The following is a 72,089-nucleotide window of genomic DNA, read 5'->3' on the forward strand; positions in this document are numbered from 1 at the left end:
GTGAGTATATAACTAAATATTAGGTTAGTGATTCACAGGAATGCTAAACCCAGAAAAAATAGTACATATTGTGACTTTGTAAGGACAAATGCAGCCACGGCTATTTTTTTGAACAGCCCAATGTTAATTTTTTGTTATTTTCTGTAAAGTAGATAAAAATTATATACATTTCTCTTCATGTTTTGAATTAGAAAAGAGTATGCAATATTCCCAATGCTGGAAATAAAAACTAGTATAAAAATTGTGATTAACTCATGTATTTGAACACACTGCTATTATCTTGAACACTACTGTACATTCTTGTCAAAACTGGAGATATGTTGATAATGCAGCTATCAGAGATTTCTCATGACACCCCAGAAGAATAGAGCGACAGACTGAATGCAGCACACGACAGATGTATATACGCCTCATTGATTCCTCTGTTAATCACATACGTGTTCAGTCTGTGTTTTTCATGTATTGGACATGTACCCGAAAAGGCTTCATACAACCGTAAGTTTCACGTATAGAACACATACAAATTATAATCCATGGTGCCATCCATGTCTGTGTATTTGTTGACCGTGTGTCCGCAAAAAAAAAATCATGGCGACATGATCGAAATTACCCTTACAAGTCTATAAGTCTTTGAAAATCACGGACAGCGTGCTGTGATTAACCTTGCAATGAATAGGAGAGGCTTTGCAGTTTATTTTTTGTTTGCATTTGTAAATAAAAAAAAAAATCACTGATGAAAACACTGATGGCAAAAACTGACCAAACACTGAGAAAAATCGTATCCAAAACACTGCTGAAAAAAGGAAGTACGAGGGAAACTGCTAACGTGATTGAGGGCTTAGAGGGTTTGTGCCTCTTTTACTGTGATCATTTCTATAGCAAAATGTTATGGATGTAGATTGTCGTGTAACACATACTTAACATCCTGTATTCATAACTGTGAAGAGACCAGCATAAATGCTGTGCGCCTGATCATGTCCGTGTTCCCAGGCGTTATCCATCCTGATTACTATGTCCATTACTGCTGTCCTGAACATTCATCCTATAAGGCAATGACTTCTAACTGTATATTCTGCAGGACTACTAAGTTGTCCAGGTGCTTGGACGTTCGAGACCCTCCAGCACTTTACAGATTGTGCCTGGGATTTTTTGGGTACAGTTTTCTTCGTACAAAACAGAAACCACATTTAAAAGGCGATTGTAAAGCTTGGCATGACATCACATTTGGAGAGAAGCTGTCATTATCACAAGGTTTTTTTTTTTATACCATATTTTCACTATTTTTAAATGCTTACATGTCAAGTCATATTCTCAGTATTTTTCACTTGAAATTGGAAGGAAATGTCTAAAAAAAATCAGCTTTTTGTGCTAATAAGAAATCGTATATGGTGTAATTTCAATATTTTTCTATCTCCAGTACATGCTGGGACTTGTAGTGCCATAACCACTGTGCTTTCTAGTTGTAACTGTTTTACTAAAAAATAACCATGCACAATATTAGGATCAGCCATTGTATTATTTTTATGGAGGAGCCAACCAGCTACACACCGGAATAAACTGGAAGATCAGGAACAGAGGGCGTGCGCAAAACGAGTATTAATCAGATGGTTATACCGTACACGTCTAACTCCAGCAGACCAAACAATCCAACAGACTGTAGGCTACTATTGGCCATCACCTATACTCTTAGGCCACGTGCACACTGTCTGAATTTTACCTCAGTATTTGTTAGCCAAAACCAGGAGTGGAACAATCAGAGGAAAAGTATAATAGAGACACGTCACCACTTCTGTATTTATCACCCACTCCTGGTTTTGGCCTACAGATACTGATGGAAAAAACTGACCAAATACTGAAGGTGACCTTGAAATGATGATCACTGAAATGGTTAAATGGCTAAAAGAGAAGATTAAAATCCAACTGGTGAAAGAAAAATAAAAAACTTGTGGCAGGAAATGTTTCTTTTGCTTTTTTTCCCCCCCCACACACAGATGTCTGCTAGATCAGCTTCCTTTCTTCTTTGTAGTCTTCAAGGAGTTTTCCTACAAACTTAGTTCATGTTAATCAATAAATCTTGGAATAGTAATAATTTCCACAATTGGATGTATTTAAATAAAATGTTCCTGTGCTGAGATAATCTTATAAATGTGCCCCTGCTGTGTACTGTGTAATGACTGTGTCTGACCGTACAGGAATATTGTCTGATATTACCACATCTCCTGAGCAGGGGAGGAAGCAAGAGTATACAAACAGGACAGCATGGGATCACAGCTGCTGGTTTCCCTAAAGAACTACCGTACATCTCACTGCCTGTTTAAAAACTTGTTTTACCTCACAGAAAGAATCTGCTTTGATCCCCTGCTGTCCTGTCTGTATCCTCTCTTTTCCTTCCTTCCCTGCCCAGGAGCTGTGGTATGATCAGACCGTGTTCCTGCACGGTCAGACATCCATTACACAGCACACAGCAGGGACACATTTATCTACAGCATAGATTCTCGGTACAGGAACATTTATTTAAAAAAACAAAACAAAACATCCAATTATGGAAATTATTTTTATCGTAAGTTCTATTAATTAAAATTATTTGTTCATGGGACAACCTCTTTAAGTCTTAAAGGGGTGGTCTAAAACACAAAAATTCCCTTTCCTTCCCTCACTACACTAATTGCTTTATTGTACTACTACCATTTTGATGTCACTTCAATTGAGAATCCCAGTTAAGTGTCATCAGGTCGGAGAGGCTGTGGTCACTGCTGCAGCCTCTGCCCCCTCCGGGACATGATGCATCATTAGTGTCCTTCATTTCAGGGGCTGAGATAGTCCTTGCTCTATGTAGCATGCTTCAGGTGTCAATTCTGACAGATGCTCAGTAGATTCTTGTCACTGTGTGATGTGCACAATGACAGTGCACTCCCTCACTGGCTCAAGTCAGCAGTAATGAGTCGGCAACGGAGCTCATTGGAAGACAAATACCCTGCATCCAGAGCCCAGCGCCACCCTTCCAAGTGACATCATGCACTGGGATTCTTAAACAAAGCATCATCACAAAGGAAGTAGTAAAACATAAATGAAGCATTTAGTGTACTTAGGAAGGAGAGAGCATTTTGAATTACAGAATATTAGAGGATAGATTAGATTATGGCATTAAATAGGCATTCAGAATGAAAATTTGTTTTGGACCACCCCATTAAGATCCCCAAATATTAGTTACATTGGCTATCTAATATGTACGGGCAGCTCCTGATATCGTCTGTTGGAATTCAGTTGTCCAATCCTCTTCTTCGGCAGGCAGAGTGGCTGCACGATGACTTGAGCCAAACGTTCCTGTGTATGGGAGTTGGCAGAGATCGCCATCTGTCAGATGGCTGTTTGGCTGACCCTTATCTAAAGGTGTGGGGGCTGCTTCAACCCTTGTTAATGTAGTACCTTAGATGACCCCAAGATGGAACAGATTGATCTTGGCTTACATATGGCATTTTATTGGCACTTTTTCCAGCAGAATAAATTGTGGTATATATATGTCAGTGATAAGAAAATATAATTTCTCCTACGCCTCTGGGGGGGCAGACAGTGGGTGTTATGTTGCTTGCCACTAGGATGACACTAAGTAAACCAGAAAAAAAGTTAACTCCTCCCCGTAGTATACACCCTCTCGCTGGATGAGATTTCTCCAGTTCTTGCTTAGTGTCTGCAGGAGGCACTTGGGCCCCACCATTTTTATTTTATTTTTGAATTTTCTGTAAATTTTTATTTTTTAATTAACGGAGTGAAGGGGGCGACGGTTCCTTTCTATGGCCCGCTCTCCCCAGAACCAACAGGCAAGCACGCAGAGTATACCTCCCCGTACACTTTCCTGCGACGAACTGGGCTGATTCCTCTGATGATTCCTTACGGTGGATGGATATGAGGGCAAGCGCAGCATGGAGTGCATGGAGACTGGTGGAGGACATTACCTACAGTGCTCCCGAATGCCCTGAATCAGCCCCATAGCTCTCCATCCCCCTACCTATAGGGTGGATCGATTGAGCATACCCCTTTAAGAACTCCAGCTCTGCTACATCAGCCCAAGAGGATGAGAAGACCTGCATGGATGGCACGGACAGCGACGGCAGGCCTGAGCACTGGAGTAGAGGTATGGGGTCGGGTCCTGGTCCCCGGGAGAGGTGCTGCACAGACTGCGACCCGGCCTGCGCTCCAACGCCCCTCGCCGCCGCTGCTGCGGGGCTTCCTGCGTTTAGTTCCCCTGAGTGGACTGCGTCCCTGTCACAGTCGGTGGAGTCAGTGACCCAGGCCATAGACTCCCTCCGGGAAGCCTCTTTAAGTCAGAAAGCGTCTTTACTGCCCGAGTAGGGCTGTCGATGCCGGGGAACCATCCACCAGCAGGGGCTGTACTCGCTCAAGGGATGGTCAGGCTAGAAAGCGGACCCATGACACATCCCCTAGTCACGCTTGCGCTTCAGCACCAGCTAGTTCTGTCTTGCTCTCCCTCCTATTGTTCGCAGCGAACACAACTCTGAATTCGAATCTGACACGTCAGCCCCTCAGAATCCTCAACTGACCAAGAGTCGCTTGTTTTTCTTATTGAATCAGTCAACAGGATTCTGGTGTTGGATGAGGAAAATATTCCCGCACCAGCACACGCTATCTCATTTAAGAGGACCAAACGTGTACGCAGGTTATTTGCCAGCCATCTGGAGTTTAAGGACATTGTCCAGAAACAGGGATCGGCCACATAAGCGGTTCACAGGGCAAAAGTCTACTGGGACTAAATACCCTTTTGCTCCAGACCTAATGAAGGATTGGTTACAGTCCCCTTCAGTGGACCCTTCTGTATCGCGTCTTGCTTCTAAAACGCTCCTATCCGTCTGAGGGCTCCTCAGTCAGAAACCCCTCCTATCGTCAAATTGACTACCTTGCACGCTCATTTTTTGAAGCTTCAGGAGCGGCGCTTTTTCCATCTTTTGCGGCTACTTGGGTCACTAAGGCAATGGCCGCTTGGGCAGAAGTCTTACATACTGCCTTCCAGGGTACCAATCTTCCTCTGGTGGCAACCAGGGTCGCCAGGCAGATAATTCACGCAGCGGACTTTGTAGTGGACGCTTCTTTAGATGCCGCCAATTGCGCTGCTCAAACTGCCGCTAATGTGATCTCCATGACTGGCAGACTGATGCCACATCTAAAAGATCGTTGACTTCCCTGCCCAATCAGACTGGTCGTCTTTTTGGAGAAAAACTGTACCAGATCATTTCTGATTCTACCGGGGGAAAGAATAAATTCCTTCCTCAACAAAAGGCTGTTCGGCCGTTTCGGAGCCAACAGCCGACGTGTTTTCGACCTTTTCTCAACAATTCTGGTTGGTTTTCCACTACCTTCTTTTCTGGATCAAGTCGGTCCCTGCGCGGAGACAGAGGCTCCCAGGTCTCATACAGACCTAACCGCTCTTGGAAGCCCAGGCCAAGGGCAACTGGATATAGGGGAGCCAGACCCCATAGATCTTCTACACAATGACTTGTTGCGGTATCTGGCGGACACTGACAAAGTAGGCAGTCGTCTACTTTCCTTCAGTCACACCTAGCTCGCGGTCGTCCACGACAAGTGGGTCAGGGGGCTGGTGTCCTCCGGATACAAGATAGAATTTTCATCCCCCCTCCGACACGTTTTTTCCGGTCCTCACCCCCCAAGAAAAAGACAAGAGCCTTCCTTCGGGCTGTTCAGGCTCTGCAAAGGGACGGAGTCATCATCCCGGTCCCTCATCACGAAAGGTTCAGGGGTTTTTAGGCCTGTTTCACACTTCCGTTTTTGTGTCCGCCAAACGGATCCGTTTCCGTTTTTTTGACGGAAACTGATGCAAACGGATCCGTTTTTAAAAAAACGGATCCGTTTTTTTGACGGATCCGCGGTAACCACTAATGGAAGTCTATGGGACAAAAAAAACGGATCCTGCAAAAAAATGGCGGATCCGTTTTTTTACGGAAACCAACGGATTTTGACGGATTTGAAAAAATGGAAGTGTGAAACAGGCCTTAGTCAAACCTTTTTGTGGTTCCAGAGAAGGACGGGACGATGCGGCCCATACGGGATCTCAAACTGTTAAATCAGTTTGTCAAGGTACGGCGATTCCGAATAGAATCTCTCCAATCAGTTGTCGCTTCCATGGAAAAAGGAGAGTTCCTAGCATCCATCGACATCAAGGACGCTTACCTTCACATTCCGATCTGACCGTCCCACCAGCAGTTCCTGCGTTTTGCAATTCACGAGGAACACTTTCAGTTCGTTGCCTTGCCCTTCGAATTCGCCACCGCCCCCGAGTCTTTACCAAGGTCATGGCGGCTGTCATGGCCATTCTTCACTCTCGGGGAGTGGTGGTTTTACCGTATCTGGATGACCTGCTTATCAAGGCTCCTTCCCTTCAAGCCTGCGAGGAATCTGTGGATATAACCGTAAATACACTTTCTTGCCTGGGCTGGAAAATCAACTTCGAAAAGTCTTTCCCAACACCGGCCCAGCAGATTTCCTTTTTAGGAATGATCTTGGACACTTCCCGCGGGTTGGTCATTCTCCCTCCAGAAAAGACCCAAGCCTTACAACAGGCAGTGCGGACTCTTTCCCGACCGGTTTCTCACTCCATTCGTTTCAGCATGAAAGTTCTCGGAAAGATGGTGGCAGTGATGGATGCAGTTCCATTCGCACAGTTCATTCTCCGTCCCTTACAACACGCGTTGCTGTTAGCTTGGGACAAGAGCCTGTTCTCCCTGGACCGACGGTTCCTTCTGTCCCGGCGGGTCAGACAAGCCCTCAAGTGGTGGACACTGAAGTCCTCCCTGAGTCAAAGGAGGTCTTTTCTCCCAGTAAAAGATGGTTAGTAGTAACCACCGACGCAAGTCTTCTGGGCTGGGGTGCGGTCTTTCATCACCACATGGCACAGAGTCGTTGGTCAACTCGAGAGTCACGTCTCTCCATCAACATCTTGGAGATACGTGCGATCAGACTATCTCTACGGAGTTTCCACCATCTCCTTGCAGGTCACCTCATCAGGATCCAATCTGACAATGCTACGGCTGTAGCGTATATCAATCGCCAGGGAGGTACTCGGAGAAGGATGGCCATGCACGGAGTAAGTCACATCCTCCATTGGGCCGAGACCAACCATTCGCCCATCTCAGCAATCCACATCCCGGGCGTAGAGAATTGGGCGGCAGATTTTCTCAGTCGCCAGGGCCTTGCCTCGGGAGAGTGGTCCCTTCATCCGGAAGTCTTTCAGCAGATTTGTCATCGTTGGGGACTCCGGATGTGGATCTCATGGCCTCAAGACTAAACAACAAGGTTCCTTGATTCATTGCGCGATCCATGCGCCATCAGAGCGGACGCGCTAGTTCTGTCGTGTCATCAGTTCCCGCTCCCGTACATCTTCCCCCTCTTCCCTTGCTTCCGATGGTCATCAAGAAGATCAGAATAGAGGGAGTACCAGTGATCCTAGTCGCGCCAGACTGGCCGCTCCGGGCATGGTATGCAGAACTGATACAACTAGTCGCCGACGTCCCCTGGCAACTTCCAGATCGCATGGATCTACTCTCTCAGGGCCCGATTTACCACCAGAACTCCGGGGCCCTGTCTTTGACGGCATGGCCGTTGAATCCTGGATTTTAGCATAGGTTGGGTTCTCTCACGTGATTTCCACCATGATTAGTGCTAGTAAGCCTGTGTCCATGTGCATCACCGCACCTGGAAAACCTTTTCATGGTGCAAGGATCATGGTCGATCCCCTCTGGTGTTTTCCATTCCGGTCATATTGGAATTCCTTCAATCTGGATTAAAGTCAGGCCTCGGGCTTAGCTCGCTCAAGGGCCAGATTTCGGCCTTGTCAGTGCTATTCCATTATTCTATTATAAAATTGCCACCAAACTTCAGGTCAAGACGTTCATTCAGGGAGTCTCCCATGTGGCGCCTCCTTATAGAAGGCCATTGGAGTCATGTTAACTTAACCTGGTTCTCGGGGCCTTACAGGAGGCTCCTTTCGAACCGCTGCAGGATGTGCCACTGTCCGTCCTTTCTTGGAAGGTGGTCTTTGTAGTGGCAATTACGTCAATCAGACGAGTTTCGGAATTGGCAGCCCTGTCCTGCCGCCCTCTGTTCCTGAACTTTCATCAGGACAAGGCAGTTCTCAGGACGTCCCCGTCTGTTGTGAACTCATTTTCTGGTCTGCCTCTGGTTTCTGGTGAAGGAGCTGGTTGTGTTGACAGGAGTCGTGAGTTCTCTTTCCGGGCTCCCTCTGGTGGTGGCTGGAGGTAATGAAGCTGATCTAATTAACAGAGACCTGCCACCTGATAATGAGGACGAGGATTGGATAGCTGGAGTCTCAGACTGGATTTAAGACAGCTGACTCCCTCTCCCCATGCTGGTGATTTTTTTCCTGCCTCCTGAGGTTCTAGTTTCCAGTTCAGTTCCTGCCTTCTCAAGCTAAGTGTTCTCTGCTATTGTTCACACTTGATTTGGTCTGGTCTATTCAGTTTTTGTGTGGTTAGCCAGCCCCAGCTGGAGCTGTGCTGAATTTCCATTCCTGTCACTGCATGTGCCAGTTTTCTTTTTGTCCCTTATTAGATTGGACTCTTTTTTTTTTTGCTGTTCTCAGAATATGCCAGAGTGCTGATATAGTGGGAGAAGTCTAGTGACTTCAGGATTTTTTGCTATCAGAAGTGTTGGACGTTTTTTGCAGGGTTTTTTGGCGTGATTGCAGACAGTATCTTTCCTTTCCTGTCCTTTCTAGTTAGTGTCGGCCCCATCGTTTGCTCAGCCTATTTTCCAACCTGTGTTTGTGTTTTCATCTTGCCTCACCGTCAATACATGTGTGGGGGCTGTCTATTCCTTTGGGGTCTGCTCTGGGGCAGTTTAGATTTCCCCTTTTCCTGCTTTAGGCTTATTTAGTCCTCCGGCTGTGACGAGGCGTCTAGAATCATCGGAGGTACGCTCCACGGCTACTGTTAGTTGTGTGGTTAGGATCAGGGGTCTGCAATTCGCTTAGTTGCCAACCTCTCTGGTTTTCTGTGACTTAGCTTAGTCTTGTATTCCTCCTCGGTGACCCAATCATAACACCCGTCCTTCCTGCCCAAAGTCGTATCCTCTTTCCAACTCAAATTATTTTGCCTTCCTTTTGTCCCGCACCAGTTCATCACATTGAGAAGGCCCTCCACACCCTGGATGTGGTTAGGACTTGAGACGGTACATCTCGCGGACGGCTCCCTTCCGCAAGTCAGATGCCCTGTTCATACTTCCAGAAGGGCATAGGACGGGTCTAGCCGCTTCAAAAGCAACGCTAGCCAGGTGGATTCACTTGGCGATTCAGGAATCCTACCGTGTCAGGAACGCGCCTGTCCCAGTAGGGATTAAGGCACACTTTACCCGCTCAGTGGGCGCCTCTTGGGCCGTTCGGCACCAGGCCTCGGCAGAACAGGTCTGTAAGGCTGCGACTTGGTCCAGTCTGCATACTTTTACAAAACATTACCAAATTCATTGTCAGACCTCTGCGGATGCAGCTCTCGGAAGACGTATCCTGCAATCAGCAGTACCAGTGTTAAGTCAGTGGTACATGGGGTATTAGCAGATGTATGCTCCCCACCCAGGGACTGCTTTAGGACATCCCACTGTCTGTGTCCCCCATTGAGGCGTAGGAGAAATAGGAATTTTTGTGTACTCACCATAAAATCCTTTTCTCCGAGCCAATCATTGGGGGACACAGCACCCACCCTGTTTAGCCTATTGGCTCACTGTAGCATTCTTAGGTTTTGACATAGTTATGGTTATTGTTGACTGTTTATGCTCCTACTGCTTTTTTCACCGAACTGGAGAAATCTCATCCAGCGAGAGGGTGTATATTGCAGGGGAGGAGTTAACTTTTTTTTTCTGGTTTACTTCGTGTCCTCCTATTGGCAAGCAGCATAACACCCACTGTCTGTGTCCCCCAATGATTGGCTCGGAGAAATGGATTTTACGGTGAGTACACAAAAATCCCTATTCCTTATTCACACATAGCTTGAGAGCAGTCTCTGCGGATCTACATATAGCTTTTCAGACTCGTTTGTAGATCAAATCAAAAGCTGATTTCTCAGTAAGGCCGGGATCACACACAGCGAGATACGGCCGAGTCTCGCAGGTTAAAACCAAGCTCTGGCGCCGGCACTCCGGAGCGGAGTGTGCAGCCGCACAGCAATACATGGCGCTGCACTCTGCGCTACGGAGTACAGGGGGCCAGAGCTTGGTTTTAACATGCTAGACTCGGCCGTATCTCGCTGTAGTGTGACTCCGGCCTAACGGTGAGATGGACTGGCCATGTAATGGTATTGCTAGACTTATCAAAAGAGCTTTGGGCGGGTGGTGGAGGGGAGTGAAATTCTGATGACAGCATTCCTTTAAATCTGTTCTGTCAAAAAGGCAATCAGAAATTTAGTTTTTCATGCTGTATCAGGATTGTATATTGCAGATTTTATTTTCAAGTTCAAACATTTTAAATGATAGAAATGGTTATATGAAGAATATATTTTTGTAAGCCAAGTTTAAAAATCCATGGATGGATCTATAATTATCATTCCCCTTGTGTAACCCATGCTCCAATAAACTACCTAATTAATATACAGGTGACAGTTGTGGGTGACTGTCATTACCAACTTTAGATTTACAGTATTTGGATTCTACATGTAGTAATAACACCGAATATTGAAGTGTTAAGTTGCAATTCATCTTCTGAACTCATCAGATGATGTAGAAAGAAATTTATGTTTTACTCATTTAAAAGAAAATATGTAACTTGCTGAAGGGGATCCCTATACACAGAAATAAATGGGGGTGAATGGTAACAAATCATACACTGTGCTGTGTAGCGTGCATTTTTTTCTTCGTGTTAGCTGTAGTATTTGGTTTTCGTCACTTACCAGATGAGCCATCTAATTCTGACATTAAGCTGTCATGTACGTGGCGTCTTCTTACCATTGCATTTGATTTCTTAGTTCTGTATCTGTACATAACATTTCCTGTCATTGGCTTTCTCTCTAACGAGTCTGTAAGATTTAGGCTGTGTACACGGTGCGGAATCTGCTGCGGATCCGGCCCTTCGGATTCGCAGCAGAACTTCATGTGATGGACAGTACCATTATTGGCTATGTAAAAAAAAAAACCGCTGTGCACATGCTGCGGATTTTTCCGCACGGATTTCGTGCGGAATAAAAGAAGCAGCATGTCACTTCTTTTGTGCGGTTTTGCTGCAGTTTTCCACCTGCTCCATTCTACAAATCCGCAGGTGGAAAACCACACAAAAACGGCAGTAAATCCGCACAAAAAATGCACTAAATCTGCAGGAAAAATGCAGGTCATTTGACCTACGGATTTAGTAAAATCCGCACCGTGTGCACATAGCCTAACCGGTTATCAGCTAGGCATATATTTGCCACATGTATACTGCTCCAAGTCATGTACTCTTATTTCCTTTTTCTGAGCTGTTCTTACCTGTATAGAGGCTGGTATACGTGGAGCCGCCGGAGAAAGCACAGCACGTGGAATTTGCCTTTAGGCACAACCTTAGCTAAGATTTGTTTACATGAGGCCGAAACAAAAATTCTTTTCATATCTTAATGGGGCTTGTTATAATTACATATGCTGTAAAACGGCATTTTTTTTTTTTTTTTTACGTATGATGATGTTCTTATCAACAATTGCCCTGATAGAACAGGTATCATCAGTGGTTACATTCTGTGTCCCCGTTACCAATATCCTGAGCTGCTCCGATAGCTGTAACCTATTTGTACATTCACCTTTTGTGATTGGAATAAAATAGAAGATGCACTGAAATAAGAACACAACAGTCATATGAAGGTCAATTTTAATGATAGCAAAAAATGCATGTAGAGTAAGAGACATGATTTGCTTCTGGATGTTTTAAGTTTAGAGGCCTTCTATAAATAAGACAGGAAACAATTGGAACATACCATGACGGTGTTCTAACCACTGGGGGCTTTAGGGACACTATTTCAACTGGCAGACTTAATTTAATAGTGTTAAACACAACAGTCCCAGTTTTATAAATGAAAATATTCTGCCATAGGTAACTTATGTTCATCCCCAACAGAGGTGGCAGGGTTAAATGAAATAAGCTGTTCCCATGTTAGGAGTAACAGGCTAAAGACATGGCTTGCAAGTGCGTCTAAATGAAAGGTTTAGCTGACAGATTTGTACTTGATCCAGGGGTTTGCACCTCGTACTTCAAAAGTAGGTTCATTGTGATAAATGTGATATCCTAGTTCCTCCAGAGGGGGCTCTGGGTCAGTGGTGGCAAACTGGGCGGCTTCCTCAATTTCTTTTCGCACTTCAACATCGATTTCCTACAACAGACAAAAGAGAGGTTAGGGGAGAGGTTGGCCACATTTAATTGATCCAGAGTCACAGGTTCTCTTGCCAGAACCTGACCACGCGTCGGCTACAACACCCCAACCCAACGGCGTGTCAGCTGTACGCCACCCAACCCTACCCCTGACGGCTTCATTCCTCCACCCAATGGCGCGTCAGCGGCGCGTGCCACCCACACATTTACTGCACCCTCACTACCGGACGACGTGTCGGCTACACCCCTGCTACCCAAGGACAGGTTAGTGTACCTTCAGTTCCTCCACATTGGACAGGTTGTTGTTGAGCATCCTGTCCTTCAGCAGAGTGATCGGGTCACTTTTACTCCTCACCTCCTGAATTTCTTCTCTTGTTCGATAACTGGAAATTACAAAAGTACATAGTCATGAATGTCAGATGATTTCTAGCACATTGCTATATTAGATTATTATGAGTGAAGCAGGAATTAGCAGTGTATTATTGTGCCATCCAGTCTGGATATATAGAAACCGTGATCATCGCCATCGCACCTGGATACCTAATAGTCATGTCCCTAGCATTAATTCCGCATTGATGGCTGCTTTATTTATTGTTCATGGAGAAAATGATTATATAAAGCTTATTTTAACTTTCTAAGACCTATAAATTGATGTCAACTAAAACTTCCTACTTCCTATTTCAAGGAGGTGACACGTCATCTGGGACCCTGTAAAGAATAAGAAATGCATTGTCTCACAATTTACTAAAAGGCAATACTTCCTCCATATACTAAAATACTATAACATGGTGAGAAAGGGAAAGAATAGAATAAAAACCACTAGTTCTCTGTGCAATGTACTTGCCTAACTCCAGGGTCACTCATACTATGTCCATGATAACGGTACGTCTGAAGCTCCATCAGAATAGGCCCCTGAAACACAAGGAGCATAGAGGCAATGTAAGACATCAGTTACACGTTAAGCCTTAACATTCAAAAAAATTAAAATGTCTCAGGAACATCAGAAGTTTTGATCACCCCGTTCGCCAAGACAAAAGGGCAGAAGAGCTCAGCCGTGTGCTGCTTTCTCTAATCCTGAAGATGGCTCCAAGAACTATGGGGCTTGTCTTCAGTCTCAGAGGGAATTAGTGCTCAACTGACCGCTTCATTGTAACGATCAGTGGGGGTTTTGCACCAATCTTGTAGGTCTCTGACATCTTTCAAAATCTTTCTGAAACATGGATTTTGTGATAACTCACTGTAAAATCCTCTTCTCCGAGACGCTCATTGGGGGACACAGGTACTGTGGGTGTATGCTACTGCCGCCTGGAGGCTGACACTAAGTGAAAAAAAGAGGTTAGCTCCTCCTCTGCCGTATACACCCTCGCCCCGATTGCGGGCGGAAACCAGTTTGGGTTGCAAAGCAGTAGGAGAACAAATAAAAAATAGACAACATCAACCTTAATACAGGTAACATGTCTAGAAAATAGCCACCCTAGTTTCATACCGAAAGCATATTAATTAAATAAACCGAAGCCACTTGGCTAATAGGGTAGGTGCTGTGTCCCCCAATGAGCATCTCAGAAAAGGATTTTACGGTGGGTACTCACAAAAATCCATGTTTCTCCGTCTCATTGGGGGACACAGGTACTGTGGGACGTCCTAAAGCAGTCCCTGGGTGGGAAGCATACATCTGCTAATACCCCATGTACCACTAACTTAACACTGGTACTGCCGATTGCAGGATACGTCTGCTGAGAGCTGCATCCGCAGAGGTCTGACAATGAATTTGGTAATGTTTTGTAAAAGTATGCAGACTGGACCACCTCTTGTCTAAAGGTGCGCCACTGCTGCTTGGAAAATCCTTCTACCCAGGCTCGCATCCGCCGAAGCCTGAGTATGGACATTGTAATGTTTAGTAACGTGTGCAGGCTGGACCAGGTTGCTGCCTTGCAAACCTGTTCCGCCGAAGCCTGGTGTCGAGGCGCCCACTGCCCGAGTAGAGTGTGCTCTGATCCCTGCTGGAATCGGCGCACCTCGGATGCGGTAGGACTCCTGAATAACCAAACGAATGCATCTGGCTATGTTTGATTTTGAGGCAGCGTGTCCCTTCCTGCAACCCTCAGGGAGCACGAACAGCACGTCCGACTGACGAAAAGGTGCCGTCCGCGACACGTACCTCCTGAGAGCTCTCACCAGGTCCAACGTATGAAGAGCCTTTTCAACACGGTGCACCGGTGCTGGACAGAAAGAGGGCAAGACAATACCCTCATTAATATGAAACGAGGAAACGACCTTTGGTAAAAAAGGAGGAGCTGGTCTAAGAACCACCTTGTCTTTGTAAAAGATCAGGAACGGGGCTCGGCAAGATAACGCTGCCAGCTCCGAGACACTCCTGATCGATGTTATGGCTACCAGAAACACCGCCTTCCAGGACAGGTATGATAAAGAGACATCCTGCAGCGGCTCAAATGGAGCTTCCTGCAGAACACTTAGGACCAGGTTAAGGTCCCAGGCGTCCATAGGTGCTTTATAGGGAGTTACCAAGTGGGAGACCCCCTGGATGACAGTCTTAACCTGCAGGTTGGTAGCAATCCTGCGCTGAAAGAGGAAGGATAAAGCCGATATCTGTCTTCTGAGAGAACTGGGAGCCAAGCCTGAGTCTAAACCAGACTGGAGAAAAGCCAAGATATTAGGGATGGAGAATCTCAGTGGCGAACAACCGTTGCCCTGGCACCATGCAAAGAAAACCTTCCAAGTGTGGTGGTAAACTCGTGCCGATGTAGGCTTTCGGGCGCTAACCATCGGCCAAGGCGTCAAACACCGGGCCCCTGAGTTCGGGTGGCAGATCGACCCTTGAGACAGAAGATCTGGGCGCGCTGGCAGGCGCCATGGCACGTCGACGAGCAGCTGCACTAGATCTGCGTACCACGCCCGATGAGGCCAGTCTAGAGCCAGCAGAATCACTGGCACCCCCTCCGCCTTGATTTTCTTGATGACCCTCGAAAGCAGGGGCAGCGGGGGAAACAGGTATGGGAGGCCAAACTGATTCCATGGCAGAACCAACGCATCCACGGTGATTGCCTGCGGGTCCCGGGACCGTGCGACGAACATGGACACCTTGGCGTTCGCTCTGGACGCCATCAGATCCACATCCGGAGTTCCCCACCGTTGGCAAATCTGCTGGAAAACCTCTGGGTGAAGTGACCATTCTCCGGACGCAAGCCCCTGCCGGCTGAGAAAGTCGGCCGCCCAGTTCTCTACCCCTGGGATGTGGACCGCCGATATCAGCGAGCGGTTCCTCTCAGCCCAGCGAAGCACGTGCCCTACTTCGCGCATGGTTTCCCTGCTGCGGGTGCCCCCCTGGTGATTTTTGTAAGCCACCGCCGTGGCGTTGTCCGACTGAATCCGGACGGGGCGGCCTGCTAGAAGGTGATGGAATCAATGCAGAGTCAGCCGGATCGCCAGTATCTCCAACAAGTTGATCGGGAGGGCTGCCTCCTGCGGCGACCACCGTCCCTGGGTCGTGTGGTGGCGGAAAACCGCTCCCCAGCCAAAAAGGCTGGCGTCGGTTGTGACCACCAGCCACTGATCTGGGGGGAAGGGTTTCCCCTGAAGCAGGGAGGAACTGATTGTCCACCACTCTAGTGACTGCCTGACCTGACAGGACAACCGGCACCGATGATCGAGAGTGAATGGGTTCTTGTCCCAGGCTGACAAGAGGGCGTGCTGCAGGGGACGAAGATGAAACTGGGCGAACAGGATTGCTTCCATCGCTGACACCATTTTCCCCAGAATCCTCATGCCGAAACGGATGGTGTGAGGGACTGGTTGGCGCAGTACTCGCACCCCCTGCCGGAGGGCTAGGGCCTTGTCTCGAGGGAGGCTTACCAACCCTCGGCAAGTGTCGAAGGTCATCCCTAAAAAGGAAATTCTCTGAGCTGGAACAAGGGATGACTTCCTAACATTGACCAACCACCCTAAGCAGGCAAGAGTATCTAGCGTAATGCTGACACTTTCCTTGCATGCCTGCCTTGAACGGGCTTTGACCAAGAGGTTGTCTAAGTAGGGGAATACTACTATGCCCCGGGAGTGCAGGATGGCCATGGGGACTGCCATGACCTTTGTGAACACTCTGGGGGCCGTGGCTAGCCCGAAGGGCAGCGCTGCAAACTGAAAATGTAGACCGTTGATGAGGAAGCGTAGAAACCTTTGATGCGGAGGGAAAATGGGAATATGTAGATAGGTGTCCTGTATATCGATAGAGGTCAAATACTCTCCCTGCCTCATTGCCGCTATGACTGAACGGAGAGATTCCATCCGGAAATGTCTGATCCTGATAAGTCTGTTCAGGAACTTTAGATCCAAAACGGGCCTGACCGTCCCGTCCTTTTTGGGAACTGCAAACAGGTTGGAATAGAAGCCCTGCGCCTTTTCGTTTTCCGGTACTGGAGTGATAACTCTGCTGTGAGAGAGCGAATCGATGGCTTCTAGTAGAGCCCTTGCCCGGGTATCCACTTTGGGAAGCCGGGAAAGAAAAAATCGTCTTGGGGGGTACCTGACAAATTCTATCTTGTACCCTGTGGACACCAGCTCTCTCACCCATGCGTCGTGCGTGAAATTGAGCCAGGCGTAGTGAAACTGGAGTAGGCGGCCGCCTACCCCGCTGGTGCCGCCTGACAAATGCCCCGAGTCGTTTGGCTTAAGATCTTTGGGACCTGGATCCACTCGACCTAGACTGGTTAGCACGCATCCTCCCCAATGGGTTAGCTCTATATGAGACCTGTCGGTCCCTATTGTGATTGGGACGCCCTGATGCAGCGGAGTTGGCCGCTGTCGTCCACCCGGGGTGGCGAAAGGCCCAAAATCGCGCCTGTAACTGGTGACGAAATGGCGGCTTGGCCTTTTGCTGAGGAAGAAAGCCGCTCTTGCCTCCCGTGGAGTCGGAGATGAGCTGATCTAGCCTCTCTCCGAACAGGCGGCCACACTGGTAAGGTAGCGCTGCCAAGGACTTTTCTGAGGCTGAATCAGCCCGCCATGTCCTTAACCATAGCGCTCTCCTAATGGAGATTGCATTTGCGGCTGCAAGTGCCGAGCAGTTGGTCGCATCTAAAGATGCATTAATCAAGTAGTCCGCCGCCATGGCTATCTGATTCGGGATTTCTGATACTTCCGCTGGTAGGCCTAGGTCCTGCAAGGCACTAGTCAAAGTTTCTGACCAAGAAATCATGGCCTTGGCTACCCACGTTGCTGCGAACGAGGGAGAAAGCGCTGATCCTGATGCCTCAAACATTGAGCGAGCCAAGTTCTCTATGAGACGATCAGTGGGATCCTTAATAGAAGAACCACTAGGCACAGATAGTAAAGTTCTTGTAGCCAAGCGCGACACCGGTGGGTCCACCGTTGGGGATTCCGTCCACTTTTTACGGAGATCCGGGGGAAAAGGGTACTTCGTCTCGAGTGCCCTCTGACCCGAGAACCACCTGTCCGGCCCTTCTCTGTGTGTTTGTACTATGTCCTCAAATTTAGGGTGAGTGCAAAATACTCTATGGGGACGCTTGACATGTTTAAATGACACTTTATGGCCCGCAGCCAGAGGGGAATCGTCCTCAATCCCCAGAGTCTGGTTGACGGCCTCTATGAGACTATCAACTGTTTCCTGACCACCTGGCGTATCTAGGTCCAGGAGCATATCCGAGTCGAAGTCCGAGCCTTGTTCGCTATCGACTGCTGGCAACGGGGAGCGAGAAGCCGAGCTCACGGATGCTGAGGCACCGGATGGACCAGGAGACGCCGTGTGGGTTCGTTTCCTCCGGGTCTGCCTGGAGTGAGAGCGGCCCCTGCAGGCCGGAGGCTCGTGTGAGGTAGAGGACCCCTTAAGACAGGAGAACCACTGTCCCTGCCCCTATCTGGGGCTCGAAGGGACTCGATTGCTCTCGTGATGCCATAGATTGCGACAGTGATAACGCCCATTCCGGAGGGCCTGTTACACTGGGCTCGGTTGCAGGGGAGGGCTCCTGAGCACGTTCGGACTCGCAGGCTTTGCATACCCGTTTGGTCTGTGTCCGCAGGAAAGCCGACTGACAGGAGATGCATGCAGCGTAAAGGAACGTATGTGTCTTAGATTTTCCTGACTTGCTGTACCTGTCAGGTCTCCGTGCTGACAAAAACAAACCGCCGGGGGAGGGCGCTCTTTGTTCCTGATAGCGCGGCCTGTCCGTGGGGCTGGGGGGCAGCACTTACCCCAGTCCTGTATCCCCTGTGTCCTCAGCGTGCGAGGCGCCGCTTTAATCTGCGCGCCAGTACTGCAGGCTGGCCCCCGGAAGAAAAAGAAGGATCTTGGGGGCGGTCCTTTCTTTGCGGCCTAGTTCCGGCCTAAAGCCGGGGACTAAATTTCTTCAGGCGCCCGCCCAGGCTACGGGGGGCGGGGCCACCGTGACGCGATGCCGGGGGGGGGGCAGGGACTTCCGGCCGCGGCCTTGATTTATTCCTCCATCCGCCATGGGGGGGGGGCACACACAGACTATAAAAGATGTCCTACCTTCCCAGATCTGCAGTGATTAGCAGCAAACTTGGTGGCTTCTCTTACACAAAGAACATCCATGCCATCAACCTACGAAAAACAATTGAGAAACAAATCACATCAGACATGACCTTAAAGGGAACCTGTCACCAGGTTTACCCAATATGAGATACGGCCACCACCTTTTGAGGCTGATTAACAGTATTCTACAATGCTGTATATCGGCCCCGAACCCGACCCGTGAGAGATGAAAAAGAGCTTTTATTATACTCCCCTGCGGGGCGGTGTGGTCCGAGGGGAATCGCTATTCTTGGTCCGGTGCTTCCCTGACAATAGTTTTGCTTTACAGAGAACCTAATGAGGTATTTTTCTGGCACCCAAACCGCTAAAACTGGGGACTTTTAATGATAGATGGGTCACATTGCTTTTTAAAAATATGTCCCCTACTTGGAAATCAGCTGGCTGTCAGTCTTTAGTGTTGTTTGTTCTGGTTTACTGTGCCATGAGACAAGTGAGCAGGATGATATATGTCAGCATGTGACTACTGTCAGCAGGACTGGGTGCAGTAGCACCAGGCATGTGCTACATTCAGGTGCTGCACCCAAAAAGAGGTGACCTATATAACAGCACTTCCAAGTATGAAGCAAAACCGAAAAGCAAAAGGAAGTATGAAGCTATTAAAAATATAAATTTTTATTAGACAATCAGTTTAAAATTACTTTTAATTTTTTTTTTTTTTTTTTTTTTAAACATGGGACTAGAAAAGTGAGAAAAATAGCAGAGCACTCTCATGCAATAGGTTGGACAAAATGATATTAATTAATAAAACTTACAAGTAGAAAAATTAGAAAGAACCAGGGGGAGATGGTGAGTATAAGTATAGACAGCAGGTAAGTACAAGGTCTGTCAGGCTAGCAGAGCATTATACTGACCATACATAGTGATCCTGTAAGTAGGTCAAACAGGATTGCACTGAAAATAAGAGCATCCAGTGCACACAATGCTAAGGTCCATGATAAGTACAATGCAAGAGAGCTGATTAGACAAGAGATCTAGCAGCCGAGTATATGCATCTTAACAACCTGGGTGCTGAGGGCTGGAAATTTAAAAAGTAATTTTAAATTGATTGACTAATAAAAAAAATATATTTTTTATTCTATAGCTTTATACTTCCTTTTGTTTTTCAGTTTTACATCCAGAAGCAGTCTGAGTCAGTTAACTAGATGGGAGACAAATTTGCTTCACAAGCTCAAAAAATACAACAGACTCTTCTACATCTGAAACACCCAGTGGGCACCTAGCTGCCAATTTCTATGTGTAAAAAACCCCTTTGCTAAAGGCACTCATACACAACAGGTTCGGGTGACAGTAATGTGTATGGAGGCCTCTGGAATGTCCTCCAATAGATGATGTTGAGGTAGATAATGACTGGTATCTCAAAAGTCACACTGCCAATCCTTTGGTTCTCTAAGAAATAAGTCACCACCACAGATGTCCGACAGCTGCTTTCTCATAGAGAACACTATATCGCTGCCATGTATGGAGGAGTTGGGAGACACAGCTGCCGGCTGGACAACTAGTTGAACCATTGTTTTTGTTCAGCCCACAGCTAACTAAAATGTATGGGGGGCTTAAGAGCTATCCTTTACTATACAATACACAGTGGCCTTGATTCATCATTTGCATCACTTCTTTTTTGTATTGTGGTATTAGTTGTGTTTTTGGTGACAAATTCTTCCAAATGATGCTCTAAATTCATAGATTTGGCACAAAGCGAAAAATAGTCTGTGTCTTGAACTGTTTCTGCAACTGTTTTGCGCCAAAGGTAACACGTTAAGCAAAAATTGCATCAAAATACTGGCATACTCTGGAAAATACACCAAAGGGAAGGTGACTGGAGTTGTACCAAATTTTGTGGCTTTTTAAAAAGTCATGATTGATCAATCAGGTAAAAACATTTGAGGGAAGAAAAAAAATCAGGCGAGATCGAGCACATGTAAAATATACTTTTAAAAAGAAAATAGAATAATGAATTGGGTGTAAACAAGGGAAAAAAAAAGACAAAACTAGACAAGAAATAGGAGCAGAGGCAATGATGATTTGGCTTCTTCGGCTGATAGGATGGTTCCCTCAATATAATAACTAGAGTTGAGTGAACTTATTCGGATTCGGTTGCCAAATTTGTCATATGCGTGCCAATATTGGTATCCTATCTGTGACAAATGTATGTTTGATGATCGGTTCCGAACATATTCAGTAATTTCTACTCCCATTGACTCTAATCATGTTTGGCTGTGTTCGACGAATATTGCAAAAACAATATTTGCTGCCGATCGTGTTCGGAACCGAATCCGAATAAATTTGCTCAACGCTAATAACTACAGCAGTGACTGCCGCTGCTCTCAGGTTATGATTAGCAATATCCCAAGAGATTGTCAATTTGTAAAAAGGGGTTTTCATCATTACAGTGATATGGACTCCTCAGATTACTCACCCTGAGGCCAGGGATGTAGTCCCCACGTTTGTAGTAGTCGGTACTTGCTGCCGCCCGCTCCACAGAGGTGCCCATACCATATCTGTTGTTTTCACAAATGAAGATACAAGGCAGTTTCCATAAGGCAGCCATGTTGTAGGTCTCAAAAATCTGACCCTGTAACAGCACATGCATGCAACATTACTGAAATAATTTTACAATAAATTAAAGTGTTTATTTCATTAAAAAAAAAAAATCAATCATTGAACAAAGCATTGGCTGGTTGTCACATGGGAAAAGATGGGCTTTATACTATGCCATTGAACTTGATGGAACAAGATTATAATTCTGCCAGTTTTCATGTTGTTATAGACATTGAGCAGGATATATTAAAAAAAAAAAAATGGAATCCTTGAGAAAATGTTTAAACCCCTCTCTCACATCCTTACCTGATTAGCGGCACCGTCGCCATAAAGGGACACACAGATCTCATCCTTTCCAAAATACTTACAGGCCAGAGCAATGCCAGCTCCGAGAGGCACCTGGAAAGCAATCATACAAATTAACTTCCCAAAGAATCATCAACAGAATAATCTAAAGGTTCTGACAATACGAATTTAGCAAATGCACCAACTAATGATGCAATCACTTAATAAAATGGTGTATTTCTAATTCCTGGCCAATACATTGCTATATAAATCTGCATATAAGTTATAACACAAATCTTACAGACTGTGCCCCTTCATAGACATGGTAGGAACCTCGGTGATTCTTTCAATATTTTTACCAGGCCTTTGTGTTACCCAAAACTTCCTGTGACTATGCCGTCAATGCAACAACAAAAAAAAAAAAAAAATGAAATAAAATCTCCGAGCAAGAAATGACAGGTGTAACGGGCTATTCCCATGTTCAAGATCCTATCCCAATATGTAGTAGGTGTAATAAAAATGTTAGCAAATACCTCCAATTACAAATATAGTATAGTTCTTCTGATTCACTATGTCTTTCCTCATGTGCATGCATTGCAGGACCTTTGGTATACATGATTACTTCCACTGATGAAGTGACAGCTAGTTTCTAGTGGACGTAACCATGGAATATCTAAGGTCCTGCAATGCCTGCACATGAGGAAAAAGACATAGCGAATCAGAAAAACTATACTATATTTCTAATTGGAGGCATTTGCTATTATTATTGGGATAGGATCCTGTATATGGGAATACCCCTTTAAGTCTCTGACTGAACTATTCATATTCAACGACAGCAAGTGACGATATTTAAAGATAATCTGTCAGCAGGTTTTTGCTATGTAATCTGAGGCCAGCAAGAAATAGAGGCTGAAAACAAAGAATTCAAAGTTTTGTCACTTATCAAGCTGAAAGCTGTTTACTTATAATGAAGATGTTATCACTAGGACATTATCATTGCTTAGACTAGCAGGCACATGCTTTCTTGTCAGTCTCCGCCCCCTCCAGTGATAAGCAGCTCACTGTCAATAGACTATGTACATACAGAGCCTGGTGTGGGTGAGGGCAGCTTTCTCAGCTGTGCTGCATCTAAAAACTTCTGTCAGAACCACTGCACCCAGTAAACTAAGCGATACATCATTGGATTCAGGGTCTGTTTGCCAACAATTATGCTGCTCTCAGACGAGGTAGCAAAAACCTGATGACAGATATTCCTCATAGTTTTAAAGGGATTTTGTGTACATACACTGAATGGCTACTTTATTAGATAGATACATCCATAGAGTAGCCCTTTGAACCCCTTTTAGCCTTCAGAGCAGCCCCAATATATTATGGCATAGTTTCTACCAGGCGTTAAAATTACCCTGCAGGAATATTGGCCCATGTGCACAGGATAGCTTCTCATTGTTGTCTACAATGTGGCAGAGATGCTCTACAGGGTTTTGATGACTGTGAAAAGTAGGGAAACGCGCTGTCACTTTCCAGGAACCAACTCATGACTATGTCATTGTACATTGTCCCAAAAATCAACATATCATGTACCCACAGCATAGATGTATGTTTCCAGAGATCAACCTAGTGGGCACACAACAATCACAAAATCCAGTGTATGGATGTTGTGTTACGAAGTATGTGCCAACTATCATCTGGGCATTAAAGAAGCACTCCTCTCAAAGTATTTATCCTCTTAATATATTGCAGTCATCATATTATGTAGCATTGTGCACTTACAATTGCTCATTTTCCCTTTCTAACCATGTAAATTCTTACGTTTTCTCTGCTGTATGTAGGAACAGGAAGTCTCTTGTCCCTGCATTTATCATTCCCCTTCTTGAACTCCTGACCCAGCCTCTGCCTCATCCCCGTCAGGGACTTTTGCAGTGATTCATTACACATACAGGGAAAATTGACCTCCTGTTTCTACATAGAGCTTAGAAAGATTCAGCTAATCCGTTATTAATCACGTGATGTCATAGACCTAATGGGAAAGTGAAGAATTAGCTGGGTAAAAGGGAAAAATGAGCAAATGTAAGTGCACATTGGTGTATAATCTGATCATTGCTATATATTAAGAGGATACAAATTTTGATGGAAGGAGGAGTGCTTCTCTAAGGGGTTCACCGGTGCCACTCCCTCATTGTGCATCCGTCATATTCATGTGATACCAGACCATTGTGCATACATACTGGCAGGCATCAGCCAGCACAATGTCTTCAACGTGAGAAGCCGGAGAACCCTTTTAGTTGTCTATAGAAGTCAGGCAGCTAATGGAATAAAGTGTCTGTACATCTTCAAGCAATGCTTCACTCACATGGGGAATTTTGGGCACACCATGCTCTGGATCAATGGGGGTCTCCACTGTCAGAGCCACAGCTTTTATAGTTATGAACCTTGTAAATTGGTGATGAATGTAGTGTATTGGACAACTCCATTCTGGATTCAGTTGACCAGACAAATGTTTTACACTACTCAGCGACCCAAGTTTGTGATCAACTGGCCCTGTATATTCTAGCACTGATGTCTATGCTTAAAGGGGTTTTCAGGCACCTAAAATCCCTCTTCCCCTAACTACAGTTCAATAAAAAAAAATAAGCTCTGCTTTACTCACTCTCCCTGGGTCCAGCAGCAAGTCTCAACTGTTGCTTCCTGTGTCTGGTATTGTCTGCACCATTTACACCACATTGACAGCTCTGCAGCCAATCACTGAGCTCTGCGGCTCCGAGCAGTTCATGCCACCAATGTGGACAGAGCTACTGAGCTCAGCTACTAGCTGCAGTGGTGACGATATAACATAAGTGCTGCACACACCAAAGGCTGAGACTTACCGCAAAATCTGGGGAGGGTGTGTGAATCATAACTTTTTTTTTTTTTAAAGGGAATCTGTCACCCATATTTCATAATATCATGTAAAGATATCACCCAATTGCGCGTCCCATAAGGATTCTATTGGTACTTGTGAATCCCCCGACCCCGCACCTTTGAGGCCTTAGTACCTTTTTTATCTTGTTGGGGTATGCAAATCGCCGCGGTCCGATGGGCGTGGCTTAGACGCCTTCTTTCCCCCCCACTCCTCAGCTTGCTGCACGTAATCTTCATCTGCGAATATCACAGATAACATTGGTTTCCACGCTTGCGCATTGTAAAGGCCTCCGGCGCCTGTGCAGTATGCTTTGCCCAGCTGTGGGCGAAGCATATAATCGCTATTGTGCATGCGCCGGTATTTTCCAGCGCGGTCTATGCCCCGGAAGTCTTCACATGCATACATCCCCAACAAGATAAAAAAGGTATTTATGCCTCAAAGGTGTGGGGTCGGGGGAGTCAAAAGCCCTAATAGAATCCTTATGGGACGCGCAATTGGGTGATATCTTTACATGATATCACGAAATATGGGTGACAGATCAGATTCTCTTTAAATCAAACTAACCAGGAAAGAGGTGTTTTCAAGAAACCCCTTTAAGCTCCCAGCTGTTACAACAGAAGCTTAGCTGTCATTAGACAGGACACATCCAGAGTTTCTTTCACAGCTCTGCAAATCCATGGTGCTGTAGAAATGAACCCTTTAACACCTTGGAAAGATATATTGGCAGTACACTCGCTTCTGATCTATACTGGTATGGTTGCAAGACCTCAGCTCTGCTGATAATAAGCAGCAAGGACAATCTCTCTCATCACTACAAGCAACAAGTGGTCCATCCCAACACAGGACGAGGCAATTCTGTGCGACACAGGCCGGTAAAAGAAAAGCCAAATAATGTAAATATTCCAGAATTTTTTTGTTGGATTTGCACTCACGGTCTCTGCTAAGTATCTGACTGGATAGGAATGACTGGCCTCTAAACGTCAGATCGACTCCTTACATCCTACATAGCCACCTTTTATGGAAATATTTGCATTATAACAGAATAAATCACATTGATGCCATTAAAAATGAAAGCCGCTCACATACCTGAGCTCCTACGATGCCATTTCCACCGTAAAAGTTTTTGGCATACATGTGCATAGATCCTCCTTTACCTTTAGCACAGCCGCCTCTTCTTCCTGTTGTTATAAGAACATAATATTTCCCTATGAGTCAACATAGTAAACTAATCCATCCATTACCCAAGAGACGACCATGGGTGTTTTGTAACGTCATCACAGTTTTAAAAATTCAACTAAACTGCACAAAATGTTTTCAGTAAACACCACAGAAGTCTGTTCACCCGGTGCGTCCCTCGCCACTCCAGGATCAGTGCTCTAGTGCTCACGTGGCTGTACAGCATGTCATCGCTGCAGGGAATAAAGACCACCAGGGACCTCTAGTGTGGCGGAGGATTCACCAGGTGAATAATAGCCCAGTTTAGATGAAATGTGTGCCAGGGTAAGAAGCAGCAAGTTCAGCGCGTTTTAATAAATTTGGAACTTCTTTTAGCAGCTATGCGTCAGCGCAAACCGCAAAAAACGTGCATCAGTCAGTCAGGGACTTATGGGCATTTTGTTTTGTGATTTACACCACTTTTCTTGAACCAAAAACATTTATCACCACCTGTGTGGACAAGCATGTGCATCATGTCTCCATTCACCCCAGTGACTTTCAGATCCCTGTTCTCCAGCCTGGCTGGGGTATGATCAGTCTAATGCCGAGCGGTCATACATTTTATCAAACACCTATCCTTAGGGCAGGAGATATTTAGGAAGACAACCACTTTACTAATGAAAGGATGCAAACATGGGGTCTTTTTCCAAAGATTTCACAGCAGAACTGAAGTTTTGAAGAGAAATTGGAGACCTCAGTTTCTAATCCAAAACTTCCCAAAATAAAAAAAAAAATCTGTGTGCACATACCCTTAGGCTACATTCCCATGATGAGTAGGAGGGGAGCATTAGATTGCTTGCATTTTTTTTTTCATTGTGTTTTTGACGCTGTGGTTATTGTCTTTTTTTGGGATGTCATGCTTCAAATAAATCGGCTTTGTTTTTGATACCTCTTCGTACTTGGCTTTCACCAATCTTTATTGATAAAGTCAGTTCAGATTATAGAAGTTTTTAATGCGTTACTGCAGCAAAAATGCCCTAAAATCGCATATTGCGTCCTGCGGATTTTCCAAGTCTATTGCAATTCTATGGGAAAAATCCACAGAGAAAACTCGGTGTACCTACAAGAGAAATTGACATGTTACTGATTTGCAAACTGTAAGAGGCCAAGTGCCCATGATCCGGAACTAGCAGCGCTTTGGACGCAGCACATGTTCGCTGCGTCCAAAGTGCTGCCGTCAATTGAACGCAGGTAAATCCGCATGTGTTCACTGAACCGTGCGGATTCACCGCGTCCAATACAGTCTATGGGTGAAATTTTTCTTCTCCGCAAGAGAAAATGACATGCCGCAATCTGGAAAGATGCGCCACATGTCAGTGTCCACGAGTGGTTTCTAGAAATCCCATCCACTACGCTGTAATGTCTGGTCGCTGCGGATTTCACGCTGCATAAATACGCAACGTCAAACCCACAACAACTCCAGATCGTGGGCACAAACCCTTACCAAAAACTAATCGTGGGAACTTAATCTTAGTGTGCTTTCTTTCATGTTTTGTAATTTGTAATTTTTTGAAGCTAATGTCAGATTTAGATCATGTATGTAAGGGAATTATATGTGAAGGTTTCAAAATTTTGCTTTTTTTGCAAGCCAATCCCAATTTGAGTTAAGAAACTGCATGAAAATGTCTCACTTGACGAGACCCTTATAAGATGACTTGTCACAAACTACAAGGCCGGTAAGGCTAGTTTCACACTAGCTTATTTTCCACGCAGCACTCGGCGCCGCTAAGCCCCGCCCCCTGCCAGCTCCCTGCCCGCCCCATCCGGTCATCGCTGGCCATGCGTTAGTAGGATTCTAGCGTGCGCTGCGTACTTTTGAAGGTGCGCCGGTGTGCGCCGAACGCACCATGTTGCATTGTGGCGCGCTCGGCGCACCTTCAAAGTGCGCAGCGCACGCTAAAATCCTACTAGCGCACGGCCAGCGCACCCTATGTTAAAGATAGGGTGCGCAGATCGCATGCAGCCGTGTGCGATAGTAGGCAGCGATGACCGGATGGGGCGGGCAGGGAGCCGGCAGGGGGCGGGGCTTAGCGGCACCGAGTGCTGCGTGGAAAATAAGCTAGTGTGAAACTAGCCTTAGACACACAAACCTGTCAGCTCTGCCAGGATTTCCTTTACGGAGACTCCGCGGGTATAGGTGTACCCATGTGCTCGGTAGGCTGTAATGAGGTGATCTGTGGGGTTTATGCCAGATTCTAGACCGACACAACAGGCTTCCTGTAAAATGGAGAGGAACATACAAAATTATTTTAATTTCAACCAAGTGTTTATCACAAAAGCGTTTTATTAACCCCTTCCCGATGTGTCACATACAAGTACGTCATACATTGGGTTCTGATGTATAGCGCTGGCTCAGGAGCCAAGACTGCAATGTACTCCGCTGTGTTACAGCTCTGATCACTGCTGTTTAACCATATAAAGGTCATTTAACTATGTACTGTAATACACTACTACTGCAATATATCAAACAAGCCAGCAAAGCATCACAAGCTCTAGTCCCCCAAGGGGACAGAAAAAAAAGTAGTTAAAAATAAGGTTTTAAAAATATGAAATATATGCATAACTTCAACTCACTTCCCTTTACTTCCCCTACCATTTAGTGTTGCCATGTCTGTAAACGTCTGAGCAAGATATAAAATTAACCCGTAGAGGAAACGTTGTAATGAGAGAAAAAAATCTAAGACACCATTTTTTTTTGGTCGACATACCTCCCTAAAAAATGCCATAAAAAGCAATCTAAAATGTACGGCATCTACTCCTAAACAGTACCAATACAAATGTCAGCTCACCATGCAAAACAAAAATAATCTATCCCTTACACAGCGGCATCAACCGAAAACTAAAAAAAAAATGTTATAATCTCAGAATATGCTATTACAGACACTTTAGCTGTAAATAGAGGATTATACATTAGTGGACAAAACAATTAAAAATATAATACTTTCTCATTTCCAGAATCAAATTCATCTGAAAAATCAAGTTTCCAAGTAATTTTCACTGAAAAATGAATCCTGGCGGAATGTTTTTTTCACCATTTCCCTGCACTTTAGGTTTTCTCCCGTTGTTCAGTACAGTATATAATAAAATAAATTATGCCATTCAAAGCTACAACCGCTCCTGCAAAAAAACTCATGTAGCGATGGCAAAATAATGTTCTGGCTCTTGGAAGAAAGGGGGAAAAAAAATGACGAAGATGACGAAGGGGCCAACACTGACTCAGGGGATCATCACGGATAGGCAGACTTTGTGACACTTCTCACCTGACCATCATAAAGATGACAGAACCCGCGAATAATCTTCTGCTTGTAGAGCTGATCTGACTTCAGCTCCATGCGCCGAATGATCTGCATGGTCCTGTAGTACTGCAGACCCTCCTCGCGAGTCAGCACAGCGGTGGTCGGTGGGCCCTCCTCCAGTTTGTGTACATCACATTTCTAGGAACATGTAAAGGCTGTAAGCTTCTTAATGGGGGACTTGCAATTACATATATGTAGAACAGCTGCATGAGCTGCATCCTATGGGGGGGATATATGCAACTCAAGAATATTTAGGAGACAAAAAAAACAGAACACTACATTAGATTTTCGCTAAATCTCTTAATTGGGAAGTCTCACCTTGATGTCAAATGTTGCTTCAGATGTAAAGTCTGCGTAGCTGCGTGATGCCACAATAACACGGGCGGCCTTAAAGACAGAAAATAAATAAAATAAATCAAGAAGGTATGTGTCAGATTTTATTAATCTGTATGTATGGTCATTTATACAAGTCCGACATCCACACAATGAGGCAAAAGTGACTCGGGACGCCTTGAGGATGTGGTGACAGAAGCCGCCGCTATTGTACAGGTGCCGCGTCAATAGAACAAAGCATTATACACCATTTTAAGCTCTAGTGCGCACAGTGCATTACAGGATATCCTGTAAGATGGCTGGTTACACAATACCCGGTCTGACCACCAGGTCTCCTGACTGCAGCCAACTGCCTCACAGGCCTAGCATATGTAAAAGATTTAAAGAGAATCTGTCACCTCATTTTTCCCCCATGCGATGCGGCCCCCGCCATTAGGGGTTTATCTACAGCATGTAACCGATGTAACCTGAAAGATAAGAAAAAATAGTTATATTATACTCAACCGGGGGGCGGTACGGTCCGATGGGTGTCGCAGGTCCGGATCCTCCCATCTTCTAGCAATAATGTCCTCTTCCTTGCTCCTGCGCAGGCGTACTGATCTGCCCTGTTGAGGGCAGAGTAAAGTACTGCAGTGCGCAGGCTCTGGACCTCTCTGACCTTTCCGGCGCCTGCGCACCGCAGTACTCTGCTCTGCCCTCAACAGGGCAGATATAGTACGCCTGCGCAGGAGCGCGACATGAAGCAAGGAAGAGGACGGCATCGCTAGAAGATGGGAGGCACCGGACCCGGACAGTGTGACACCCGTTGGACTGGACCGCCCCTCGGGTGAGTATAATATAACTCGTTTTTCTTACCTTTCAGGTTACATTGGGGGCTTATCTATAGCATTACATAGGGGAAAAATGAGGTGACAGATTCCCTTTAACGCAGATCAGGACTGCCGCGGGTCCGGCTGGGTATTGCGTTCAGAGCACAGTACTTGTAATGTGAAGGGGTTGTCCACTACTGGGTAATCTCTGCCTAAATGTCCATAGTAAAATAAAGCCGAAAACACCAATACCTCCCGGACTAGGGCTGTTTCTGCGATGTCAGCACTGTGTCTCTAGGCGTTCATGTACGTAGCAGCTAATAGACTGTGATCATTCAGCATTCAGTCAGCGAGAACATCCACAGCTTTTGCATGAATATGAGCTGATCTGCAGTACCCGGCAGCGACCACTGCACAGTGTACAGGGCTCTCCTTTTCCATACACTTTTACATCCGGTGGCTGCTGGTAACAGCTGATTGGTGGAGGTGCAAGGTGTCCGACCCCACTGGTGAATATTGATCACCTATCCCTGGGATAGGTGATCGGTATCATAAGTAGGAACAGCCCCTTTAGTTTTTTGAGTAGTAGGATATACTATCTGCCAATGGATAATGGAAACGCGTCAGCGTGGTGCAATGAAGACATCCGGCAACACACAACTCAGACGCATCACTGAAGCCTGAAGTAGTTCCTTACCTCGCCAGCTGTTCCCTTTAAACAGCCACATGGCCAAGACATAAAAGAGAAGAGACATAGTCTTACCAAAGCGCATGGCTACAACACTGTGGGAAAACTGGGGGGATTGTCGGCATATTCAGGAGTATGTGGTAGAAAACAACAAGTGATCGCCAGCCCAATTTTAACTAAAGGGCAGAAGTTGTCAAACCAAGCTGATTAATTTTTATGAAGAGGTGACTAGAAACCTGGACAGAGGGTTAGCTCTAGATATGGGGTTTTGAGACTTTACAAAGGAATTTTACACTATCCCACACATATGGCCAGCACAGTGGCTCAGTGGTTAGCAGCATTATTGCTTTGCAGCGCTGGGGACCTGGGTTTAAATCCAACCAAGGACAACATCTGCAAAGAGTGTGTACGTTCTCCCCATGTGTGTATGTTTCCTCCCAGGACCAAAGACAAACTGATAGGGAATTTGGATTGTGAGCCCCAATGGGTAAAGTGATGACAATATCTGTAAAGTGCTGTGAAAGAGTAAAATAGATAAATATATTTCTAGAAGTTAAATTAAAGTCTATAGGCTTAGAAACTAAGGCTCATAGCTGGATAATAAACTGGCTCAAAGAGTGGTGCTTGTTTATAAGTAGTGAATCCCAAAGTTCTGTACAGTGTCCACCATTACTCAACTTGCGGCATTAATATAATCAAAGATGATGGGATAAATAGTATTAATTTTCTTTGTGCAGAGGACACCAAGTTACGTAGTGCAGTGCAGTCCATGGAAGAGGTTTGTAAGTTACAAGCTAACTTGGACAAACTGAGTGCTTGGGCCTCCACATGGGCAGACGGAGTTTAATGTGGATAAATGTAAGGTTATACATCTGGGTACTAATAATATGCAGGCACCATATGTTTAGGGGAGTAAATCTAGGAGAGTCACTTGTAGAGGAGGATCTGGGTGTACTTGTAGATCACAGACTATGTAACAGTATACAATGTCAATAAGCAGCTTCTAAGGTCAGCAGGATATTGTCATGTATTAAAGGGAATCTGTCACCCCCGGGACGTATGTGACCTATTAATATGGGCATACAGGTCATTTTAATGTTACACTAGTCTCACCTGTATACCTCATATTAGCGGTCTTGTTGTTAAGAAATCTTATATTTTTTCCTCATGCTACGGGGCATGCGGTGCCTGGAAGAAATCCCTGCCCCCCTGTCCTCATTGTAATACTACCCCCTCCAATGCACATCAGTTCTGGTGCCGGAATCCCGCGCCTGTGCCCTGCACTCCCTCCACAATACGTACCTTTTTCTCCCGTCTATAGACACTGTAATACTTACCTCCTTCCATCGGCGTCAGTTCTGGTGCTAGAATCCCGCGCCTACGCCCTGCACTCCCCTCCACAATTCATACCTCTTCCTCCCTTCTATGGGCACTTCATTCAGGGATCTTCTGCGCAGGCAACTTGAGCTCCAGTGACCGCCAGTGTTCGTGATAACGTGCTCTTCCCACTTCCTCCCTGCATAGTCATCACTATATACACAGGGTTCCTAGCATTGACTATGCAAGGAGGAAGTGGGGAGAGAGCGTTATCGTTGTGCACGCCAAAGGTTCCTGGCTGTTGCCTCAGACCCCCTAACACTACTCGTCTCTAAGATGGCATTGTGAAGAAAAAGAGAAATGAAATCTGGTGTCCCAATTTCATCTTTTGAACAATCTCTTTACACCCAAGGCTCGGCTCACATTAATACACAGCACTCCATGGAGCACTGCACTGGGATCTCTGTTGGAATCCACACAAAACTGTCACCAAGTTTTTGTGCCTGTCTGAAAAAGAGGAATATTGCCATGAAGCAGAGCCGACCCTGCCCTCAGCGACAGTCGGCTTCATTCACCTGGATGGCTCTGTTGGGGTTGCTGTCTGAATCCTGTGATTTGAGGATTCCAAAAGAAACCAGACATCGTGCTCGGCGCTGAGCTCTGGATAAGTCTGGGCGCAACGTGAAAGATAATTTTCTGGAAGAGGACAAATACGCACCCCTAATAACATAAAGCAGCACTCCTGACAACACTGGCACAGTGTGCATAAGAGTGATAGAGGGCTCAGGGGTCTCCATCTTGTATTTTTTTTTCAACACACAGCATTGTACATGGTGTCAAGAGAGTACAGGAGGGGTATACGCCGTCAGATGCAGGGGGCACAGGATGGGTATACGGTGTCAGGTACATGGGGGCACAGGAGGGGTATACTCTGTCAGGTACATGGGGGCACAGGAGGGGTATACGCTGTCAGGTACAAGGGGGGCACAGGAGGGGTATATGCTGTCAGGTACAAGGGGGGCACAGATGGGGTATGCTCTGTGAGGTACATGAGGGTGTACTGGTGTATACACTGTCAGATGCAGGGGGCACAGGATGGGTATACGGTGTCAGGTACATGGGGGGTACAGATGGGGTATACGCTGTCAGGTACAATGGGGGGCACAGGAGGGGTATAATCTGTGAGGTACATGAGGGGTGTACTGGTGTATACACTGTCAGATGCAGGGGGCACAGGATGGGTATACGGTGTCAGGTACATGGGGGCACAGGAGGGGTATACTCTGTCAGGTACATGGGGGCACAGGAGGGGTATACGCTGTCAGGTACAAGGGGGGCACAGGAGGGGTATGCTCTGTGAGGTACATGAGGGTGTACTGGTGTATACACTGTCAGATGCAGGGGGCACAGGATGGGTATACGGTGTCAGGTACATGGGGGGTACAGATGGGGTATACGCTGTCAGGTACAATGGGGGGCACAGGAGGGGTATAAGCTGTGAGGTACATGAGGGGTGTACTGGTGTATACACTGTCAGATGCAGGGGGCACAGGATGGGTATACGGTGTCAGGTACATGGGGGCACAGATGGGGTATGCTCTGTGAGGTACATGAGGGTGTACTGGTGTATACGCTGTCAGGTACATGGGGGGCACAGGAGGGGTATACGCTGTCAGGTACAATGGGGGGCACAGGATGGGTATACGGTGTCAGGTACATGGGGGGTACAGATGGGGTATACGCTGTCAGGTACAATGGGGGGCACAGGAGGGGTATACGCTGTCAGGTACATGGGGGGGTACTGGTGTATACACTCAGGTGCAGGGGGCACAGGTGCACGTCGCCATGTCAGGCCTCTGGTTGCTATGGTGATGACACCATTTCTCCTTTATTACTAGTGACAGGACATGACAATGGAGCTCCCGCTGCTCCCGGTACTGGGCGGCCGCCGCGTCCTCGTCCCTCCCGCTACTTACAGTGACAGGCTTCTGGGCCGAGCCCTGGAGCACACGGGACAGTAGGGACAGCATGTTTTGCATGGGCGGCCGCTCACAGGAGGATCCGGGTCACTGTCCGAGATACCCGCCTGGTGACACCGACGACCTCAAAGTCTGATCGGCCGCCTGTGTAACCTTCCAGCGGCCTACCCCAGCTACGCTGCAGCGCGACACTGACGTCAGCACACACCTCCTCACGTCCCTGACGCGCGCCCGCGGCGGCCATCTTTACTGAGGTCACTGGAGGAATCCCATCCTTTTCTGGCCCGGCTCATAGTTTTGATCCCTGATAGTGGAGCCGCTCTGCAGGAGTGTGTGACGCCGTCATATTGGCGATGTCAATATTTTTATCTAAAACCACCCTCAAATGTTGATGCTCTCCTAAGGTATAGTGGCCCCTATAGGCAGACAAGACCTGTAGGTCCAGAGCCAGAGATCATGGAGAGTGCCCATAACCAAATGCAAAGTGGTGCCCACATTACCAGTGCCAGGGAGAGCTAAAGGGATAGTCCCCTACTTAGATATTGTGGAGTTATGCTTAGGATGTCATCGATGTTAGATCTGTGAGGTCCGATGATCACCCCCACCAATCAGCTGTCTGACACCCCATCAATCAGCTGTCTGACACCCCATCAATCAGTCGTCCGACACCCTACCAATCAGCCGTCCGACACCCCACCAATCAGCCATCTGTCCCCCACCAATCAGCTGTCTGACACCCCACCAATCAGCTGTCTGACACCCCACCAATCAGCCGTCCGACACCCCACCAATCAGCCGTCCGACACCCCACCAATCAGCCGTCCGACACCCCACCAATCAGCCATCTGTCCCCCACCAATCAGCTGTCTGACACCCCATCAATCAGCCGTCCGACACCCCACCAATCAGTCGTCCGACACCCCACCAATCAGCCGTCCGACACCCCACCAATCAGCCGTCCGACACCCCACCAATCAGCTGTCTGACACCCCCACCAATCAGCTGTCTGACACCCCACCAATCAGCCGTCCGACACCCCACCATTCAGCCGTCCGACACCCCACCAATCAGCCGTCTGACACCACCAATCAGCCGTCTGACATCCCACCAATCAGCCGTCCGACACCCCACCATTCAGCTGTCTGACACCCCACCATTCAGCCGTCCGTCCCCCACCAATCAGCTGTCTGACACCCCACCATTCAGCCGTCCGTCCCCCACCAATCAGCTGTCTGACACCCCACCATTCAGCCGTCCGTCCCCCACCAATCAGCTGTCTGACACCACCATTCAGCCGTCCGTCCCCCACCAATCAGCTGTCTGACACCCCACCATTCAGCTGTCCGTCCCCCACCAATCAGCTGTCTGACACCCCACCAATCAGCTGTCCGTCCCCCACCAATCAGCTGTCTGACACCCCACCAATCAGCCGTCCGTCCCCCACCAATCAGCTGTCTGACCCCCCACCAATCAGCCGTCCGACACCCCACCAATCAGCCGTCCGTCCCCCACCAATCAGCTGTCTGACACCCCACCAATCAGCCATCCGTCCCCCACCAATCAGCTGTCTGACACCCCACCAATCAGCCGTCCGTCCCCCACCAATCAGCTGTCTGACCCCCCACCAATCAGCCGTCCGACACCCCACCAATCAGCCGTCCGTCCCCCACCAATCAGCTGTCTGACACCCCACCAATCAGCCGTCCGACATCCCACTGATGAGGCATCCACCTCATCTCCAGATATAAGAAGGGGAACAGCGCGGATACACTCGCTGTGCAGCTGCCAATCTCACGATCAGCTCCCAATCACTTGTATATACCTGATCTTTTCCGCTTCGCTGATTACATCGGGTGACAGCCGGTAATAACTGGGGCCACTGTGTGTTGGACACCAACTAATCTGATATTGATGACCTAAGGATTAAAGAGAACCTTTCCCCACTTTTGGCATATTAAACTGGCTGCATTATGATACGAGGGCTGAAGCATTGAAGAAAATGTGATTTTCCGTTGTTATTTCTCCTTCTCATTGCAGAGACACTGCTTCTAAAATTTAGGGCGTCTAAAATGCTAATTTCTCCTTCAACCAAGCGGGGTTAACGGAGGTTTTTAAGAAGGCGAAACAAAAGGAAAAACAATCCAGCTCACCGTACATGATTAAGACCTGAGGCGTCGAAACGCGTTGTTCTGCAGTCATCCGACTAGTATGCTGCACCTGCTGGAATTTTAAGATGCATTGGCACAATAAAATGGATTTTTAATTTTCCATTTCTCGCGCTGGAATTTCTCTTTTTTCTTTTTAAGAAGGCAGTATCATGCAGCGCCAGAGTTCGAGCCAGGGAGTTATATGTGACAAACACTGCTCGCACCATCATCTTCATCATTGCTCAGTCACTGCAGCTCTCCTCTCCCGGTTCTGTGGTGATATAACAGTGCTATTAGACGAGAGCTGCAGCGTTTGTTACATATAACACCCTGGATCTATCCCAGGTATCGGGCATTATTCTGTGATAGATACAGATACACCAAGACCGGTATTGTTCACGCCTGCCTTAAGGAGTGCGCTGGAATCAGATACTCCTGATTAATAGAGCCATACCTTGAGGGCACCTCGCTACAAATCCTACTCCAATTACTGCTGAAGAAAGATTTGTGGCATCATGACTTTGACAAGCAACAGTCGCCACACCCTGCCTCAGATAATCAAAAGATTATTATTATTATTATTATTATTATTATTTAATTATTCCTTGTCCATTGTAGCTATAGTAATCAGTCATGAGCGAGTGTTCTCGTTACTCAAAATTCCCGAGCATGCTCGAATGTTCTCCGAGTATTTTGGCCTGCTCGTAAATTCAGTTTCTGTCGCTGCAGCTGCATGATTTGCGGCTGTTAGACAGCCTGAGGAATCCATGCAGGGATTGCCTGTAATAACTCTTTCGGCCACTAGGTGGAGCACATGTATCACAAAGCTGCCATTTAACACTAGTCCGTTTAGATTACACTAACACAAGACAAATATGTAAAATAAAGTTATCACATCCAGCTGAGCTATTTAGTTATAGAGAATTCTAAATATAAAGGATTATTCCCCCCCGAAAAACAAGTTAATAGTATACCTATTCATAGCAGCGTTCGGACATTTCCGGCAGTCTTGTAGACAACAAATGGAGTGGAGGCAAAGCTTGCACGCCTCTGCTCCATTGAGGTCGGCCTTGTTCTCGAGGTTTCAGATCTCCACTCTCGGTATCACTGCTGGTCTCAGTGGTCAGAGCCCCAGCAATCAGCAAATTATCCCTTATCATACTGAGTGCCCTCCTGAAATATTCTCCCTACAGAAGGGGGCGCTTTACTATAAAACAGTGAGACTATGGAGCTCTCTGCCAGAGAAATGTGTCATGGCAAATTCACTAAAAGAATTTAAACAGGGTCTGGATGACCTTCCAGAGTGTAATAGTACAGGTCATGACTACTTACTGCTGGGGATGAGATACTGAGCCAGGATTTATTGTGATATTGCCATATTTTCAGAAAAGCAGGTGTTTAAATTAAATTAAAGGAAATCTGTCAGCAGGTTTTTACTATATCTGACAGCAGTATGATGTAGGGGCAGAAACCCTGATTCCAGTGATGTGTTACTTACTAGGCTGTGTGTTTCTGTTTCAATAAAATCAGTGTTTTATCAGTAGGAGATTATAACTACAGGACTGGGTGTCTCGTGCCTCCTGGTCTACTGCTTTGTATAACCCTGCCCGCACCACTGATTGGCAGCTTTCTGTCAACATACAGTGTACACAATAAAGCCAATCAGTTGTGTGTGCGGGGCTATACAGGGCTCAGCATTTAGAGCTCTGCTAGATCTGCAGCAGAGAAAACAGTGATTGTATCACAACTGCTCCATCCAGTAAAGTAGCACATGGCTGGAATCAAGTTCTCTGCCCTTACATCATGCTGCTTCTTTATTATTTACTGTATAGCACTCACTTATATAGTGCCATTAATTCCACAGCGCTTTACAGACATTATCATCACTGTCCCCATTGGGGTTCACAATCTAAATTTTCTATCAGTATGTCTTTGGAATGTGGGAAAAAATTGAATACCTGAAGGAAACCCGCACAAACACAGGGAGAAGGCAAAACAACAGTGCTAACCACTGAGCCATCGTGCTGCCCTTCTGTTTTCACATTACATAGCAAAAATCTGGTGGCAGACTCCGTTTAGAATGAATGGACTGGATGTTTTTTGAACCTTACAAACGTCTACTATTATGTCACATGTAGCAAATAAACTTGGTGTAATTTATTTTTGCGATAAAGTTGTGTGCACTTCACCGAATACAACATTTGTGATCCAGTATAGACTCAGTCTGGGCTCAGTAGGGTGATAGTCGGAGATAAGGGTAGCGTGATGCAGAACTGTGGGGAGGACTGAGGTGAGAGAAATAAGTTTATATTGTTTTTTGTAGCGGATGGGTAACCAGTGCAGTCACTGGCACAGCGTGGACGTATCAGTGTAGCAGCTAGACAGAAATACGACCCTTGCTGCTGCATTCAGGATGGATTTGAGAGGAGAGAGTTTAGTAAGAGGTTGAGCTATCAATAGAGAGGTGCAGTGATCCAGACAAGAACGAATAAGGGCACCAGTAAGAGTTTTTCAAAGGTGAGAAAGGGTCGGATTCTGGAGATAGATGTTTTTAAGATGCAGGTAACATGAGCGAGTGAGTAAGTGGATATAGGGAAGAAAGGAAAGTTCTGTGTGAAATATGACTCCAAGACAGCGATCATGCTTACCTGGGCGTTATGGTTGAGCCACCCAAGGTACCGTAATTGCATTATTGGGTATCGTTAGGTTAGTAGAAGAGGAAGGTCAGTTTTGGAGAGATTCAGTTTCAGATAAAGGGGGACATGATGTTAGAGACAGCAGAAAGACAATCCTGGGTATTTTGTATTATGTTGGGGTGATGTCAGGAGACGAGATGTATAATTGGGTGTCATCAGCATAAAGATGGTGCTGGAAACCAAATCTACTAATAATTTGTCCAATGAGTGCAGTGTATAGAGAGAAGAGGAGGAGGCTAGGACTGAACCCTGAAGAACCCCTACAGTAAGGGTTAAGAGGAGAGGAAGTAGAGCCGGCAAATGATATAGTGAATGAGCGGTCAGAGAGGTAGGAGAAGAACCAGGAGAGAACGGTGTATTTGAGGCCTATAGAGCGGGGCATCGTGAGGAGGAGCTGGTGATCCACAGTGTGAAATACGGCAGAGAGATCCAGGGGAATCTGTAGGGAGTCGTGACCATTACATTAAGCTGTTAGTAGATTCTGAGAGACTTTAACCCCTTCAGTGTAGGTAGTAATTTCACCACACACTCCGTTAGATATGCAATCAATTTATTTCACGTATAGTGACTCAGACATTAGCACAGACACAAAAAGGTGCAGGAATATGTGACACAAACATTTCGACCCTATCAGGATCTTATTCATAATGTTGCTGTGAAGAAAGGAGAATCATTCTGTAAATATCAAGATACAGAAACATGTATATATATATATACAGATATACACTATATGCAATATGAGCCATTTCCATGTTCTTTGTGGACAAAAGACAGCTACAAGTACAATCATTAGCGACATGTAAGACATCCGTCCTGCAGGTAAGTATTGCTGGCGGGCAAAGATAGGTATTCCGTCTGCATGGTAAAACATTGGTATATGGCTAGTTGAATGGCCTGGTCTGCCAGTAGGTCAGTGGAACAGGTAAGACAAAAAACAAAAATGGAGGAAAACCAATAAGCAGCAAAATGGTAAGACTTAGGCTATGTGCAGACGCTGCGGATTGGTCTGCCGATTTTTCAAAATCCGCAGGTAAATCCGCAGGTCAGAAGACCTGCAGTTTATCTGCAGATTAGCCTGCGGGTTTGCCCTGCGGTTTATCACCTCTACAATGGAGAAGATGGCAAACTGCAGCGGAATCCGCAGAAAGAACTGACATGTCAATTCTTTCTGCGGATTTTCCATAGGTTATAATGGTACTGTACAACACAGCAGATTCTGCTGCGGATCCACAGGGCCAAATCCACTGTGGATCCGCAGCAGAATCCGCAGCGTGTGCACACACCCTTAGGTGGTATACGGGTAGGTGTCAACAAAGAGTCATATAAATTATACAAGTCCCCAGAATATCATGATATACGGTTTTGCCTATCAAGTGTAGTGTCAGGTTTCCAGTATGTTTTTCCAGAAGTGAAAGTGGTATCAGCAATGTGGCGTGCGGCTGGAGGAGGCCATGTTACTTTTAAGCAGACTGTGAATAGGTGCTCCTGCGCCTTCATCTTGCGCATCTGCCAGGATTAAAACTTAAGAGGTTTAATTAGGATGCCGTGGTTACCGCCAAGCCACCCGGAAGTTGTGTCATGGGCTGGTGATGTGCCAAGAGGTGGATGAGACTAATGGGGCAGGCCCGTCCCCCGTATTGGTGCGTCACGTGCGACTGAGGATTAAGTGTGAACATAAGAAGCCCGCGCCTGGGCTGTGGAGGACAAGGCAGCTGTGATTGTGCTTCTGTGTTGTCATGGACAACGTAATGTTTAATGAAAGGGTTGTGCTGAAAGGAGACAGGGTTGCCGTGACTCTTAGTGGGCAAGGTTACTAAGAGTAATGGGAGGAATTGTTGAAGCTGCTGGGGTCAAGTGGTGTCCCAGGATAAGAGGATAGGATGTAGGAGGGGAGTGAGGGATAGAATTCTGTTTGGGCCTGTAAACATTGTTTAATGAGGGGCCTTGAGCGTTGTATGTAATTGGGTTTGCAAATATGATTATGTATAAAGGAGGTAAATAAAAGGGAAGAGGGAAAGGAAAGAGAGGGGGGTAAGGGAGTTGGTTCCATGTATTAATGTAGGTAAAACTGACAAGCAATGCACCAATGCACCAAGGGGAAATAACTTGGAAGGGGGGAGTAGGAGTAGATTACTCCATGTAATATAGAGAGGATTTAGTGTGTCTGAAAAAGAAATAATCAGGTTAGCCAATCTATTTCACGATTGAGACCCTTGGGTGACGGTGTATAAAAGGTTTGAATCCAAAAGGACTCCCGTAGTTTAAGGAGTTTGATCTAGATACCCCCTCCTCTGGGTCTGGGTACCTGATCAATCACTTGGAATCTAAGATAGGATACTGAGTATCTAGCACTGGAGAAGTGATGGGGTAATGGTAACAGATGGTGGATTTGTGGCTGGCGATGCGGTCCTTGATGTGTTGAGTGGTCTCTCCCACATTTAATTACGTATACAACGTAGTTAGAGCCACAGGTGTAACATCCTTTGATGGGGTAGGATTTCCCTGTTCTGGGATGTGTAACTGTGCTGGATTTGGCGATGTTGGAGTAAGCAGGGAAATGTGCCTTGTTCTGGGGTGTTGTGGAATATTTGGATGGGTACTTTTTGTGTACTGCCAATGTCAGCCCTTATCAGTTGGTCCTTCACATTGTGGGGTCTCCTGGTGCACATGACAGCTGGAGATTTAAATGCTTCTATGTCTGGATAAGCCCTATTGAGGAGTGGTCAGTGTTTACAGATCACTGTGTGGATTTTTGGCATTAGGGGATTTGTTCTGGTTTGTTGGAGAGGGGACCATGAGGTATTTGGTTAAGTGCCCTGTGTTCCTCTCGTTGGAGGAGATATTATGGATAATTCCTTTCTATGAATTTACAGGACATTTCATTGAATTCATTAGGAAGAATGGATTTATCACTGACTATCAAGGAGATACTCTGGTATTATGATCTGGGGAGACTGTTACAGTCTGTAGGCTTGGTGAAAAGGTCAGTGGAGAGATTTCCTTCTGAGTTTTTCAGGACCTACGTGTCAAGAAAAGGTACCTTATTTTATGTAAGTCATGGTTGAGTGATAATTGTAATTCTGGTCTTATGGAATTCAGTGCGGTGACGAAAGTGCTTAGAATATCAGGGGAGCCAAGCAAGATGCAAAATATGTCATCTATATATCTGTGCCAGCAAATGGAATGTTGTTGGAAAAGTTCATTGCTATATACATGACGGCCTTCAAAGTAGCTCATGTAGGCGTTTCCAAGGCTACATTCGATCCCATTGAAGTGCCACAGGTCTGGATGTAAACGTCATCCTCAAAAAGGAAAAATTTCTTGTGTAGGACTATGCTGAATATATCAAGGCAAAATTGATTAGAGTCGGTGTTCATATTGGATATATATAGAAGGTCGGAAGTGGCCTCAAGGTCCTTATCATGGGTAATTGATGTGTACAGACTGTTAACATCTAATGTTATCTCTTACAAAATTCTGTGAAGTAGAGGCATATTAGATATGACTTACAAAAAATTAACTTACAAGTTATAACTTTATTAATATAGAATAAAATTCTAGTTCCCAAGACAAAACAAAAACAAAAATTGCACACGTGAAGTGTAAACTATCTGGGTATAACATTCATGGATAATTACAAAGACACAAGAGGACTCTTTCCCTATGCTGGATTATAGATCCGTCCCTTCCTTACCAGCAGAGGTTGCCACCCTAGGGCAGGGTTTCCCAACTCCAGTCCTCAAGGCACACCAACAGATCATGTTTTCAGGATTTCCTTAGTATTGCTCAGGTGATAATTGCTTCACCTGTGCAATACAAAGGAAATCCTGAAAACATGATCTGTTGGTGTGCCTTGAGGACTGGAGTTGGGAAACCCTGCCCTAGGGGACTTGAATTAGCTCCATGGTGGCTCACACTCACTGCCCCTAATTTCTCTTAAAAATGGGGAATACTATAGGTGCTTGATAATGATATGATAAGAAGACTTTTTTGTGTCACGAAAAAAATCAGGATAGTTGGACAATCTTAGTAAACAGTTCCAAATGTATATGGGCACTTTATTAGACAGTTTACTAAATATAGGCACAAGAAGAGGAATATGAGCTCTACCTGTCACCAAGAGTCCCTCAACTATCGCTGTTCATTAGACCAGTTAATGCCATAAAAAAGCATAGGCAACAGTATGTAGGAAATTTACCGTATATACTCGAGTATAAGCCGACCCGAGTATAAGCCGAGGCACCTAATTTTGCCATGAAAAATTGGGAAAACTTAGTGACTTAGTGAATATAAGCCAGGTATGCATTGTCCCCTCATCTCTATCCTGGTATGCATGGCTCCCCCGTCCCTGTCCTTGTATGCATGGCTCCCCCATCCCTGTCCTTGTATGCATGGCTCCCCCATCCCTGTCCTTGTAGGCATTTCTCCCCATCCCTGCCCTTGTATGCATGGCTTCCCCATCCAATCCTTGTATGTGTGGCTCTTCCATCCCATCCTTGTATGCATGGCTCCTTGTGCCCTATCCTTGTATGCATGGCTCCTTATCCCCTTGTTTTCATGGCTTCCCCATCCCGTCCTTGTATGCGTGGCTCTTCCGTCCCGTCCTTGTATGCATGGCTCCCCCATCCCTGTCCTTGTATGCATGGCTCCCCCGTCCCTGTCCTTGTATGCATTGCTTCCCCATCCCTGTCCTTGTAGGCATTTCTCCCCATCCCTGCCCTTGTATGCATGGCTTCCCCATCCCATCCTTGTATGCGTGGCTCTTCCGTCCCGTCCTTGTATGCATGGCTCCTTGTCCCCTATCCTTGTATGCATGGCTCCTTATTCCCTATCCTTGTATGCATGGTTCCTATTGAAAAAAAACATCCTACGTACCTTGCTTGTGCGCCCTCGCTGCATCTCGTTCCGTTGCCAGCAGCTCTTCCTGCCGAGTGATCACGTGGCCCCCCCTCATTATGGTGATGAATATTCACTCCATGCCTATGGGAGTGGAGAGGCGTGAATATTCATAACCTTAATGAACGGGGCCAAGTGATCACTCGCCGGGAGAGCTGCTGGCGCCGGAACAAATGAGATGTAGGGAGGACGCGCAGACAAGGTAAGTAGGATGTGTGCTGGAAGCCAGCACCTAAGGCTGTCACCGTGCGCTATTACAGACAACTCACTTGTGTATAAGCCGAGGGGGGCGTTTTCAGCACAAAAAAAGTGCTGAAAAACTTGGCTTATACACGAGTATATACGGTAAGCCAGTAATACGGATATAGGACATTTAAGCCCACAATCAGGAACAGATATACTATCATAAACTCAATAGCATCAATTTGATCACTGCATTTTTAATGTTTTGCTCCTAAAAATAAAAAAAAAAATTATTATTTTGTAAATATACATTTGGCTTTCAACAGTCCCTGAATTCTTCTGAGCATGCTCTTGATCATGTTCAAGCATGTCTGATCCCAGGTTTCTTTTACACGTTCCTAAAGTTGGTGCATACTGGTCGACTTACTTGGGTATGTATGTAGCGTTTTCCTCATCTGTACCCACAAGTGTTTGATTGGATTGAGGTCTGTGGACGGTTGGGTCCAATCCAGCATCTCTACTTCATTGTGATTGAACCATTTCTTTTCCAAGCTCAACATATGCTTCGGGTCATTGTCCTGCTGGAAAACTATGTCATTTTTTTCATACCCATAGTACTCAAGTGTACGAAGTCTTGTAGAACACTCACATATATCTCAGTATTGAGCCCATCATCGATCCTGTTCAAGTATCCAACTCTTTTGGCTGTGAAACAACCACATACCATTAGGCTTCCTCCACCGAACATGACCGTTCCTTAAATTTCTCGATCCATTAGGGTGTGTGCACACGTTGCGGTTTTTGCTGCAGTTCCGCAGCGGATTTGGTCCTGCGGATCCGCAGCAGTTTCCATGCGGTTTGCAGTACCATGTAAACACATGGAAAACCAAAACCACTGTGCACATGCTGCGGAAAATTCAGCGCAGATTTGCTGCGGTTTATTTTCCGCAGCATGTCACATCTTTGTTGCGGATCCGCTGCTGCAGTTTTCGTTCTGGGACAAAATCTCTCTCTCCTCTTCCACAATCCGCACAGCCCAAACTGGACAAGAATCTGCATCAATTCCGCTGGACAAAAGATAGGAAAACTGCATGCGTTTTACCCTGCGGTTTCTGCCAAGCGATGCAGATTTTTATGCAGACAAAATCCGCAACGTGTGCTCACACCCTTAGCCCCTTTTTCTCTTATTTCCTCCAGACCCATTTGCACCCATCAGAACCTAGTCTATTGACTTTTGTCTTATCGCTCCAGATCACCCATTTTAAATCTTCTACTGTCCACTTTTCATACTTTTTTGCAAACTCGAGCCGACACTTATGACGATATTGAAGTCGAGACTTCTTCACCTTTTTTGGCCACCATTTCAGAATTTTGTAACATGCGCTGCACGGTGCTTGCATCAACGTCTGTGATCTCACTATTATGAATCATACGAGCCTCCTCCAGTGCCGTGTTTGTCACACCAGAGCTGATAGACCTTGTTATAAGCCAACTTGTTGACTCCGATATTTTGCCTGGACGTCCACCTTTTGGCTTTTGAATGGATGAACAGACTTCATTTAGTATTCCTCCAACTGTTGTGGCACTTACAAGAGACCGCTATTGATGACCTGGTTTATGCTGTTTCTCTTTTCTTGGGAAATCTTCTTTATGACTGCTCTTCGTTTTGAATGAGTGACCTTTCACTTGGGAATCAACCTAATAACACACTGAGCTATTAGGGAATGTAGAACAGGTTGTAGTTTGTAGTATACAGGAAGAAAAATATTTTTCCACCACCAGGAACAAAGCACTAACAATGCAGTGAAATTTCAAGAATCTGCATCACTAATCATATGCTAAATAATTGCATGTCAAATTTATGTATGAGATAGCCAAGATGACTGTCTATAAAATGATCATACTTTCACATTCGAAGCAGTAGTCAAAAGCTCAAAATATTGTTATCCTTTTGCTCATCATTGTATAGACAAAATGGTATAGAGCATCAAAAGACTGTTCCATGTACACCTGAATGATAAGGTGTATGCTGACAGATTCCAAACTACCAGAGAAATATTGGGGAGAAGCAGCATTGACCGACTTTTTTCAAGAAAACTGAAGAAAACTCCATATGAACTGTGGCAAGGTATGAAACCAAGTGTCAATCATTTAAAAGTTTTTGGATGTAAAGTTTTTATATTCATTCCAACAGAAAAACGTTCCAAACTTCAAAAGAGATCCATGGAGGGAATATTTGTTGGATATAGTGAAAATTGCAAGGGATACAGAATCCTAGATCCCATAACAGACAGAGTCACGGTGAGTAACAGTGTGACATTCATTGAGGATCTAAATCAGGGGTGGGGAAGCTCAGGCCCCAGGGCCATTTACGGCCCTCAATGACCTTTTATCAGGCCCCCGAGCAGATTCTCAGGGACTGCATTCTTGGGCAGGGAGCTGTATTTTGATTGCCACAATCTCATTCATTTCTTCTTGCTCTGGAAGCACACACACGCAATGTTCACTATTGAACATTGAAGGGCATGCAATGAAAGATTAAGTCATGAAACCAGTGCCAGAGTCAGGATGTACTTTGTGGGCGGAGTTTGTACGGCCCCCGAAGGATGGTATAAATGTCCAAATGGCCCTTGGCAGAAAAAAGATTCCCCACCCCTGATCTAAATGAAGACACTATTTCAATTGACACAAAAAAATGAGAAAAACAGCAGTGACATAGCTGAAGAAGTATCTGATGAGAAAGTAGTTGAAATTGATGAAGAGCAGAATACTGAAAATGAAGAAATACAACTACAGACACAGAACCAAGACGTTCAATGAGAGACAACAAAGGAAAACCACCAAACGTCTCTCATACAAGACAAGCACAAGTAAAATTTATCAACCTACCTGTTGGGAAAACATATCTAAACTCCCTAAAGAAGAAGCTAATAAATGGATAGAAGCAACAGAAACAGAAATAAAATCCATGCATGACTCAAATACAAGGACACTGACAGATTTACCAGAAGGAAGAAAAGCCATAGGATGTAAATGGATTTTTAAAGTAAAATACCAAACAGATGGCACACCTGAAAGATACCGAGCAAGACTTGTAGCTAAAGGGTATTCTCAAAAATATGGAGAATACTATGATGAGACATTTGCTCCAGTTGTCAAACATACTACAATAAGAACTTTCCTTACAGTTGCAGCAATGAAAAAGATGGAACTGATACATCTGGATGTAAAGACAGCATTTTTGAATGGAGATTTAACAGAAGACATTTACATGGAACAACCTCCAGGATTCAAATATGAAAGAAACCCAAAGTTTGCAAACTACAGAAAAACATATATGGTTTAAAGCAAGCAGCTAAAGCGTGGAATGACAAAATCACGGAAATGCTTACAAATGAAAAATTTCAAAGAAGCAAAGCTGATCCATGCTTGTACACAAAAAGGCTGATGAATAGATGGATTTATGTACTCATATATGTAGACAACATTTTGATTTGTTTTGAACAAGAAAGGGATAAAGAAAACATTCTAAAAACCCTGAAGCAACATTTCAAAATCAAAGACTTGGAAATGTGAAACAATACCTAGGAATACAGATAGAAAGAGAAGAAGATGGAAGTTTCCTACTGAATCAAAATCACAGGATTCAAGACATAACAGAAAAATTTGGATTGAAGGATGCAAATACAGTAAAGTCTCCAATGGAAACTAATTATCTTAAAGAGATGAATAGTGAGAAAAATGTGTTACCAAATAATGAAGGGTACAGAACAGCAATAGGAAAACTACTGTATCTAGCCACTGTAACAAGGCCAGACATCGCAGCAGCAGTAGGAATCCTGAGTAGAAATGTGTCAAAACCAAATAAAGCTGACTGGAATGCTTTAAAGAGAGAAATGCGTTATTTGAAAGGAACCAGCAACATTAAGCTTAAACTACCCACAAGTGATAATTGCATTTTAACAGGATACGTTGATGCAGATTGGGCTGGAGATCCAACTGACAGAAGATCTACCAGTGGACATATTTTTTTTCTCTCAGGTGGACCAATAAGTTGGACAAGTAAGAAACAGTCAATTGTGACACTGTCTTCACCAGAAGCAGAGTATGTTGCCGCAGCACATGCAAGTCAAGAAGTTCTGTGGTTAAGACAATTGTTGACAGACTTAGGACAACCACAGTTGGAACCGACAAAATTATAAGAGGACAATCAAGGATGTCTTGTTCTTGCTCGAATGGAAAGAGTCAATCCAAGAACCAAGCATATTGATGTGAAGTATCATTTCTTGAGAGATCATCAGGAACAAGGAGTCTTGAAGTTAGAATATTGTCCTACTGAAGAAATGACAGCAGACATCTTCACAAAGGCGTTGAATGCTGATGAACACCAGAGATTAATAAAAAAGTTGGGTTTGTCTGAATAAGTCCTTACTGTTGAGAAAGGGTGTTGGCATATGCAACAGAAATGGACTTATTGTTTTTGTAAAGGAGGACTTTACACTAGCCTGACAGCAGATGGCGATAGTGTGAAGTTATATGTTTGCTGTATTGTGGGGAGGGAAGCTCTCTTGTTGTTGTTACCTTTTACTTTCGCTTTTGAGTGTATTACACCAGCAGCATGGGCTTTGTGCTTCTGAATTCTATTCTCTCATGTTTACCCATAAGGCTAAGCTCACACGTAGCGGCTTTTTCGCGTTTCCGCGGCGGTTTTAACCGCGCGATTTTGCCGCGAAAAATAAGCATCCCATGCATTCCTATGGGATTCCGCAATGCTGCGCTAATGCTGCGGTTTTTACCGCAGCGGAATTGCTTCACGGTAAAAACCGCAGCATGCTCATTAATTTGCGGAATTGCGGCGATCCCGCACCCATAGGAATGAATTGTTCCGCTTACTTACCGCATGTGGCTGTTGACACCATGCGGAAAGTAAGCAGAACAATTGCGGATGGTACCAACGGTCCGGAGGAGAGGAGACTGTCCTCCGGGCTTTGGGTACCATATCCCTGTAAAAAATAGAATTTAAAATAAAAAATATTGTTATTCTCACTCAGCCTTCCCGCCTCTCTCCACGCTCCCGGTCCCAGTAATCCTTTGCGAAAATTCCCGCGATGGCGTCCGTTCTCGCGGGATCGCGAAGTCTCACGGTCATTCGCGCGACGTCATCGCGAATTACCGCGAGACATCGTGATCCCGCGAGAACGGACGTCATCGCGGGCATTTTCGCAAAGGATTACTGGGAACAGCTGCGCGGGACGTCGGAAGGTAAGAATAACACCATTTTTTATTTTTTTTTACATTCTATCTTTTACTAGTAGCCGCATAGGCGGCCTCAGTAGTAAAAAGTTGGTCACACTCGTCAAACACTATGTTTGACGAGTGTGACCAACCTGTCAATCAGCTCTCCAAGCGATGCTACAGATCGCTTGGAAAACGCTAGCAATTTGCAAGCTAAATACGCTTGCAAAATGCTAGTTTTTCTGCGGGAAAATCACGGGAATTTAAAATGCGATTTTCCCGCGGAATGGAATTCTGGAATTCTCGCGGTAATTTCCGCGAGAGTTCCGCTACGTGTGCACTTAGCCTAAGAAGTAAATGCTGTTTACTCAAGATAACTTGCTCAGTGTTCTCCTGTGTACCTGTGGATTCTCAAAAGATACACTCTGCTACACTCCTTTAATCTTTCTCTAGTTGGTGTTCCTCCCTTCCAATCTGTCTCACTGTGCACCATCTGGCTCCTTAGTGGAGTGTGACATTCACACGGGACTCTGCAGTGTGAGTCAGGGACAGCAGATCTATATCACACATCTTTTCCAGTAATATAGGTTGATAGAATTCAATGTGCACTTCTTCCGGATCAGACCCCACTAGTCAGAAAAATGAAGGTGTCAAAGTACTGCATCCCAGTCAGTGCTTCTCCATACACTGTAGCACATCAGCTACTCCTGGTACTACAGCTAAAACCAATCCAGGGATAATGATAGGCCATCAATATGTATTTCTTAACGCTTACTAACGTTTGTATTTTAAAAAGGTTGCAAGGGATTTGGAGAAAAGACATACTACTACTACTACTATTACTACTAATAATAATAATAGTAAAAAGATAACAGATGCATATATAACAATATACATTACTTGCTGGTCGTTTTGACTTCTCTGCAGCTGTGACCTGCCATACACACCCATGTGACCACTGCAGCCAATCACTGCCCTTAGTGATATTACTGGCATGTATGTCATAACACTGCTAACCCTAGTAATTGGCTGCAGAGCTCATCACTACTGCAGTAAAATGAATAATGACCATTGAGGACCACCAGGATTTAATGTTTTAATTTATTGCATAATATTCTCTTCAAATCCTGCACAACTCCTTTGATCCCTTTTAACCCCTTTTTGACTGCGTATGCTTGCCCCTTTCAGCCATTTTTTTCTGCACTAATAGTAATAGGTGTCATGTTTTTCAGTTTGATTTCACTGACTGAGTGAGACAGAAACTCAGCTAATATTACTTTAACTCAACGCCAAGTCTCTGGCAATATGGTCGGATTAGGAAAAGAAATCTCCACCCTGGACAGCATTCCTGAAACATGAACTTACAGAACGATGCAAACCCAGAAGGACCGGTCTAGTCTGGAGAGTATGCATCTAAAAACTTTCTGCTTGTTGACATGTATTTGGAAAACTTCTGCAGAACTTACTGATCGGGCATGATGATAGTATGACATTCTTCATATTAGAGAAAAAGCAGACTAGCAGTCAAATTGCATGGTAAAAATGTAAAAAAAAAATGTTCTTATATAAATCCATAAGTCTTGTACAACTTAGCTCAATAGATTTTAGATGATGATATTAGCTAGATTCTTTTAAAACCTTGTAATAATGTTGAAGTGGTGGTATTATCAGACCTGCCACACTCATAGGAGAGCACAGTCAGTGGAATGAAGTGTACATGCAGAAGAGTTAGGAACGTATCATGGTTCTGTACAGCCAAAAGCAACGTATGGACCACCACACAGAAATATTCACAAGGTCAATGGCCCCATAGTACAGAGCCACCGAGATTCCACGTGCCTCCTTGAAATCTCCTAAACAGGATTTTTTGCATTATGATTCAGTCACCTCAGTGGCTAATGACTAGCTTTCACAGTCACATAGTAGGATGTCCGGCTAAGATATGGATACCACTGGTAAGTCAGAGTTCAAAGTTTCATATGGACTAATTGTTCCTCATGGAAGTTTGTGGCTCTGACGCTGACATGTCTTAATTCTGGGTTTTCTAGATGGAGCCATGACTATTGTAAAGGTCCCCATACACATTAGACTAAAATTAGCCAAATCTGTCAGTATCAGTTTGATAAGACAATAAGCTAATGACTCCACAAGAAGGATGCTCATCAGGCTGGACCAGCCTCATTTATATACAGTGCGGGACCAAAATCAAATTGTATTTTTGAGGTGTACGGGGAGAGTCAGGAGGCAGTGCAATCATTTGTGAAATGCATAACAACAGCAGAAAAAGGTTTTTGCATTTGTTTAGATAATAAAAAACTGGTGACAGGTGCCCTTTAACCCCTTAACGACCGCCGATACTCCTTTTAACGGTGGCAGTTAAGGGTACTTAGCACCGCTTTTAATCAGCGCTGAGAAATAAGTGTATAATGCCCCCCAGCATCAGAACGTCTCTGGGTCATCTCCTGAGACCCTGGAGAACATGATCAGGGCCGGTTTTTACGGTCACCTGATCGCCGTTATCCACCGAATAACGGCTATCATATAAAAAAGTCTGAATTAAAATTAATTTCTCTCTGATATGATCTAACATATCAGAGAATAGAGAAATGGGGTCCGCTGAGCCTCTCGATACCTCTACCATCACCCGATCCCTCCTGCTCCCTCCCCTGGACCTCCGCATCATCTTCCTGGAAAAAAATTGCTGGTGCATGGGCAATGTGCCCGCCAATATCTGCTGGCTGGTACCCATCAACAATAGGGAACTTTTCCTTGTGGTTACTTTTGATTACTTAGATAGACCCTAACACAGTGATCAAAACCAAAACATGAGTAAATCAAATCCCCCTTTGTTATACTAAATAAAAATTATAAAATAAAAAAATATATATATTTTTTCAATTCTTTGCCATTAGAGTTGGGGTTAGCGTTAGGGTTGGGGTTAGGTTTGTCTTAGGGTTAAGGGTGAGGTTTGGGATGTGTTAGGGTTGGAGTTAGAATTGGAGTTTTTTCAAACGTAAAAAAAGATGACAGCTAGTGTTGAGCGCAAGTGCTCGCTAATCAAGCTTACATGGGGTGCTTGGGTATGCATGGAGTATCGCGGATCCTCACATGTTTTTTGGGTGTCTAACAGCCGTGAAACATGTGTGGCAGGGACTAGAGCATGTCACATGAGCACACGTGATATTCGGTGCATTCCCGAGCACCTAATGCAAGCTGGAGTAGCGAACACTTGCACTCAACATTAATGACGACATATTCAATATGACAATTTAATGTTATCAAATTCTGTGTCGTACCTGTGGGTTCAAAATGCTCACTATACCTCTGAATAAATTCTTGAGGGGTGTGGTTTCCAAAATGGGGTCACAAGTGGGTGGTTTCTACTGTTTAGGCACATAAGGGGCTCTCCAGATGCAATGTGGCATTCACTCTCGATTCCAAACAATTTTGCGTTCAAAAAGTCAAACATTACTCCTTCCCTTCCGAGCTCTGCCGTGCGCCCAAATAGTAGTATTCCCCCACTTATGGGGTATCAGCATACTCAGGAGAAATTGCACAACAAATTTTGTGGTCCATTTTTTCGTGTTACCCTTGTGAAAATAAAAAAAGTTTGGGTCTAAAATAATTTTTTCTGTGAAAGAAGTAAAAGGTTCATTATTTCCTTCAACAGTTCCTGTGAAGCAAATGAAGGGTTAATAAACTTCATTAATGTGGTTTTGAGCACCTTGAGGGATGCAGTTTTTAGACTGGTGTCACTTTTGGATATTTTCTGTTATATAGGCCCCTCAAAGTCACTTGAAATGTGAGGTGGTCCCTAAAAAATGGTTTTGTAAATTTTGTTGGAAAAATAAGAAATTGCTGATCAACTCTTAACTCATCTAACTTCCTAACAAAAACAAACTATGTTTCCAAAATTGTGCTGATGTAGACATGTGCGAAATGTTATTTATGAGCTATTTTGTGTGACACCACTCTCTGATTTAAGGGCATAAAAATTAAAACTTTGAAATTTGCTAAATTTTAAACATTTTTACTAAATTTCCATTTTTTTCATTAATAAACACAAGTTATATCGAAGAAATATTACAACTATCATGAAGCATGATATGTTATGAAAAAAACAATCTCAGAACCAGTGGGATACGCTGAAGTGTTCCAGAGCTGTAACCTCATAAAGTGACAGTGGTCAGAATTGTAAAATTTGGCTTGGTCATTAAGGTCAAAATTGGCTCGGTCACTAAGGGGCTAAGTGCGGCAGCAGTGATTTTTTTTTATTTACTCATAAACTGGTGTTTTCTGTTTTGTTGAAGTGAACATCTGTGTAAAAGTATCATAAAGAAGTGCAGCCATACAAGTATTGGTAGAATAATCTTATTAGAAATTAATTACAAATTGTCATTCTGTCACTGGGTTATTGAATGAAATTCAACAAAGCATACCAATACAAATCTGTACCAACCCTCCGATACACCACGTGTCGTGTCGGCTGTCTTATGTGGCAGAGGCCTCGGTCCCCATCACCAGGACACAAATGTGGCTTTTACCTTTGTACCCACTATCACTAAACCTCTCGTAGAGAGATTTTTAATTAGGTGGAGTTTATGGTTTAAGGTGGGTCCATTGTAAATTCTATATTGGAAAAAAAATCCCTGTTGCTCGAATAAAACTCGTAAAAACACCAGACACTGTAAGAAGTGAAAACTGTGAGGCAAAATTTGGCAACTTCACAATCCAGCAACACTATATCATTAATACCTAATCTACCAGCACATTGAGGAACCTACATAGTTCCCGCTCTGGTAGAATATATAAGGGTATGAGTCATCCCTCTAGAGAAGCTAATGTTGTACTGTGATTTATGAGAGCCGTTCAATCTCTTATGGAAATAAATGCTATTTATGCCGTCTGTAGTTTTCCATTACACATCTAAGTAAAATTAATGTCACTGAAATCATGTATTTTGTCCAGAGTCTTAATTATTCCAATTTGGAATTTAAGGTGCCATGTGTCTGCAAATAACTTACCGCCATAAAAAGTGGGAAGCATTAAAATGGCATTAGTTAGGACCAAAATAAAATCCTCACAGCTGGTCATAAAAAGTAGACACATAGCCTCAGTATGTGTTCTAGTAGAACTACTGCTGTCATTACTTCTGCCTATATAATTGTACCTCCTATATCTATCTATCTATCTATCTATCTATCTATCTATCTATCTATCTATCTATCTATATCTATCTCTAAGGGGCATAGGGTGGTAGTCATGAGCGAGGAGCTTGTGGCCCTCTACTTGTCTGTAGCATATAGCATTCACTTTTGCACTAGAAGTCACTGCGGGATCCGCGACCCCAGATCGGGATGCCACATCACATTCAATGACAGACTCTGTATTCATTTTCAACAGTCCCAACTTTACTTAACATCAGATGTTCTATGGCAGTTACCAGACAGCACGTGTCCACTTTGTCAGTTTTTCCAGCCTGAGCTTTCCCTTCTATTCCTGGCACCTCTGGTCCCTGAGACGCTCTTTCTGGCTCCACAGTTGCCATGCTTCCTGGCGCATTTTTCTGACTCGGTTTCCCATCTGACTCCTCTTCCTGGGAGGTAAAAAAGGCACCTGCTTCTGTACCTATTTCGACCCTGATATCCTGGGAGGGACCGCTGAAAGTAGTGGTGGCTGTCCGCATGCTGTTCCCCAAAAGTCCTGTGATTTTTCATACTATTCGCCCCACTGGCCTAATCCCTGATCTGTCTTGAGTCTGACCTGTCACTAACTTATCTCCAACTCTAACTACATCTCTCGACTTCTGCACACACTTGGACTTCTTTTTCTATCTTCAACTATCTGCAGGGGTATGTGTTGAGAAAAAAGACGCACATTATCTGCCAAAGGTTTGAGAAGAATCAAATGTGAAGCGACCAAGAACCCAGTGCTGTCATATTCCAGATCTGCAACTTCTCTGGAGGCCCAGAGTACAAAATGGTCAGTGCGTAGAGACGAGAACAAGGTAGGGAAGACTGAAACCCGACCATCAGTGAGCAAGACACAGAAGATGAAATATGAAAAGTGGGCCAAGGAATATCTAAAGAAAGATTTTTCAAAGGTTTTATGGACTGATGAAATGAGAGTGACTTTTGTTGGACCAGACTCAGACCAGCAAGGTGGAGGTGAGATTCTACTATGTTCTGGTATTATTAAAGATGAGCTACTTGGACCTTTTCAGGTTTAAAATTGACTCAGAATCATCTCACAAACCTACTGACAGTTTTTAGAAGAAACTTTCTTTATGCAGTGGTACAGGAACAAAATCTGCATCTTCCAAGAAAACCTTGATTTTTAAGCAAGACAATGCTCCATCGCATACATTGAAGTCTCTACTGCTTGGCTAGCAAGTAAAAGCCTTAAAGATGAAAGAATAGTGTCACGGCACCTTCCTCACCTGACATAAACCCTATTGAATACTTTTGAGCCCTTCTTAACCCCTTGATGACGTGGCCAATTTTTGCAATTCTGACCAATGTCACTTTACTGTATGTGGTAACAACTCTGGAACATTTCAACGGATCCCACAGATTCTAAGATTGTTTTTCCATGACTTATTGTACTTCATGATAGTGGTAAAATTTCTCCAATATAACTTGTATTTATTTATGAAAAAAATGGAAATTTTTCAAAAATTTGGAACACTTTGCAATTTTCAAACTTTCAATTTTTGTGCGCTTAAATCATAGAGTTACAGTATGTCACACAAAATAGTTAATAAATAACATTTCCCATATATCTACTTTACATGAGCACAATTTTGGAAACTTTTTTTTGGGTTAGGACTTTATAAGGGTTAAAAGTTGACCAGCGATTTCTCAATTTTCAAGCAAAATTTACAAAACCATTTTTTAGGGACCACATCACATTTGAAGTGATTTTGAGGGGTCTATGTGACAGAAAGTACCCAAAAGTGACACCATTATAAAATCTGCACTCCTCTTGGTGCTCAAAACTACATTCAAGAAGTTTATTAACCCTTCAGTTGCTTCACGAGAACTGAAGCAATGTGGAAGGAAAAAATTTACATTTAACCTTTTTCACCAAAAAATTAATTTAGACCCAAACTTTTTTATTTTTACAAACTTTTTTATTTTTCCAAGGGTAACAGGAGAAAATAAACCACATTATTTGTTGTGCAATTTCTCCTGAGTAGGCTGATACCCCATATGTGGGGGAAATCCTCTGCGCATGGCAGGGCTTGGAAGGGAAGGAGTACCATTTGACTTTTTGAATGCAAAATTTTACTTAGAAACACATTTGAAGTCACATTGCAGGTGATTTGGTGAAGTTTTGGTCACGAGGGCGGACTTCCTCACCACGTTCGGTGATGACATAGCACTACGGGCCAGGGGATCGCTGCTAATATTATAGTTATCAAGTTTTTTATGGTAAAAAAAATTGAAGAGTTCTAAGTATGAGCTGTGGCTGACTCTCACCCAACCTGGTCTCTGTGTGTTTTTCTATATATACAGTTGCTGTTAGGATGGACCCACTGGCTGGGATCCCATCAGGTCAATCTCGCAAGTTTTGGCAAATCTATCCAGTGTTTATGGACATTAAGCATGAGATATCAGCTTTGTGCTTATGTGACTGGGAATCTTAAATTGCTGTTGGTTGCCAATGTATTATAGTATAATATTTCTGCTCTCCGCTGGCAAAGTAAAGAAGTGATCATGTAGGATCTTAGAAGGTCAAAGAATTACAATAATTTTTGTGACGAGCAGGGGAACAGCAGAGCCCTACTATTAGTGTGTAACAGTGGCATTGTGTTTATAGCTGTGCATTGGAAATTATATTTGACATGTTAGAGACATCAAAGAAATAATTTAAAATATATTTTATAGTCTTTTCTTGGTAAATGTCAGCATTGACAAAATAAAGGTAAATTGTTTTTGCTTATCTTTACAATAATTTATTTCACCTTTCACAATATTTTTATGATAATGCCCAATCACCGGACCACTGCAAATAGGTACAGGCGTAATCAGTCAGGTGACCAAAGAAAAGGATGTCATCGCTTCCTGTCCCACCACAGATGACCTGAATGACCTGCGCTATGTCCACGAGGGTTATGGCACCCCCATACTTATATAGGAGAGCTGTAGTGGACATAATACTGTGTATAAGAGGCTATGGTGTCCCTATATTGTAGAGGACAGCTGTAGGATCATTATTCTGTGAGTAGGGCTTATATTATTCTGCAGTCATTCCTGCCCTTGTAAATTTAACTTAGTGGCGGGACAACTCCTTTAACCATAGCTACTACAAGGCAGGTGCACCATGAGATGAATTGTTGAGTTCCCAGACTGGAAATTGTGTTATTCATTTTTAGGTCACAATTTGTGGGGGTACAAAAGTGGATTATTGAGGGCATAAATATGTATTACTACTTTGTGGAACACCTATTAGGGCACTATCACTGTGGTGCTCAAAGGATCCTTTATTATTTTGTGATGGGCTCAATAGGGAAATATTACTATGTGGGGGCACTATTACTTTGTGGGGCACAAAAGCTGGCACAAGTACTGGGTGACACACAAAGATGGGTTATAATACTATATAGGAGCCATGGGGATTAGCAGCAGGATGGAGAGTTTGTGAGCAGAAACTAGTAGTGGTTGGAAAATATCTTCTTCGTGGTCTTGGCCTGGATAGAAAAGAAAATGGAAAGTAATTTTTGTAATCAAAGAAGACATCCCTGTGAGTCACTGAATGTAACTGTGTTTCAGGGATGAACTGGCCCACTGGGGAACTGGAGAATCCTCTGATGGGCTCCAAGATCTCCTTCAATGGTGTCCATAGCAGCAGCCCTCACATTCGCTATGGGTCCTATGAGTTATGGAAAAGTCAGTACCAAACAATGGCTCAGTCTGGATGTCAATGGTATCTGCATACTGAAGTTGCAGATGCTGGTGTTGAGTGCAATGACAGGGAAATATTCGATGGCTTCCTCCTCGGCCATTCAGCCAGCGCATCTGAAACTGAACGTGGAAGCACAATGAACTCACTAGATTTTGCCTGCCGTGTTGACACAGACAACATGCTGCAGAGGCCGGAGCACCACGGTGTATTGTGGCAAGGTGACTTATTTTTCATTATTTATCAATCAATACTTGTGGGGGAACCATACTCTATATAAGGGAGCTGTGGGGTCCCCATACCATGTGGTTCCATCATGCTGTCATACTGTCTGTAGGGGGAGCTGTTGAGTCCATCATACTGGATATACAAAGCTTTGGGGGTCATTATTCTGTATATAAGAAGTTGTGGCCATCATAATGCTTGTAGGGACCTGTGAAAGCAATTATACTGCATATAGATGTGCTGTTGGAAAATCATAGTCTTCACAGCCCCCTATATACAATATCATACTATATATATTAGAGCTCTGGGCTCATCATACTGTATATAGGGAGCTGTGGAGTCCATCATACTGTATATAGGAGAGTTGTAGGACTGGCAAGCAGAGCTGAATCCCAATATTGTGTATCTTCTGCCAATAACCGTAAGACATAGTGCCGGACAAAATATAGCCCAGGCAAGGTCCAAAAACACCTTTAATGATAATACATACAGTTGTGGCCAAAAGCATTGACACCCCTGCAATTCTGTCAGATAATACTCAGTTTCTTCCTGAAAATGATTGCAAACACAAATTCTTTGGTATTATTATCTTCATTTAATTTGTCTTAACTGAAAAAACACAAAAGAGAATGAAGCAAAAAGCAAAACATTGATCATTTCACACAAAACTCCAAAAATGGGCCAGACAAAAGTATTGGCACCCTCAGCCTAATACTTGGTTGCACAACCTTTAGCCAAAATAACTGCAACCAACCACTTCCGGTAACCATCAATAAGTTTCTTACAATGCTCTGCTGGAATTTTAGACCATTCTTCTTTGGCAAACTGCTCTAGGTCCCTGATATTTGAAGGGTGCCTTCTCCAAACTGCCATTTTTAGATCTCTCCACAGGTGTTCTATGGGATTTAGGTCTGGACTCATTGCTGGCCACCTTAGAAGTCTCCAGTGCTTTCTCTCAAACCATTTTCTAGTGCTTTTTGAAGTGTGTTTTGGGTCATTGTCCTGCTGGAAGACCCATGACCTCTGAGGGAGACCCAGCTTTCTCACACTGGGCCCTACATTATGCTGCAAAATTTGTTGGTAGTCTTCAGACTTCATAATGCCAAGCACACGGTCAAGCAGTCCAGTGCCAGAGGCAGCAAAGCAACCCCAAAACATCAGGGAACCTCCGCCATGTTTGACTGTAGGGACCGTGTTCTTTTCTTTGAATGCCTCTTTTTTCTCCTGTAAACTCTATGTTGATGCCTTTGCCCAAAAAGCTCTACTTTTGTCTCATCTGACCAGAGAACATTCTTCCAAAACGTTTTAGGCTTTTTCAGGTAAGTTTTGGCAAACTCCAGCCTGGCTTTTTTATGTCTCAGGGTAAGAAGTGGGGTCTTCCTGGGTCTCCTACCATACAGTCCCTTTTCATTCAGACGCCGACGGATAGTACGGGCTGACACTGTTGTACCCTCAGACTGCAGGGCAGCTTGAACTTGTTTGGATGTTAGTCGAGGTTCTTTATCCAACATCCGCACTATCTTGCGTTGAAATCTCTTGTCAATTTTTCTTTTCCGTCCACATCTAGGGAGGTTAGCCACAGTGCCATGGGCTTTAAACTTCTTGATGACACTGCGCACGGTAGACACAGGAACATTCAGGTCTTTGCAGATGGACTTGTAGCCTTGAGATTGCTCATGGTTCCTCACAATTTGGTTTCTCAAGCACTCAGACAGTTCTTTGGTCTTCTTTCTTTTCTCCATGCTCAATGTGGTACACACAAGGACACAGGACAGAGGTTGAGTCAACTTTAATCCATGTCAACTGGCTGCAAGTGTGATTTAGTTATTGCCAACACCTGTTAGATGCCACAGGTAAGTTACAGGTGCTGTTAATTACACAAATTAGAGAAGCATCACATGATTTTTCGAACAGTGCCAATACTTTTGTCCACCCTCTTTTTTATGTTTGGTGTGGAATTATATCCAATTTGGCTTTAGGACAATTCTTTTTGTGTTTTTTTTATTTAAGACAAATGAAGATAATAATACCAAAGAATTTGTGTTTGCAATAATTTTCAGGAAGAAACTGAGTATTATCTGACAGAATTGCAGGGGTGTCAGTACTTTTGGCCACAACTGTAGGTTTTGTACAAATGAAAGTTGAGCTTTCAGAATCAAGTTCTCTGGTGGACCCAATGTTCTCCAGTCTGACAGTCTGACACTGCTGCTCTGTATTCACTTTACATAGAGTAGAGCTGGTGCTGAGCCACTATGTCTAACATATATATTTTTTGTGGGACAGGTACAAAACATGTCTTGGGGTTTGTGCAACAGATTTTTTATGGCCTTAGCAATGCCTGTTATTTTTAGCGGTGTAGCTAAAAGTTACAGGTAGGTCATAGCTGTTGAGAAAAGTTGTGCAGGTGGATCCAAGCTTTTGTACCAGAATCAATAAGTCTTTAGTTTTCAACCCTGTAAAAATAGCAAGATATAAAATATTTTAATTAACTGACCTTAGATTTACACAGCAAATTTTTAATATTATGTACATTTGTTATGTAAAAAGTGATCGAGAGCATAACCCCCAACTGTTCCAAATATTGCAGAACTGTCCTTGGAGGTAAGGGGTATGTCATGACTTCAACAATATCTATGTTTTCAGTTTAATTTAATGGAAGAGCAGGCAATTCTCAGATCCATAGTCCACCATTCAGTCTACTGTGTATCGTGTCAAAGTCCTGCAACATTCTCTGATATCCATGCCAATCCCAGCTTTTTTCCGGCACCACCCATTTTGGCAGAGCTGCTTTAAACTGATGTAAAAATGTTAAATGTCACAACATTTTTGTGCAACTCCGTATACCCAAGCATTTTGCGACTTTTAAAAGTGTTTTATGCTAATTTTCTGGCAAAAACACTTTGATGAATCCCCCCCCCATGATCATTATTCTATAGTGTCAGGTTCTCTGAAGCAGAAAATAGTTTTCTAGCCACCTGCCCTGTCTATTAGAGGAAGGCCTTAAAGTGGGCTCTTCCCTCTCTGTTAACTCAGAAGTCACTGATACTGTAACATAACTCACCTGTCAAATACTCCATCTCTCCAGTGATAATGTTTTGGTGGTACTAAAAATGTAAAAATATTAATATATTCCATTTTGTGCTGACTCTTTTCCTTTTTGCACTCTTTCATAATCTATCCTAGTTATCTGCATTTAGAAAGCCTTTCTCTGAACCAAGTCTACTTAGTATTATTAGTATTATAATATGGGAGCATATAGAAAAATATAACCAGGTAGATTTGTCATTCACTGGAGATTTAGAACATTCCAGTAGAGCAAACAGGTCTTAAAAATATTTTATAAAAATGTGGCTACTGCTCTGATCCTTTTGACAGCCTTTCCAAAAGCCAATGCTGACGGCTAAAATGTGCCATAGATTACTAGTAGGGCACAATCATATTAAAGCTACTCAATCGCATTAAAGCTCTCTACCTATTGTGAATGGTGGCCGACGCCTTACAAGACTTTCTGTACCCCTATATGAGGCTTGGCACCACTGTTTGTTTGTATATATGCTGCCATGATACTATACTCAGATTCCATATGATCTTCCATTTTGGTGGACAGAAGCTAAAGCATGTAGCTATATTGCAGAAAAAGGCCAGTTCACTCACCACCCTGCAGGTGTGCGGATCACGATGTAGTGTAATCAGACAGGAAAGGAAGTGATTTGCAGAACCAATGCTCTGTTTTATTACAATATTCACATATTAAATCCAGACAAGACACAACATACTGTTATTGACGCATTTTGGATCAGTTGTGATCCTTTGTCATACCATGAGTGGGAGAGGTTAATACAGACTGAAAATGTGTATCCCTGTCCATGCAAAAAAATCTTCAAATAAATGGCGCAGTTGTCCCCTAAACTATTTACAAGGAAATTGAGTAAATCTACAAATATACCAAGAGCACAGAGTACACAGACGAAAAAAGGGAAATAAAAACAACTAGTGCGAAAAACAACGCACAATCATATAATAAAAATCATTTTTATTTCAACATGATTAAAAAAAGGTGGGTATTAAGATAGTGTAAGACACTCATAACTGATGAGAAATAATGGACGGCAAAATGTGAGTTACAAAGACCAAGAATTCATTAACAGGAAATACTTTTGGGTTTACACTCCCTATTACTCCATGATACTTGAGTTGGTCTACAACCCTTATCTATGGACATGTCCTGATCTGGTGCCTCTCTTACATGGATATCTGTTTGTAACATCTAGTGTGAATAAGGTATAATTTATCCTTCTAATGTATTCATGGTCTTTGTAACTTATGCTGTCCATTATTTCTCATCAGCTATGAGGGTCTTGTGTCTTATACTATCTTAATACCTTTTTTTAAAATCATGTTGAAATAAAAATTACTTTTATTACGTTATATATGATTGTGCCTTGAATTTTTTCTATTGGATTAGTTATTTACAAGGACAGTTGCTGTTAGGTATGAAAAACTTAGAAATTCATGTTGCGCCTGCATACAACACCATATGGAAATCCTACAGAAGTAGCCAGCACACCACAACCAGCACATGATATGGAAAGATACCGTAAATATCGCTATCATATGAAAGGTCAGAAGTCTTATTTGCTTGTACATATCACTGCATAGTACCGATGTGTCATGCAAGCTTGAGGCTGTTAAAAACAGCATCATTTATTTTGACAGAAGCGGATCCTAGATGGGATCAGAGTGGACATTTTTATGGTTCAAATTGCCCCACGTGTGACTCGTGTGGACGTGCAGTGCTGTTTCTAGACATGTTAATATGCTATCTCAGCATATACATTTTATTACATTTCTACACTAAATGCCAGATTCAACTTATCGCTATAGTGTTTGCAAGAATTTAATTATACTGAGTACATTCTCCTGGGTGTGAGGCCACCGCTGACATGATAAAAGGGCTGAACAATCATACCTGACATGCTAAATGAGGAACATCTGTTGGGTTAGAGTAACAAGTCTTCTGTGCTTTGCAGATGCATTGGGGCATTTTCTCCATCTGGTGAGAGGTTATACAAGTGTACTCAAGCTGGAGCGAGTGTCTAGGTAGCACTCCACCCTATATCTTTTGTCCATATTCAGTTTGTTTTTCTTTGCCGTGTTTATTATAGACTTAATACATGAGAATGTTGATCGGGTCAGACAGATCCAATATGCAGCACGCCAAAGTAATGCATAATTATGCATAGTAATTACGAAAGACACAATTGTTATATTGCAGGTCTAGTCCAGATAGTTAACGAAAATGACCTGGATCCATCTGGATTGCTTACAATATGATACATCATACAGCGAATGATATCATTCTGAGAGGTGTTTGGACAATCAACGCAGTCCCCTACACATTTATATTCTGGCCTGTGAATAGGGACTCCCTGGCCCTGTGAAGCAATAGGGCCTGACCCACCACATCTGGACTTTTGGAGCTTTTCCCAGCAGCAGTGAGGTCTGTTTAGAGCAAACTCCCTGCTCAACAAATATTAGTCCACCCCAAAATATGAGAACATCCCTTCTCTAGTCAGCCAATATGAATTTATCATACTCTGTACCCCTTGGCTTAGATGAAAAATAAACACTTTAGCCAACCTTGGAGCTGGAATATTGCTTTAATTTTCTTAGCAGCTTTGTTTATACAAGTGCTTCCCCTCCTGATGTATGAAAATGGGAGCAGATTGTATTTTAACTTTGTTATTTTATGACTTATTGTTCCGTGCCCAATATTTATAACATAAGCTTTTAGTTACCCACTTTCTCCAATGTTACCAATCTACAGCCTCAGAAACCACAATAAAATATACCTGTTATCAATATGAATGCAGATGTTTGATGACATTTACAGTATAATAATGTAAAATAAAATAACTTATTAATGTATTATATGTTTGATAACTGAATGGTCCATCCAATTTCAACCCTTTCTTGTGGTCCCGGAAGCTTCCCGTCCACTGCTGTTGTGAACTTTCTCTTAATCTCAATGATGTGTATAAAAGAATCTGCAAAAACCCTAGTCCATGCCCTCATTATCTCCCGCCTTGACTACTACAACCTCCTACTCTGTGACCTCACCTCTAACACTCTTGCACCCTTCCAATCTATTCTAAACTCTACTGCCCGAATAATCCACTTGTACCCATGCTATTCCTCGGCCTCTCCCCTCTGTCAATCCCTGCACTGTCTCCCCATTAAGGCCCCGTCTCACATAGCGAGGTTGCTAGCGAGATCGCTGATGCGTCACTGATTTTTGTGACGCAACAGTGATCTCGCTACATGTGACACATAGCGGCGACCGGCCCCTCTGCTGGATATCGCTGATCATGCTTGAATGTTCTGGGCCATTTTTTCATCATCGGCGTCCTGCTGGCCAGCATGCATCGCTGTGTTTGACGCCAATGACCAGGGACACAGGCTGAAATCATTCAGAATAGCTGCTGTGTGACAACGCACCAGCGATCCTTACCAGGTTGCATCGTTGTTGGGATCGCTGGTGCGTCGTTGAAGAGATATGCCTGTTTGGCAGCTTACTAGTGACCATGTAGCGACGCACCAGCAATCCCTACCAGGTCGTATCGTTGTCGGGATTGCTGGTGCATCACTATGTGAAATGGAACCCTTACCCAGAGACTCCAGTTCAGAACACTAACCATGGCATACATAGCCATCCACAATCTGTCTCCTCCATACATCTGTGACTTAGTCTCCCGGTACTTACCTGAATGCATCCTCCTATCCTCACAAGATCTCCTTCTCTACTCCCCTATTATCTCCTCTTCCCACAATCACATAGAAGATTTCTCCCACGCATTCCCCCTACTCTGGAACGCTCTACCACAACATATCAGACTCTTTTCTACCGTGGAAACCTTCTAAAGGAACCTGAAGACCTACCTCCTCCAACAATGCTACAACCTGCAGTAACCACCAAACCACTGCATGACCAGCTCTATCCTCGCCTACTGTATCCTCACCCATCCCATGTAGATTGTGAGCCCTTGCGGGCAGGGTCCTCTCTCTTCCTGTACCAGTCATGATTTGTATTGTTTAAGATTACTATACTTGTTTATTATTATATATACCCCTCCTCACATGTAAAGCGCCATGTGTTATGAAACCTCGAGTGGACCCACTGGGTCGCGGTGCCGACCGACCCTGGGCGCGCTGGCCTGGTGGAACCGACCCCTATACAGGGACCGTTAGGGGCAGGCCCAGGAGGAAGGTATACCGCAATAGCTAGTGCCAGAGGAACGGCTCAAAGACAACGAGAAGAATCAGGGTACTTACCGAGAACGAGACGGAGCAGAGCAGCGGCAGAGAGACACGGGGTCCTGGACAAGGCAGAGTTCAAAGAGGGCGCAAGATCCTGGACAGAGCAGAGCACGCATTGTAAGATGTACAGGGACAGAGCAGAGCAGAGCACGTACTGGCAGGCATACATGGACATAGCAGAGCACACACTGGAAGCGTACAAACAGAGCGGAGCGTTGGATGCACTGGAAAGCGTACAGGGACAGAGCAGAGCAGATCATGCACTGGAGGCGTATAGGGACCTGGGAGAGCACCTACACAGGCAAGCACAGGAAATAATAGTCAGGCGCTGAGGAACGGCTGAAGTCGTCTGATATACCTGACACCGGGCGCCTGGCGAGATCACTTCCAGGTCAGTACTCTGGCAGAAGTCTAGTGCACCTGGCAAGCACGTGGCTGAGGCCTAAGAGTGTGCATGCACGGACAGCGAGGGACCTGGGGAGGCTGCAAGGCCGGGAGCATAGTGACAGCGTGGCGCGCCCCGATCCCAGCAGCCCGTTGGGAGACCAGAGTGTGGGGAGCGCGGGCAGACATGGCGGTAATGGTACCCCCCTTACGCCCCTCCTTCTTACTTCTGGAGAGGAACCTTTCGAGAATACGGGGGGCATGAATGTTCTCTCGGGGCTCCTAAGATCTCCCTCCAGTCAATCAAAAAAGAAGGTTCTCCCTCTAACCCTTTTCGAGGCCAGAATATCTTTTACCTCAAAGATGTCCCCGGTGTTAATGGATGGAGGAGAGTGACTGGAAGGGCATGGAAGCAAATGAGAACCACGGGTTTAAGAAGCGATACATGGAAGGCGTTGGGAATACGAAGTGAGGCAGGAAACCTCAGTTTGTAGGTAACATCATTGACTTGCTTCAGGACTTCAAAAGGGCCAATGTAGCGGGGACCCAATTTGTAGGACGGAATCTTGAGCTTGATATACTTGGATGCAAGCCAAACCGTCTCACCCGGAAGATACGTAGGGGAATCCAAGCGTCTCTTATCTGCGTATCTCTTCATCTTGCTGGAAGCCCTCTCAAGTGCATTCTTAGTTCCCCTCCAGATCAGAGAAAACTCCTTCGACATGGAATCAGCTGTTGGCACCCCCTGAGACAAAGGAAACCAGGAGAGGCATGTTGGGGTGTTGACCAAAAATGATGTAGAATGGAGACTTGTTAGAAGATTAGCTTTGATGATTGTTATATGCGAACTCTGCCCAGGGAAGAAGGCTGACCCAGTCGTCCTGATGGACATTAGTAAAGTGCTGAAGGTAAGACGTCAGGACCTGGTTGACTAGTTCTACTTGGCCGTTAGGCCGAGGAAAAATTCAGAGTTACCTTCATGAGTCTGCAGAGAGCTCTCCAGAAGCGAGAAGTAAATTGTACACCTCTATTGGATACTGTGTGTAGAGGGAAACCATGAAACTTGAAAATGTGACCAACGAAGATCTTTGCCAACTCTGGTGCAAATGGTAAGCAAGGTAGAGGAAAAAAATGAGCCACTTTCGAAAAACGGTCCACAACCACCAAAATAACCGCACAATCCGAGGAACGTGGCAGGTCAGTAATAAAATCCATGGCAGTATGTTGCAAGGGAGTCGAAGGTACTGGAAGGGGATGCAGGAGCCTGGAGGGAAGTTGCCTTGGAGTCTTAGTCTTGGCGCTGGATGGGAAAGAGGCCGTAAAATCCTCCACATCTTGACGGAGGGAATGCCACCAGTAGTAGCGAGAGATGAGAGAAAAAGTCTTCTTAATTCCAGCATGGCCAGCCAATTTAGAGGAATGACCCCAGCGAAGTATCCTGACCCTGTTGTTCTCTGCCACGAACGTCTTACCCGGTGGTGGTGTGGTAACCCTGAGTGGAGCCACGGAGATTAACCTAGAAGGGTTGATGATGTGAGAAGGATCATCCTCAGTATCCTCCGACTGGAAGGACCTGGTTAGAGCGTCTGCCTTAGCATTCTTGATGCCTGCCCGAAAGTGGAGTTCGAAGTCAAACCGAGCAAAGAACAGTGACCATCTGGCTTGTCGAGGATTGTGCCTTTGTGCGGACTGAATATACGCCAGATTCTTGTGATTCGTGTAGATAATAAAAAGATGTATGGCTCCTTCGAGAAGATACCACCACTCCTCCAACGCCAACTTAATGGCCAACAACTCCCTGTCCTCGATGGAATAGTTGCGTTCTGAAGTGGAGAATGCTTTGGAGAAGAAACCACAAGTGACTAATCGACCCGAAGAAGACTTCTGGGAGAGAACAGCCCCGACACACGTGGACGAGGCGTCCACCTCGAGAATGAATGGCTTGCTAGCCACAGGACAATGCAATATAGGAGCCTCTGCAAACCTCTGCTTCAAGGTTAAGAAAGCCTCTTTTGCCTCAGACGACCAGACTTTGGGATTGGATCCTTTGTGAGCGAGAGATGAGATCGGCTTAGTCAGTGACGAGAAATGAGAAAAAATTGTCGGTAATAGTTCACGAAGCCAAGAAAGCGTTGAATGGCCTGAATCCCCTGAGGTTGTGGCCAATTGAGAATGGCAGACACCTTTACAGGATCCATTATGAGATCAGAATCGGAGATAACATAACCTAGAAAAGGTAAGGAAGTCTGTTCAAAAATGCACTTCTCGAACTTTGCATAAAGCTGATTCTCTCGTAGTCACCGCAATACCTGGTAAACATTCCTTCTGTGGGTGGGCAAGTCCCGAGAAAAAAACAGAATGTCATCCAGGTAAACCACCAAGCAGGAATATAAAATCATGGAAGATGTCATTATCAACTTTTGAAAAACCGCGGGAGCATTGCAAAGACCAAAGGGCATAGCTAAATACTCGTAATGGCCGTTAAATGCGGTCTTCCACTCATCCCCGAAGCTAATTCGGACTAGGTTGTAGGCCCCGAGAAGGTCAAGCTTAGTGAAGATTCTTGCTCCTCGCAGACGATCAAAGAGCTCAGGGATGATCGGCAGTGGGTACTTGTTCTTGATGGTAATCTCATTGAGACATCTGTAGTCAATACAAGGATGAAGTGAGCAGTTTTTCTTTTTGACAAAGAAGAATCCAGCGCCTGCGGGTGAAGAGGACTTTTGGATAAAGCCTTTGGCCAAATTCTCCTGAATATACTCCGACAAGGCTTGCGTCTCCGCTGGGAATAAAGAATAGATTCTACCCCTGGGGGGTGTAGAGCCAGGAATGAGTTCAATCGGGCATTCGTATGGCCGATGCGGAGGAAGACTCTCCACCTCTCTCTTGCAGAAGACATCCACGAAGGGCCAATAACCGCTGGTAATCCGACAGGAGCGGAGACGGTCGAGACACTCCGAATGGACGAACCGGTAACAGGCAATGATCATGGCAGTGCGGACTCCAACGTCCCCTCAGCCAGGGTAGCCCGAGAAGAATTACAGGGGCCAAATTGGGCAAGACGTAGAATGCAAATCTCTCGCGATGCAGGGCTCCCACTCGCAAATCCACCTCCTCCGTAACCTTCATGACGGTTTCTTGCAATGGCTTTCCATCTACTGAGGAAATCAGCCGTGGGTCCTCCAGAACCCTGACCGATGATTTCTGACCTTCTCAAGACTTATGAAGTTGACTGCAACGCCCGAATCCACATACGCCAACTCAGAGTAGCGCCTATTCTCAAAAATTATTTGGACAGACATGGTTAAGGGTAGAGAGGAGTCACACACACTTAGGGAGGCCTCTCCTACTTGACCTAGGTGGAGGAGTTTCCCAGCCGCTCAGGGCAAGAACGGAGAAAATGCGAGGCACTACCACAGTAAAAACAAAGGCCTTGCACGACCCTCTCTTTCCGATGAAGATCCACCATTTTGACCCAATCCACCTGCATAGGTTCAGGTGTGGAAACTGAAGGGGACACCAAAGACAGTGGGCTGGGAGGCCTATAGGTGGCAGGAACTGGACGATGGAACTGGAACTTCTCTCTTGAGCGGACTCCCGAGAACACTCCTGGAAGCATAGATCAATACGTGTAGTCCGGGAAATTAAATCCTCTAGGGAGGTAGGAGTATCCCGTCCCGCAAGTTCATCCTTAATTCGGCCCGACAACCCTCGCCAGAATGCACAGACCAGCACCTCATTATTCCACCCCATTTCCAAGGACAAAGTATGAAAGCGAATGGCATATTGGAGCCTTGGTGGAGATTAAAGAGGGACTCAGTGGCCGAGGCTACGCGACCTGGATCGTTAAACACTCTGCAGAAGGTCTCCAAAAAGGTTGACAGCTAAGAGGTTATGGGATCATCCCGCTCCCACAGAGGATTAACCCGAGCAAGAGACTCCCCCTCTAAATGAGAAGCCACAAACGCCACCTTAGCCCGATCAGTGTGGTATTGATGCGGAGATAATTCAAAATGTAGACGGTATTGATTCAAAAAACCCCAGCACAGTTTGGGATCGCCATTATACCCGGGTGGTTTTCCAAGGCAGGGTGGAGGGTACGGAATGGGATCGGGATTACAAGACGAGACAGAGCTTGTGCAGAAGCCGAGGCGGCAGACTGAAGGGATAACAGATTGTCATCCACAGAAGTGATATAGTTTAAAATGTGAGTCTGGGTTTCATGCTGCTGAACAAACTCCTGTTGGAGACTGGCGAGCTGGGAAGCATTCCCTGGGTCAGAGGCCTGTAAGGCGGACAACCAGGATTCCATGGACTTCATGAAAGATATATGCGTCTGATTCTCCCACAAGCACCCCAACTCCTTTTGAGCAGCAGCCAAGGCACTAGCAGGTCCATTGATTATTCTGTTATGAAACCTAGAGTGGACCCACTAGATCGCAGTGCTGACCGACCTTGGGCGAGCTGACCAGGTGGAACTGACCCCTATACAGGGTCCATTAGGGGCAGGCTCAGGAGGAAGGTATACCGCAATAGCTAGTGCCAGAGGAACAGCTCGAAGACAAAGAGAAGAATCAGGGTACTCACCGAGAACGAGATGGAGCAGAGCAGCCGCAGAGACACGGGGTCCTGGACAAGGCAGCGTTCACAGAGGGTGCGAGATCCTGGACAGAGCAGAGCACACACTGGAAGACATATAGGGACAGAGCAGAGCACGCACTTGGAGGTGTACAGGGACAGAGTGGAGCAGCGCACGCACTGGAAGCGCACAGGGACAGAGCAGAGCACACACTGGAAGTGTACAGGGACCTGGGAGAGCACCTACACAGGCAAGTGCTGGAAATAATAATCAGGCGCCGAGGAACAGCCAAAGCCATCTGATATACAGTCATGGCCAAAAGTATTGACACCCCTGCAATTCTATCAGATAATACTCAGTTTCTTCCTGAAAATGATTGCAAACACAAATTCTTTGGTATTATTATCTTCATTTAATTTGTCCTAAATGTAAAAACACAAAAAGAATTGTCCTAAAGCCAAATTGGATATAATTCCACACCAAACATAACAAAGAGGGTGGACAAAAGTATTGGCACTGTTCAAAAAATCATGTGATGCTTCTCTAATTTGTGTAATTAACAGCACCTGTAACTTACCTGTGGCACCTAACAGGTGTTGGCAATAACTAAATCACACTTGCAGCCAGTTGACATGGATTAAAGTTGACTCAACCTCTGTCCTGTGTCCTTGTGTGTACCACATTGAGCATGGAGAAAAGAAAGAAGACCAAAGAACTGTCTGAGGACTTGAGAAACCAAATTGTGAGGAAGCATGAGCAATCTCAAGGCTACAAGTCCATCTCCAAAGACATGAATGTTCCTGTGTCTACCGTGCGCAGTGTCATCAAGAAGTTTAAAGCCCATGGCACTGTGGCTAACCTCCCTAGATGTGGACGGAAAAGAAAAATTGACAAGAGATTTCAACGCAAGATTGTGCGGATGTTGGATAAAGAACCTCCACTAACATCCAAACAAGTTCAAGCTGCCCTGCAGTCCAAGGGTACAACAGTGTCAATCCGTACTATCCGTCGGCGTCTGAATGAAAAGGGACTGTATGGTAGGAGACCCAGGAAGACTCCACTTCTTACCCAGAGACATAAAAAAGCCAGGCTGGAGTTTGCCAAAACTTACCTGAAAAAGCCTAAAACATTTTGGAAGAATGTTCTCTGGTCAGATGAGACAAAAGTAGAGCTTTTAGGGCAAAAGCATCAACATAGAGTTTACAGGAGAAAAAAGAGGC

The 72,089-nt window shown here is 44.7% G+C and overlaps 1 protein-coding gene across 3 annotated transcripts; it reads right to left on the reverse strand.

Moving 5' to 3' along the window:
* Positions 1–11,849: 11,849 nt before the first annotated feature.
* Positions 11,850–34,562, reverse strand: PDHA1 (pyruvate dehydrogenase E1 subunit alpha 1). 3 transcript variants are annotated; one of them, XM_073565880.1, is made up of 11 exons: positions 34,512–34,562; positions 29,496–29,564; positions 29,142–29,315; positions 27,972–28,098; positions 25,753–25,844; positions 21,789–21,881; positions 21,361–21,516; positions 18,885–18,956; positions 13,209–13,276; positions 12,639–12,747; positions 11,850–12,365 (listed from the first exon to the last, which is right to left on the reverse strand). In XM_073565880.1, the coding sequence occupies exons 1-11, from the start codon at positions 34,545–34,547 to the stop codon at positions 12,201–12,203; spliced, it is 1,161 nt and encodes a 386-aa protein (XP_073421981.1). In that variant the 5' UTR covers positions 34,548–34,562; the 3' UTR covers positions 11,850–12,200. The 3 variants fall into 3 exon arrangements, with proteins under 3 accessions (XP_073421981.1, XP_073421979.1, XP_073421980.1); XM_073565878.1 differs by lacking the exon at positions 34,512–34,562 and adding an exon at positions 34,301–34,498; XM_073565879.1 differs by lacking the exon at positions 34,512–34,562 and adding an exon at positions 31,017–31,073.
* Positions 34,563–72,089: the final 37,527 nt, after the last annotated feature.

This window comes from Dendrobates tinctorius, unplaced genomic scaffold (assembly GCF_039654945.1).
Source record: "Dendrobates tinctorius isolate UK_male_01 unplaced genomic scaffold, ASM3965494v1 ptg000016l, whole genome shotgun sequence".
NCBI classification, from domain to species: Eukaryota; Metazoa; Chordata; class Amphibia; order Anura; family Dendrobatidae; genus Dendrobates; species Dendrobates tinctorius.

Bases quoted from the DNA above. Each gene is read 5' to 3' on its own strand.
- PDHA1 (XM_073565878.1), bottom strand. From the start codon at position 34,363: ATGCAAAACATGCTGTCCCTACTGTCCCGTGTGCTCCAGGGCTCGGCC. The intron at 25,845-27,971 runs GTTTGTGTGTCT...TTATAACAACAG, and splicing joins AATCCTGGCAGAGCTGACAG to GAAGAAGAGGCGGCTGTGCT. The intron at 18,957-21,360 runs GTGAGTAATCTG...TGTTTTTCGTAG, and splicing joins ACTACATCCCTGGCCTCAGG to GTTGATGGCATGGATGTTCT.